The sequence below is a fragment of the Nicotiana attenuata genome, chromosome 1 (assembly GCF_001879085.1).
Source record: "Nicotiana attenuata strain UT chromosome 1, NIATTr2, whole genome shotgun sequence".
NCBI lineage: Eukaryota > Viridiplantae > Streptophyta > Magnoliopsida > Solanales > Solanaceae > Nicotiana > Nicotiana attenuata.
In genome coordinates, this window is record NC_031989.1 from 37,744,648 (window position 1) to 37,816,736 (window position 72,089).

The window sequence follows — 72,089 nt, forward strand, 5'->3', positions numbered from 1 at the left end:
TCTTGTCCTCGTGTCTATTTATGAAATAGGGAATGGACATCGTCGATCCCCTACCGTGGGCACCCAATAAGGCTCAATTCATACTATTCATGACCAACTACTTTTCCAAATGGGTCGAAGCTCAAGCGTTCGAAGAAGTCCGGGAGAAAGAAGTCATTGACTTCATCTGGGACCACATAATATGTCGATTCAGGATACTGGCCGAGATCGTTTGCGATAATGGGGAACAATTCATCGGCAGCAAGGTAAATAAATTTTTCGAACATCACAAGATTAAGAAGATACTATCAACACCTTACCACCCTAGTGGGAACAGACAGGCAAAAACAACAAACAAGACCATACTTCAAAACCTGAAAAAGAGATTGAGCGATGCCAAAGGGAAATTGAAGGAAATCTTGCCCAAAGTCCTATGGGCATACCATACGACCTCAAAGTCTAGTACCGGGGCCACTTCATTTTCATTGATCTACAGGGTTGAAGCCTTAATACTAGTCGAACTGGGAGAATCGGGCCTCAGCTTCCAATATGCGATAGAAGAGTCAAACAGCAAGGCCATGATCAGGAGCCTGGAACTATTGGATGAAAGGCGGGAGGCCACCTTAGTTCGATTGGCCGCCCAAAAATAGCGAATAGAAAGATACTACAACCGAAGTGCCAACCTCCGAAACTTTAATATCGGGGACTTGGTGTTGAGGAAAGTAACATTACACACCTGGAACCCGAACAAGGGGAAGCTGGGACCGAATTGGGAAGGACCATATCGAATCTTCAGATTTATCGGCAAAGGTTCATACAAACTCAAAGCTGGAAACGATGTGCAACTACCGAACAACTGGAACGTGACACACTTAAAGCGGTACTACTACTAAGGTACAAACTCAATTACTCTTTAATCATGTTATGAATCAGACTAACATTAGCAAGCAAATGGCCAAGGGTGAAGGTGGCTATTAAGTCTAAAAGCACGCATCGCGCTCTTTTTCCCTTGAACCGGTTTTTTCCAACATGGAGTTTTCGACAAGGTTTTCAACGATGCAACAGTAAAACGTGCTAACTTAGATTTGAAGGCCAGTCTCAAACCGGAATCAATGATCGTTCACTTCAACAGTATCCGAGCCCTCCTAAGCTCGACCTCGAATTCTGGGGGCCATTACCTTGGATTATAATTTTTAGCAAGGAAAGAAGGAAAACCTTGTATGCTAGAAGCTAAGGCTTGGTGGTTAGGATTCATTGTAAGGGCCAAATGGTCGTATGAACCGTGATCGCATAGTCCACTCTAACCATGATACAATTTTTTATGCGCTTTCGATCATGCACTTTACATACTGAGAAATGAAAGAAAGTTCCGCCTTGATATTATAGATTTTCTTGCTTCTTTAATTCCGGATCCTAAGAGCCCATGGGCTATCCCTACTCAGGGACTATTGAGCCCAAGGGCTAATCCTACTCGGGAACTGTCGCCCGAAGAAAGTTCGGACGACCCGAGCTACCTAATCCTGGAGGCACCAAACCTATTAGGCGGTGCCCAAATACAGAAGGTTATGACCACCCTAAGAACGACTTGAAGACGTTTGATTCTCGTAATCAGAAACTAAGGCATTTGTAAGAACTCGAAACCTGCGAAAAGGTTAGCCTCGAGAAAAGCGTCGTCTAAAATTACTTAAGCATATTAACAATTTCCGGTCACACCAAGGTTTCAAAGCCTCAAGTAGACAAAGTTGTATCGAACTCGGGCTCTGTTCGGACCTTCGAAATATGAGCGCCTTATAACTACAATTGATTCTATGCTAAGGCATTTAAAACACTACATAGATAGAAATTATCAAAAGATGCTGGAAAAGTAAAGACATGATATTGCTATAAAGTGAACATTTCACATATATTCCGAAATATATTTACAAATGCCCAGTAAAACTGCCTCAAAATAAACAATATATATATATATATATATATATATATATAAAGAGAGAGAGAGAGAGAGAGAGAGAGACATAAGTGAAAGCAAAAAAGGTATTGAGGCATCTATGCCTGGTCTTCATCGGGGCCCGACACGTCGCCATAACCGTCAGAGCTCTCAGATCCTTCGACTCCCTCAGACTCGTAAAGCTTCTTTGCCTCGACTTCTTCGCTTCTTCTCTTCCTCAATCTCAGCTAATAAGTCGAAGCCTCGGGCGTAGATCACTTTGAGGGTCACCCTTCGGGACAACCGTTTCATGTATTCAGCCTTTGTCTTTAGGAGGATCTCGGCTGCCTCCACATCGGCCTTGTGGCCACCATTTCTTTGGTATCAGTGGAGGTTATGTCCAATTTGGACTTCAGAGCCTCATATTCTCTATTGAGGGAATCCCGCTCTACGAGCCGAGCTCAGCAGTGCTCGAAGACCGTCATTCAGCTGAGACCATTTATCAGCTCTGTCTTTCACCACCCGGAGTTGGTTCTCCACCAATGCCAGCTCCGCCTTCGCAGCTTCCTTCTCTGAGGCCTGTCAGTTCATCCTTCCCTTCCACACTTCGGTCTGGGCCTTAACCTCGTCCATCTCAGCCTGCAGCTGGTCGATCAAATCCATCTTCTGCAGGACCTGCGAAGTTGTGTTGTTAGTCATCGCGACTTGCTGCTTGTTCTTATCTTCAAAGACCTTTACCTTTTAAACTAGGTCTGCGTGTTCCCGTTTCAGGGTTGAGGATTCCTTTCGAGTTTTTTCCAGCTTGGCCTGGAGAATCGGGAGGTTCTTAAGGGCCTCATCCTATTGCTCACTCAGAAGCCTGTACATATCCATCTTCCGGACCTGCTCCTTGAGCTCGAACTCGAGTTGGCTGGTTTCCAAACAGTACTGGAGAAACATCTCGTGGTGAAGCACTGAAGCCTATAAAACAATGAAATTAAGTAAGAGACATCAAAGGAAAACTTAAATGATTCATAAGGGGAGTTTGAAGGTGTTAGAGCCTCACTCGGTTCAGCACCTGTTGTGCCTCGTTGAAGAGACTTGACGTGCCCACCTCATTCATCTTTGTTTGGTCCTCCTCGGTCACCAGGCATCGGAGGTAGCTGTGTAGGCCTACCGGAGCGGAAAGACCAGGGCATCCTCCGGGACTTTGAGAACAATCGTCCTCTTGCGCTCGGGGAAAATACTCTGCGCAGGAAATTGCTTCACCAATCTCGGGCTTGAACTCGGCTCGCCAGTTCCCGAGGGCACGTCTTTCTTTGGGACCTCCAGGTGACCCAGCCCGGAGAAATCTTCCAATGTGGACATATACATGCCATCAAAGAAGGAGTGGAGAGGGTCTTCTGCACCTTGTGCTCCTTCACTTGATTTATCTTTTCCCGCTTGGGCCTCTTCGAGCATGAACTCAATATAGGAGGGCGTCTTGATGATATCGATTACACGGGTCGCCTCCTTCAGGACAGGACGCAACCTCCATCTCCACTTTGGCCTCTCAAACCGAAAGGGGATCAACCTCATGGACCTCTCCCCGATCTTCACCTGCTCCATGGCAGAGGTCGATCCGTGGGCGACAAAGATGTCATCTTCTTCGGGCTCATCCCTGAGCCGGTAAAGGAAGTCGGGGTTCTGTACCCTTGACTTGGTATTCTTCTTGGGCTTGCGAGCCCGAGTGGCTTCCCTCTTTTTTATCTTCACCTCGGGATCAGGGGAACCCGAGGACTTTCCTTTTTTCTTCTCCTCCTTTGCAGAAGTCCCGGACTGTCCCAAGATGGAGGGCTCATCAGGCAAAGATGAATCTTCGTCCTCATCAAGTGGCCTAAATTTCAGTGGTTGTGGGCAGACCTATAAGAAAAGGGAGAAGTTAACACTATGTAAGTTAAAAGCAGGATGATTACAATTTCGGGAAGGAACCTCACCATGAGAACGGGCCTCCCATCTGCCTTTTGAGAGCTTGCGCCATGCGCGCTCGGAGTAAGGTATCTTCTTACAAATACCCTCAATCCACTCCTTGAACCGAGGGATTGCATCTGGAACTCAGGCAACGGCTGCATGACCACAAGCGCAAGCAATGAGAAAAAAGAAATAGAAGGGGAGGAATACCCACGAGAGAAAATACTTATGGTATGCGTTCCACTCCTCAAGGAACGGTAGAAACTCGGGGGGGATTAGGTCTTCGGTCTTCACCCGAACGAACTGCCCCTGCCAACCTCGGCCTCGGTCCTCGTCAATGCTCGAGAAAAGAGCCTTGCTTGCTCGATAGGTGAGCTTGATCAATCCCCCTCAAAAGATTCGGGGACTGTATAAACGGATTAGATGGTCAAGGGTGAACACCCGAGACTCAGTGTTGTTCACCAAGTAGCGCAAGATGATCACGATCCTCCAGATGGATGGGTGGATTTGCCCGAGTCACACCTCGTATATCTTGCAGAAGCAAGAACTACGAGATCCACAGGGGAGAGCGTGAAGGGGTAAGTGTAAATACTCAGATACCCCTTCATGTGAGTGGTTATATCGTCGTGAGGCCCTAGACGACCATGTCTTTACCCTCCTACTTACAGTCCGCTCGGACTAGGGTTAAAGTTTCTTTGGTGACGGAGCATATGTATCTCGATGCTCCCTCACCCCGATCTTGTTGGCTAGAGGCCTTCTCGACCTTGAAGTCATCCCCGATCGAATAACACCCGGGTATAAAACTTTTCATAGGGGGCTTTGGGGCCGCCTCGGGGGTAGCCACTTCGACATCTGCGACCGAGTGGGATGATGAAGGGGTCGTTTGCTATGGTACGGACTTGGAAGTCTTGGCCATAGTAAATCTGGGAAAAGTATGGAGATTTGAAGAAGGCGTATGAAGATTTGAAGGTTAGAAGTGAAGATATGAAGTTCTGGGTTGAAAATCCAGGAAAATATATGAAGGTTTGGAGGTTGAAGATGAAGATATGAAGGTTCAAGAAACGAGGTATGAAGATTTGAGAAAGTCGAAAGCCTTTATAAAGTTCGAAGGTAATAGCAAGGATTAGAAAGAGAAAGAAGTGAAGGGGCGAGAAGCTTTAATAGAGCGAAATGTAACTAACACGCGACGTTTCATATTTCGAAGACAACAAGCCGATGATCGATACGTGTCCGAAGTCAGAATGACGCGAGTGATGGGACATTTTGGCATATCCGTCATCCCGGTTGTAACGTGCGAAGGAAGGAATGGGGGTTCATCTATCAATTTTTCCATCATTTTGGCATCTCTGGTAAACGAGGGGACTATCTGTATACGGGTGAAACCGGGGGTAACATATACTCCAATCTCCAGGTGGGTCAAACGAAGCAGGTGTATGATTACACGGGATCAAAATTGAAACTGAGAACTTCTTATACCAAGGCCCGAACAAAATGCTCGCCATCGGACTTGATAAAACAACGCACCCCGGACCCGGGATGGGTTCTGAGACTTTGGGAAGCGCATGAATGATTGCACACGACTAACGAATGGCCGTGATATCCGCGTCCAACCGGATATCGTGGTGCAGATATCCCTCGATGTAAGTAACTGATCAGTAATTAACGAGAGAGGAAGATTTTTAACTTTTTTAGACTTGTACTAGGGGTGAAACTCTCCTACTATGTAAAAGGGGGAGCTTTTATTTCAATAGCACACATTGTAACACGCATACCAAGGCAATACAAATTGATTTCTCTGCTTTCTAGCTATTAAAAAGTTCCTAATTTATTGTTGTTCTTCATATACGTTTGGCTTTTGGTTTCGAACCAAGGGTCCGATTGAGACCAAAATTACCCTTCAGCCCAAATTCGAGCCCGACCGCAACAACATAATTGGTTTGGTTATTCGTTCTATATTTATCAAATATTTTTGATTATTGGTATTGAATCAATCCACATTTCCTTAAAACCGCGTATTTATTCAATTGTTATCCATTTTAAGGATAAACATACTCAACCTTTTTTTTTTTTTTTGGCTGCCGGAAAAAGGCCGGTAACCTTTAGTATATTGTTAATTTTCTGATCTCGCTCATATTGAGACAGGCTAAGATGGATTGAATATGAATGAATCATGAGATTCAACAAAATCAAAGCTTGTCTGCATCAATTTACAGTAAACAAAGAGGTAAAATACAAAATAAAAACTATGAAATTGAGTTGCTACATATTCTCTAAAACCTTCCTTCTTGCTCCACCTCTCTAGTCTCTTCGCGCCCCTAATAAACTTTTCCTCTCTTCTATTAACCTGTCAAAGCATAAATAATTGGAAAATTCCAAGCAACAAAAAGACGGAATTCTAGTGAAGTGGCGGACGAACTTGCAAAATTTTGAAGAAATCTAGATGTTTAATTTTGAAAGCTTAAGCTTTATGTATATTGATCTTTTGAACATATTCATCTTTTGAATATGATTGTCTAGGTACCATGTAGCCTAGCGGACCTAGCCAAATAAAGCTAAATATGTACTAATCCTTAGTTACTATTAACGATAAATGGAATGAGATTGCGGGAAGAATTTTCCAAATTGTGTTGAACTGACTTTAAAGTTTGTAGGTGTCTGGAAATTCAGAAAATAGAAAATGCCATTCAGCTGGCAAAATCTATGGAAAGCATCTCGATCCTTTCGCTCTCTTTTTAGGATCTGCTTTCACTGCATGCTTCAACTTGCCTAGTGTACTTTCTACTCTCTATTTTGGATTGGCATGTAGCATACAGTAGAATTTAGGTTAGCTTGCTTTTATTGTCCTTTATTATTGATTTTGTTATTTGTGGCTTGAATTATTTTCTTATATTTTTAGGAAACCCATAATCCCTATAGGTTTAGGAAAACCCATTGTCCTAATAGAATTGGGAAAAGAAAACCTATAGTCCTTGTCAAATTAGGAAACCTTTCTCTTATATGTTTGGGACCTTTTGAGATCTATATATAGGGGTTGTAGTTGGGGATCCTAGAGATTGTATTGTGCTTTTCTTCTCATTCATAGTGGAAAACTCTCTCTGCTTTTGCCTCGAGGATTAGGCTTAGCCGAACCTCGTTAAATCCTTGTGTTGATTTTTCTTCTCTATTTACTTTGTGCTTGATTGTGTGCTAGTTAACCCACGATATATTCCGCAACAATTGGTATCAGAGCAAGGTTCGGATTTCTACATATAATCTAGGGTTAAGATGTTTTCATTATCTTCAACAAAGTACGAAGTAGAGAAATTTGATAAGAGTCCTAGTTTCAGTCTATGGAAGATTAGGATGAAATCGTCCCTGGTCTTACAAGGGTTATGGAAGGCAATTGATGAGGATTTTTTTGAAGAGATAAAAGAGACAGAGAAGGCAGACCTGAAGGAGAGGGCTTTGAGTGTGATCTTCATGAGCGTTACAGATAGCGTTCTTCGGGAAATTGCTGAAGAAACTTCTGCAGCAACGGCATGGAAGAAGCTGGAAGATCTGTATTCTAAGAAATCGCTAACAAACCGCCTCTGCCTGAAAAAGAGGTTATACAATCTTCGTATGAATGAAGGTGCACCAGTTAAAACTCACATTGATGAGTTTAATTCAATTATAATGGACCTGAAGAATGTGGATATCAAAATTGAGAGTGAGGATCAGTACTTGATTGTGTTATGTTCTTTACCACCGTCTTTTGATACTTTTACAGATACGCTGCTATATGAGAAAGATAACATTTCACTGGAAATATTAGTAATGCACTAAAATCTAAAGAGTTGAAAAAGAGCTTTCCAGACAACAGAATTGAGGGCGGGGGTCTTGTGATTAGAGGAAGAACACAACAAAAGGACTTTAACAGAAAAAAGTCAACGGCCAGATCAGTCTAGAGCAAGGAAGCAACACTATTATGAGTGCGGGGAGCAAGGTCACTACAAGATAGATTGCCCTAAGCTGAAGGGGAAAAGAGGAAAGCAAAAAATAGATAATTCGACAAATATTGTTGATACTGGCAATAATTCTGATGATTGACTATGTAGGGGAAGTTTGTGCTGTGAGTTCTAGTCATGGGCAAAATTCTTGGGTTCTTGATTCTGGTGCTACTTTCCATATGTGTACACACAAGAATTGGTTTACAACTTACAAGCAAATGAGTGGGACTGTCTATATGGGAGATGACAATCAATTACCAGTAGAGGGGGTTGGTAACATCAAATTGAGAATGTTCGCGGAATCATCAAAAATATTGAGTGTTGGCATATTCCACGGATAAAGAGAAATTTGATTTCTCTTTCGACTTTGGATGATCAAGGGTCTAAATTTCACTCCGAGAATGAAATACTTAAAGTGTGTAAAGGTTCCATGGTACTCATGAAGGGTAAAATACATTCTAAATTGTATCATCTTCAGGCCAGTGTAGTTGAAGGGGAAGCTGATGTAGCTTCTGGTGAAAGTGATCTGAATCAGTCTCAATTGTGGCACTTGCGACTTGGCCATATGAGTGATAATGGATTGTCTTTATTGAGTAAGCAGAATTTGCTGAATGGGTACACAAATGAAGTTTTGAATTTTTGTGAGCATTGTGTGTTTGGTAAACAGACAAGGGTAAAGTTCAGCAAGAAGGCCAAGCACAAGACCAGAGACAAGTTAGATTATATACACTCTGACTTGTGGGGTCCAAACAGAGTTCCCTCAAAGAGTGGTGCCAGGTATTTTATGACTTTGATTAATGATTACTCAAGGATGGTGTGGGTGTATTTTCTGAAAATAAAAGATGAGGCATTTTCGATATTTGTTAAATGGAAGACGATGGTTGAGAGACAGACGGAAAGAAAAGTTAAGCGTCTTTGAACTGACAATAGCTTGGAATTTTGCAATTCTGAGTTCAATAATTTCTGCAGCAGAGAGGGCATAGTGAGACACTGCACTGGTGTCGGAACACCACAACAAAATGGTGTTGAAGAACGTATGAACAGAACGCTTTTTGATAGGGCACGAAGCATGGTTTCACACTCATGTGTTAGCAAAGATTTTTGGGTTGAAGCAAGCAAAATAGCTTGTTATTTGGTCAACAGATCTCCATCCACAGCTATTGAGTTCAAAACTCCTTTTGAATTATGGTCCGGTTCACCTGCTGATTATTCAAATTTAAGGATATTTGGTTGTCCTGCTTATGCTCATGTGAGGGATGGAAAACATGAGCCAGACAAAGAAGTGCATATTTATAGGGTATGCAACTGGAGTGAAAGGTTATAGGTTGTGGTGCACAGATCAAAAGACTCCAAGGCTAATTATCAGTAGGGATGTAACATTCAATGAATCTACCTCACTAGACAGTCAGAGGGAGAAGGCAATAGCAGAAACAGATCGTGGTGTCAGTGACCGCATAGAGCTTAAAATTGAATCTCCACTAGCTTAACCCAGTAGTTCTAAAGTAGAGGAAGTGGAGGAGGTGCAAAATATTGATCAAAATGATAATGTTGATGCATCTGCGCAACAACAACCATATAGCATTGCAACAGGCAGAGAGAAGAAAGTGATCAACCGACCGCAAAGGTTTGCAAACTTAGTTGATGGGTATCTTCTTGGATATACGAATCCAGTGGGATTTGCTTTGGCAGTTGCAGAGACCGTTGATGCATTTGAGTGTTATAGCTACTCAGAAGCTATTCAGAGTACAGAACCAAATTGATGGATTATGTCTATGGCTAAAGAGATTGAGTCTCTTAACAAGTTTAGACGTTGCCTAGACTTGGTTGATGTGTGCGGCAATGGATAGAGCCCTTGCGATGGCTGAGGGCAAGGTAGAGAGACGTTGTTCCTGTTGATGAAGAGAATTCAAGCCAAGGGAAAGATTTGTTATTTGTGGCTTGAATTATTTTCTTGTATTTTTAGGAAACCCATAATCCCTATAGGTTTAGGAAAACCCATTGTCCTAATAGATTTGGGAAAGGAAAATTATAGGAAACCTTTCTCTTATATGTTTGGGACGTTTTGGGATCTATATATAGGGTTTGTAGTTGGGGATCCTAGAGATTGTATTGTGCTTTTCTTCTCGTTCATAGGGAAACTCTCTCTGCTTTTGCCCCGAGGATTAGGCTTAGCCGAACCTCGTTAAATTCTTGTGTTTATTTTTCTTCTCTAATTGCTTTGTGTGTGATTGTGTGCTAATTAACCCTCGATATTCTGCAACAGATTTAAAGATCTTTTACACAGGCGGCCTCTTGGAAACATCTTGTTGGTTTAAAATTGAATGAATATGATTCTGATAGTGTTACGTTATTTGATGTCCTCATGAATTTATGCTTTCACTATATTGTTTATGGGTGCACAAAAAAAAAAGCATTTCAAATTAGCTATCTTAACACATTTTGAGAACAGAGACTTAATTAGCTTTCGAATTTAAAATTTAAAAACTTTTAAATAGATAAATAATCAAAATTAGCTATCCTTGTTTGGTAACTAATCTTGGATTATCCCATAATTAAAAATAGTAGCGTAACCTGCCAGGTGAAATAGTAATCACAGGATAAATTATCACATGGTAAAGCAGTAAAATTAACAATCTCACAATTAATACAACATATCAATCAGTCAATAAAAAATAATACTAGAATAATTAATCCTAACATAACTTATCTTCAGACCAAACTACCCTAATTTTCTTCTTCTTTTTCCTCGTTCAATAGATATACCTGAAAAGAGCATGTGCATTTCGCGATTCTCTCCATTTCAGAAGTACTAACACTCATTTGCCCACCTAGCTAAAACAAAATGAAGGAATCTGTACTAACACTTATTTGTTTTATTTTATTACTCCATTATATGAGTATCTCGAATCAATTGTGTGAGAATTGTTTTGTTGTGATATTATTGACATGTGTCTGTTTTGCTTTGTTTTTTTTCCAGTTCAGTACAAAACTTTGATAAATGTACGGAGATAATTAAAACAAAGATTGATACTCCATTATGCTAAGATAATTTGTTTGATTTGTTTTCTGTTTCGATTTTGTATAGTTGTCCAAACGTACGGCACTCGTTGAAGAAGTACCTCACAATCATTCTCTGCTGTCTCACTGGCAACGGATACAGACTTTTATATTCTCTTCCGATCGTATTCTAAATGATTTATTATCGCGTTCCGTCCACCTTTGGTCTGAAAATAAACTTAGTGTTATCTCGTGGTATGAAATTACTCTCGCGACTAACAGAGTTATCTGTGTGTGCTGTCACGATATGATTGGGACACATTCTAAATGGTGTACTATCGCGTTCCGTCCACCTTTGGTCTGAAAATAAACTTAGTGTTATCTCGTGGTATGAAATTACTCTCGCGACTAACAGAGTTATCTATGGTCCCATCTTTTAATGTGCTGTCACGATATGATTGGGACACGTGATCATCTGGTCCAACCCGCGCCATTTTTTGGACCAACCCATAGTAAAAACATTATATTTCTACCTACAAATTCCTTTTAGGAGAAGACCAACCAACTGTAACAAAAATTCTCCACAGATTCGCCATTTCATCGGAATCGAAAAATCAAAAATAGGACTTTTTACACCCATAAATCTGAACAAACATAATAACAATGTGAATCATGAACCAAAATTAGTGATAACAGTAGAGCAATGACAATGAAACAGCCATGAACGAGGCAGAAGCAAAACCATATGAGTCCAAAATGGTCGTCGGAACTTGGTACTTGCGACCAAAGGCTATTTTATTTATTTTTGGATTCAAGCATACTCTTTTCCAGGTCTATTATCCATGTAAAAAACGAAAAGCAATGAGTGAGAAGAGGACAAATAAAGAGAGGTTGCCGAAATATTTCTTCGGTTAGATCCTGGCCAAACTCCGGCGATCGATTTCTTAAATGTTTTTATTTATTTTATTTAGATATGAAAACTAAGAGTAAAACTTTGCATAAAAAGAAGTAAATTTATGATAACGCCGGATAGATATTTCTGATGAGACTCCGATTGGCTCCTCAGTTCTCAAGTGGTTTTGGGTAGGAAAAAGAAAGAGAAAGGGAGGTCGAGCATTGGGACTCTAGGGTCGTTGCAGCTATAGTGATCTGAAAATATAAATAAAATAGTTGAATTGGGGGAAGGAATTCATACACAAGCTAAGAGAGGTGAAGAAACCTCTAAGAAATGGTAAGATGAATATGTTGACTGAGAATTTGGTGGAGCAACTTATGAGTTCATTTTGCACGGCTATGTCGATTTTTGGGCTCAAGTGGTTTTGAATGTTAGCCTTTTGAGTTTAAAGGGTAGACTTTTCTTTCAATTTTCTTTTTTGAAGTAGAGGCTGAGGTGGATCTCCGATTGCCGGCCATTGAAACCGGCGAATCGTAAAAATTGCAGGGGGCGTTCTATTTGGGCGCCCCTTTTTAACCTGTAGCCGCTTTGTCTTTTTGTTTGCATCCGTACCCACTTTTTAAAAAACTTCAGCTTCCCTTTATAACTGGGAAACTTCAGCTCTAGAACTGAAGTTTCCGGGTTACTAAACAAAAACTTCAGCTCTAGAGCTGAAGTTTTTATTTTATAACTAGCAAACTTCAGCTCTAGAGCTGAAATTTTCGGGTTACTAAACAAAAACTTCAGCTCTAGAGCTGAAGTTTTTATTTTATAAGTGGCAAACTTCAGCTCTAGAGCTGAAGTTTTTATTTGATAACTTGAAAACTTCAGCTCTAGAGCTGAAGTTTTCGGGTTACTAAACAAAAACTTCAGCTCTAGAGCTGAAGATTTTATTTTTTAACTTGAAAACTTCAGCTCTAGAGCTGAAGTTTTCGGGTTACTAAACAAAAACTTCAACTCTAAAGCTGAAGTTTTTATTTTATAACTGGCAAACTTCAGCTCTAGAGCTGAAGTTTCCCGGTTACTAAACAAAAACTTATAAAATAAAACTTCAGCTCTAGAGCTGAACTTCAGGCCCGGCTACTAAAATGCTGAAGTTTTGTGTAATTGCCTTTGCTACTTCAGCCCCGTGTGCTGAAGTTATGTGAAAAAGCGGGTACGCTTGTAATTTTTTTTGCAAAGCGGGCACAGGTTAAAATGTGGCACAAAAAGCGAGTATAGATGTAAATGCCCCGGCGAATCTATGGAGGATATTTTTTACAGTTGGGACGAGTTTAATAAATGGGGTGGGGTGCCATGCGGCCCAGTAAAATGATGACAACCCATTTTTAAAAATGGGGCGGGCCGATATTTGCGGCGGATTATAATTGATATGGACCATATGACCACGTGTCCCAATCACATCGTGACAGCACATTAAAAGACGAGACCACATATGACTCCGTTAGTTGCGGGGGTGATTTCAGACCACAAGATAACGTTAAGTTTATTTTCAGACCAATAGGTAGACTGAGCGCGATAGTAAACCATTTAGAATACGATAGTGATATTTTTAGCCCATTTTCGTATTCTCTTTTAGGTGCAAATATGTTAAATAATAGTATAAGGGCAGAATGATCTTTTCACATTAGGTAGTTATTAACGACTTAATAGCTGTTAGAGGAATTAGTTAATTAGGTACAAATACACATTTATGTATTTAGTATAAATACTTGTATACACCACATTAATGAATAACGAAAAAAATTAGTTCTTCCTCTACTCTGAGTCTATGCTCTATTCTCTCCTCTGCATGTGATCCTTCTTTCTCATTTCATCTTCTTCTTCATCTCATCTTCATATCAGCTTCACAGATACACAAATCATTTTATGGTATCAGAGCAAGAAGCTCAAATACTCAGCTTCAATTCGATCCTAATTTCAGTCTCTACGCAATTTCTGTTTGTTCTTGTTTTCTCTGGGAAGAATTGCAAGTAGCAAGTTCTTGAGCAACTGAATCTGCAAGAAAAATGGCGATTCCAAATGAGCAATTGAATCAAACACCAGGCGTACAAATTGGTGGTGAACAATTGAATCAAAATGCCGGAAATCAAGCAAATCAAGCAACTGGGATTGACTATAATCACCCACTTTTTCTATTTCCTGTAGATGTAAGTGGTATTCAAATAATTTCATTTCAATTGACTGGAATTGAGAATTATTCAATTTGGTTTAGATCCATGCGAGTAGCACTGTTAGGAAGAAACAAGTTGGGTATGGTCGATGGTACATGCAAGAAAGAGAACTTCCCAGAATCGATGTGGAATCATTGGGAAAGAGTTAATGCAATTGTGTTGTCTTGGATTATGAATTCAGTGGCAAAACGATTACTTGGAGGAATTATGTATGCATCAAGTGCGCAACTGGTTTGGGAGGATCTTTCAGAAAGATACAACAAGGTGGATGGATCAAGAACCTACAATGTACATAAGGAAATTGCTACATTGTCACAAGGTACAGCTTCTGTATCAGTCTATTTTTCAAGGTTGAAGGACTTGTGGGAAGAATTTGAGGCTTTGGTGCCAGCACCTGGCTGTGATTGTCCAAAGTCAAGAGAATTTGTAGTATACTTGCAGAAGTTGAAGTTATATCAATTCTTGATGGGGTTAAATGATTCATACTCTCAAGCAAGGAGCCAAATTTTGATGAGAAGTCCTATTCCCACTGTCAATCAAGCTTATGCATTAATTGTAAGTGATGAGGGACAAAAATCTGTTGCTGCAAATTCAGGAATTCTGGGGTCTAATCCTGCAAGTCAAGTAGGAAACTATGAGATTACTATGTATTCAAAAGCTGGAGGAAATCAGAATCAGAATCAAAGATTTAGAAGGAATTATAATGTGTATTGTGATTTCTGTAAAATGAAGGGACATAGTAAAGAAAATTGCTATAAGATTGTAGGATATCCAGCTGACTTTAAGAACAAAAGAAAAGGAAATACTGGTGCAAATGCAGCCTACAATGTGAATCTAATGACAGAGGTTGATCACCCAAATGATCAACAACCACCTGTATTCAAGTATGGGCAGAATACAAATGTGCAAGACCAAGTGAAAAATGGGAATACTACTCCAAATCAAGGATCTAGTCTGAATATGGAGAATACAGGTCTTGAGAACTATGTTCTCACAAAGACACAATATGAACAGATCTTGCAAATGTTAAACAAAATCAATATATCAAGTTCTACTTCAGCAGCTAATATGACAGGTATGGAAACAGCTCTATTAGCTTCTAATTGCCTTAGTCAGTTGATTATAGATACAGGAGCTACAAATCATATGGTGTCTGACAAAACCTTACTAGATGAGAAAACAGTAATTGAAACAAACAATCCAAAGAAAGTATTGCTACCAAATCGTGATGTCACAACTGTTACACATACAGGAGCAAGCTCTATATTAGAAAATAGCACAATAACAAATGTGTTCTATGTTCCTCAATTCAAGTACAATCTATTATCAGTGTCTAAGCTAACCAAAGAATTGCAATGCTCAGCAGCATTTTTCCCTGATTTTTGTATGTTTCAGGAACTCTTCACTAGGAAGGTGAAGGGGATTGGTAAAGAGGATGGTGGCTTATATCTTCTATACTCTAATACAGCTGAGAGGAACAGGATGATTGCTCTAACTACAAAAGGAAATGATTCAACTGAAATTAAACAATCAGATGTGATACTCTAGCACAGAAGATGTGGTCATGTGTCTACTCAAATTCTTAGAAAATTACTACCTATAGATAGTGATACTATCAGAAATAGAATAAACAAATGCACAGTATGTCCTTGTGCAAAACAGACTAGACTACCATTTCCTACAAGTAGTATTCAGAGTAGTAGATGCTTTGATCTAATACATGTAGACTTGTGGGGCCTTACAAAGTTGCTACATTTGATGGAAACAATTTTTTTCTGACTATTGTAGATGACTTCTCAAGAATGACATGGGTATTTTTACTAAAGCAAAAGTCTGATGCATGTGTCTCAATTCAGCATTTCTTCAAATATGTTAAAACTCAATTTGATGTAACAGTGAAGACAATAAGAACTGATAATGGTTCAGAATTTGTAAACTCTGTGTGTGAACAACTATTCAAAGAATTGGGAGTTATACATCAAAGAACATGTGTATATACCCCTCAGCAGAATGGGGTAGCTGAGAGGAAACACAGACACATATTAGAAGTTACAAGAGCTATCAGATTTCAAGCTCAAATACCAATCAAATTTTGGGGTCATTGTGTTTTAGCTACTGTTTATCTAATAAACAGAATGCCCAGTGCTGTCATTGAAAACATATCTCCATTTGAAAGACTACATAAAAGGAAGCCTTCTCTCTTGCATCTTAGAGTATTGGGATGTTTGTGCTTTGCCAAAATTATACAAGAACATATAAGCTAATGCCTAGAGCTAAGGTATCTATACACATGGGATACTCAGAAGTCCAAAAAGGATACATTCTATATGACCCTACTGCTAAGACATTCTTCACAAGCAGAGATGTCACATTTAGAGAAGATGTATTTCCTTTCATAAAGAAAGATAACAAGTGCCATCAAATATTCATTGATACAACACCAAGCTTGGCAATACAACTACATGATTCTACAATATTATCTCAGAATAGAACAACAGCTACAAACAATAATGAAGATGGCAACATAGAACACAGTGAAACAATTATACAACACAACTCAGAAGAAAACTACACAGATGAAGCTACAGAAAATGAAGAAATAGATTTCTACTCAGAGCCTACTCATCCTGATACTAGTACTTCACAAATGCCATTTGACAATACTGAAATGCAAAATCAGTCCTTGCCTGAAGTGAGAAAATCCAGCAGAGACAAACATCCTAGAGTCCGGATGAAGGATTTTGTTTCTCTCAATATTCATAAAGATGTACCATATGCTCTAAACAAGTATATTAACTATGATCATCTCTCCTCTAAATATCAGTCCTATTTAGCTACAACTTCATCAGTTACTGAACCAACTAACTATTCTGAAGCAATTTTGGATCCTAGATGGATACAAGCAATGAATGAAGAGATAAAAGCTCTTGAGAATAATCATACCTGGGATATTGTAACTCTACCAGAAGGAAAAAAGCCTATAGGATGCAAATGGATTTACAAAATCAAGTACAAAGCTTCAGGGGAAATTGAAAGATTCAAAGCTAGACTAATAGCCAAAGGTTATAGCCAAACAGAAGGTATTGATTATCAAGAGACATTTTCACCAGTGGTGAAAATGGCCACAGTAAGGACTATCCTTGCCTTAGCAGCTTCAAGGAAATGGCATATACATCAGATGGATGTATATAATGCTTTCCTACAGGGGGATTTATTTGATGAAATCTATATGGATCTACCACAGGGATTTAAAAGTTAGGGGGGAGAACAATGTGTGTAGACTTGTTAAATCCCTATATGGTCTCAAACAAGCACCTAGACAATGGAATGCAAAACTGTGTGAAGCACTACTAAGTTTCAAATTCAAACAAAGCCAAAATGATCACTCTCTATTCATCAGGAGAACAACTGAAGGTACTACCATAATCCTAGTATATGTGGATGATATGTTAATCACAGGTGACAGTCTGCATTTGATTGAGGAAACAAAGAATCTACTGCACAATGCATTCAAAATGAAAGATCTGGGGGAGCTAAAATACTTTCTGGGAATTGAATTTGCTAGATCCAATCAAGGAATAACTATGCATCAGAGAAAATATGCTTTGGAATTAATTTCAGAAGCTGGATTAGCTACAGCCAAACCAGCAATAACTCCAATTGATCTCAACATCAAACTAACCTCCAAACAATATGATGAGCACATTAGTAAGACAGAAGACTCAGGGAAAGACGACAGGTTAGTTGATCAAACTTCCTATCAAAGACTAATAGGAAAACTACTATATTTGACTGTAACAAGACCAGACATAGCATTTGGAGTTCAAACTCTTAGCCAATTTCTTCAACAACCTAAAAAATCACACATGGAAGCTGCTTTAAGAATAGTGAGATATGTGAAAAATCAGCCGGGTCAAGGAATTTTATTGTCAAATTCTCATAACAACATCATCACAGCATTTTGTGATGCAGATTGGGCTGCTTGTCCTCTTTCCGGAAAATCAGTTACAGGCTTCTTAATTAAAGTTGGTGATTCACTGGTGTCATGGAAGTCAAAGAAACAAACGACTGTATCTCGAAGCTCTGCAGAAGCAGAATACAGAAGCTTAGCCACAACAGTAGCTGAACTTATTTGGCTATATGGCTTAATAACAGAAGTTGATACAAAGCCACAGTTACCTATCAATATCTACAGTGACAGCAAGGCAGTTATTCAAATAGCTGCAAACCCAGTCCACCATGAAAGAACCAAGCATATTGAAATCGATTGTCACTTCATTAGAGAAAGAATTCAACAAGGACTTGTCATCACAAAGTATATTGCAACCACAGATCAACCTGCTGATATTCTCACAAAGGGGTTAACCAGAGTACAACATGAATATTTAAAATCCAAACTAGGTGTGATCAATATTTTTTCACCACCTAGTTTGAGGGGGAGTGTTAAATGATAGTATAAGGGCAGAATGGTCTTTTCACATTAGGTAGTTATTAACGACTTAATAGCTGTTAGAGGAATTAGTTAATTAGGTACAAATACACATTTATGTATTTACTATAAATACTTGTATACACCACATTAATGAATAAGGAAAAAAAAATTAATTCTTCCTCTACTCTAAGTCTATGCTCTATTCTCTCCTCTGCATGTGATCCTTCTTTGTCATTTCATCTTCTTCTTCATCTCATCTTCATATCAGCTTCACAGATACACAAATCATTTCAAAATACTACGTGTTCATTCTGTTTGATGTTTAGCAACGGAACAAGACGCAAGTTGCATAGGAAGGCTTATAATAAATGCAACATAATATTTTCAACCTCTCCAACTGCTACTAATTCATATATACATTTTCTTTTTCTTTTTCATGATCTGCATAGAAAGTAAAGCGAAATATGCTAAGACCCATAATTACAAAATTTAGGAGGAGGGGGTCGACCCAATCAGACGCTGAGCCTATTAAATTTGATGCATATTCTACTGCAAACACTATAGTTAAAAATAAATAGTAGAAGATAGTTTCAAGAGTTGTGACCCTTTGGGTTCTTAAAGGACACAACAGAATTTGGTTTCAATAATTTGATCTTCTTTTCCTCTACATAACTACAGTGAAAAGATTAAAGAACTGGGGTATGGAACACGTCTTATCTCAGACTACATTGCTTCATTAAAGTTGGGATTTAGGACTATATGACATTAAGTTCAACGACAAAAATTAAAGAAATTCTGCCCAAACCAGGTGGGGACCCTGCAGAGTACTGTATCAGCAAATGACAATGTGAAATCTTGAAACTTGTGTTAATTTTAGAGATTACAACAAAAAAAAGAAAAATGAACTTGTATACGGAAGAAATCGTAGAGCTCGATTTCGAAGACTTAATTACACTCAGAGCTCGAGTTCTGGAAGCTCGAAGTAAGAATCAAGCCAGCCCCGGATGAGCGCACCTCGAGAAGCAAATCGGGGATCCATCGTGACCTGTCTCGAGGGTAGTACAATCTCGAAGACACTCAAGAAAGAGCGGGAATTTCTCAAGAACACGTGGGTCAGGGCATAAATTATAGGATAAGATTTGCACGAAATAGCACAAGTCCGTACTAGGTCGTTATGCAGCTGTACCAATAGAATTTCTTACCGTAATTAGAAATGTACTGTATTAAGGATTTTCCCCTCCTATATAAAGGGGACCCCAATCATTTGTAGAGGATATCTCATTCTCTGCAATAGAATATTCTACTCTGCCTTTCTTGTTTACCGTGCTCAACAATTGTTCTTCAGCTTTATTGTCCTTACTTTATTGTTCATACTTTATTGTTCTTAGCTCACCTCGAGGCCCCTAAGATAATCGAGCTCGAGGTCCTTATTGCTCTAACAACACTGGTTTGGTTCATCAATTCTTTTTACTTAAATTTAATATTATTTGTACATTCACTAGTATTGGAATAAATCACATATCTTTAAAACCACAAATCATATTTAATTGTTACTCATATTTCTCGAGGTAAACAAAACTCTATTTTTGAGTGTTTGATCCAAAAATATATTTGTTTGAGTTTTTTTTAACAGGAAAATGAACTTTTTCTGAAGGATTACAAACTTCATTTTCGGAATTTTAGAGAAAATAATCAAAATGGTCCTTAAAGTATAAGGGTTGGATTATTCGGTCCTTCATATATACAACCTCTTAATAGAATTAGTCCTTGATGTATACAAAAAGTAGACGCTTTTGATACTAAATACTAAGTAGGCGTTTTGACATAAAAATGTGATTTTTGACAACAAAAAAAATAGTATTTGGAGTTAAGTTAAAAAAATAATTTTGAAATTTAAAATTATGTTTAGATATGCATTTCACATTGCAGTTTTGAGTGGGGAAAATATTTTTTTCCGAAAAACTTGAAAAAGTGGTCAAAACTTTTTGGTTTTTGTAAAACTCATTTTTGAAAAAATCTCCAAAAACTTACAAATTTTCATGAACACATTTTTGAAAAAAATTCCCGAGAAAAAAAAAATCAACGGCCAAACGGCTCCTAAAACTAACGGTGCAAATAAAAATTATTAGTAAACCAACAACGCTCATGTGCATATCAATTAAGGTGTTATAACACAAAAATAAAGAACTGATGTTTCCCATTGGGAGTTTAATTGATCACCACAATTCAGTATATACACTCTGCTATACACCAACGAGCCCAGTCCCAAATCAGTAATACTCTGCTTATACTAATACAAAGGTAATCCCACCACCATACGAATTGTCTTAGGAGGTGAAGGCGGCGGCCGCGGCGGTGTCTGAACCTCTACAACCACCTTTCCTGTTGTAGGAGGTTGACATGGACAAGGCAATGCTATGAATTTTGGAACTTGATCACCTGGCATTAAAACTGCCGGAGAGATTTGGCTTTGGTTCTGCATCTCACTCTGTATAAACAAAGAATGAACAAAGTTAATTTTATCCATAATCCGATATTGACATAACAATTAGTTAGACGTGACTATGTCTTGTTGGATGAATATGTAAATAAAAGTGTTTTAGCGTAACAACTTAGGTGATATTATACACAATTTGAAATGGAATAGAGTAGTGTAAAACTTAAATTCCAATCTCTCCATCAAACATGAAAAAGACATATTTTCACGTAATTAGCTCAACCAAAAAAAAAGGTAACTTATTGTAAATCTTAACTAGTTTAAGTAACTCTTTATAATGAATCCAATTTGGTAATATAAAAAATAAATTAAACATATTGTTATAACAAGGTTAAATATACTACTACTAAGTGTAAACGCTAGTTATACTTTCATGTATATACTATTTAAATCCAATAAATTCCGTCTCTAACACACATTTCAGTAAACAAAAGAGGGATATATATATCAGATTGTTTACCATGTGGGTGTGTTTGGGTTTCAAGGAAGCAGGATCACCGCCCCCTTCGAGGTCGGCGAAAGATCGACGACGGAGGGAACGAATTTTTTCCCAGTGATAGCAGCAAGAAAAGACGCCACTCAAACTGAAAATGACAATTAAGAGAACAGCAGTGCCAAGGGGGAAGCCTAAAGACGGCCGAGATGATGACTCCACATTAATATGGGACGGTGCGTAGTACTGAGGACGCTCCATTTTTTGTTATACAGCAACAACAACTCGTAGTACCCACTTCTCTCAACATCCAGGGCTGAAGAAAGAATAGAAGAAGAGGATAGTTTTTCAGAGAAAGTTGGAGTCTGCCTAAACAAATTAAAGTAGTATAGGGACTCTGGTTTAAGAGCAAGTTAAAATGGGAAAGGTTGGAAATGAAGGTGGATTTGGTTGAGTTGTGATGTAGAGAGAGAAGGGGGTGGAGCTACAAATTTATAAACTGAAGGCCTTGGTACGGAAGGAAAAGCTGGGGACCTACATGCTTCGGTGCCAAGCATGTTTCGGCAAAATGACCTCTTAAAATAGTAGTCAGAAAATATATATTTTTTGTTTATGTATATATACACACATTCTGAATGTTATATACAAAAATCATACAAATTTTATAATATACTTTTTCATCTGTCGAATGTAAATAGTTTTTGGCACGAAATAAAAGTAAAAAAAGTCCAAGCATGATTACTTTTCCATAGTCCGTTTATTGTCAGTTTTTTTTTACGGTGGTGCATCTTAGTATGAAACATAATATGTGCCTTCGTTTGTTTGTTTAATGAGTACGGTTACGCGGCGCCTTTTTGAGATTTCTAGGAAGGGCGACGTAAGCCTATGCAATCGACGTTCGTGTAGTTACTATCCGCCAACTGAGATCCCCTTCATACGCTAGACTAGATTGTCGGTGCCGTACGGAAAAACCAATATCAAGAGCAATAAAGAGAGCAGAAAAGAGAATTGAGAATGAAAGAAAGCTTGATTGCATTAATGAAAACTATTATAGAAAAGTCACACGGTGTCGAGGGGGAGAGACACCAGTACAGAGAATTGCTTGCTTGTTAGAAAATTTGATTGCTTGATCCCCCAAAATAATGCTTAAAACAAATAAACCAAAGTTACAAGACTTGACCTAACTAAGCTAGAGAAACATAATGGAAGTACATGAAATAAAACTACTTTATATTTACAATGAAAAGGACTTAGTTTTCTATAAGGTAGAAACATGTCCGTTGTCAGCAACCTTGTCTTTGGTATCACAGTCTGCGCGCGCAGCGCCGTTGGCATCTGCCTGCGGCTGGGCGCTGGCGAGGGCTATTGGTGGGGCGGCAGAGGCACATGCGCACTTGTCACTTGGCGCAGCCAAGACCACGGGACCGTCCATGTCGCTAGGTGTTGAGAGGTGAGAGGCTTGCTAGGACGCCATGGGGCGCGTCCAAGGGACTATGGGGCATGGATGGAAAGCTGCCCATGACATTCTGCCCCACCTGAGTTGGCGACGTCCTCGGCGCCTTACTTGCAGGATAATCATCAATAAGGCTCTTGTAGGCTTTGAGGTTTGTTCCCCTCTCACAAGTGTTCTCCTCTGCATCACAGCCCTGCCATTTCACTAAGAACTCTTGGTGATCTTTCCTTGAGGCGTGAATCACTCGACCGTTAAGAATAGCTTCAACATGCCTTTTCCCGGTTGAATTGGGGCCTCGAAGGATCCTCCATGTCTTTCGAAAAAGGTTTCAAAAGAGTGACATGGAAGACAGGATGGATCTTCCACTAGGCTGGGGTATCCACCCGGTATGAACTTTCCCAATGCGTCTTTCAATGGACAAGGGTCCAATGTATTTTTGTAATAGGCGAGGGTCATGGACCCCTGCAAACAAGTACCGCTTTGGGATTTTGACCATCACTTTGTCTCCTACTTGGTATTCAACAAAGCGATGATTTTGTTCAGCATGCTCTTCATCCGCTTTTGTGCTTTGACAAGATGGCTCCGCACTATCTCCAAAGCGCTTTTGTTTGTACTAGAGCTCTTTTGTTAATTGAAACACAATTGAGCAGCATCCAGAAGCTTCACCCAATTCTTCTGCGATCCGATTACAAAGTGGCGGAGATATTCCTCCAGCATGCCATAGAACCGCTCCGTTTGGCCATCAGATTACGGGTGGAAACTTGAGTTGTGACTAAAATTTGACCCGAGGCACTTAAAGAGTTGGGTCCAAAAATTGCTAGCGAACCGTGAGTTGCGATCACTAACGATGTCTTTAGGCAGGCCCCAATATTTGACGACATGGAAGAAGAAGAGTCGAGTTGTATCTTTTGCTAATATATATTGTGGGGTTGCTATAAATGTAGCATACTTGGAAAAACGATCCATAACAACCAAGATAGTCATGAGATTTCCGACCTTGGGCAATCCGGTGATGAAATCTAGGGAAACGCTTTCCCAAGGTCTCTTTGGGACAGCTAGTGGTTACAAGAGTCCTGCTTGTGTCAAGCGGTCCGACTTATACTTCTGGCATCAGCAACATAATTAGTCTTCCCACTTTGGTACTCCAAGTTGAAGTGAAATTCCGCTGGGAGTTCCTGCCACCTGGTCTGTCGACCATTCAGCGTCAGCTGGGTCATGAAATGGCTAACATCTGTGTTGTCTGTCTTGACCATGAACGGGTTTCCCAGCAGATAGTTCCTCCAAAGGCGTAAACAATGAACGATGGCCAATAATTCTTTCTCGTGGGCAGCATAACACCTATCTACATCCTTCAACTTCCGGCTCTCGTACGCTACAGGATGCCCTTCTTGTAGCAAGACTCCGCCAAGGGCATAGTCAGAGGCATCCGTTCGTACCTCGAAGGGCTTGGCCAAATCAGGGAGGGCCAAGACGGGGCTACTAGACATAGCCATTTTCAATGCGTTGAAGGCCCCCGCTCGCCTGGGTCACCAATCCCAAGGCGTGACCTTCTTTAAGAGTTCTGTCAATGACACTGTGATGAGGGATTAATTTTTCACAAGTCGCCGATAAAAGTTGCATAGGCCAAGGAACGCCCTCAAGGCATGGATATCCTTAGGCAACAGCCAATCATGATAGACTGAATCTTATGTTGGTCCATCTTGATCCGCCCTTCCTCGATGACATGTCTGAGGAAGTCAATCTATTTTTGGGTAAATGCGCACTTGGATAGCTTCGCATATAATGCGTGCTCCCGTAATCGGGCTAGGACCTTCCGCAAGTGCTCCAAGTGTTCCTCTAGTGTTTGGCTATATACCACATTGTCATCCAAGTAGACCACCACGAATTCGTCAATGTACTCTCAGAAGACTTGGTTCATCAGGGTGAAAAATGTGGCTGGAGCGTTAGTCAAGCCGAATGGAATAAGCAAGACGTCGTACGACCCATACCTTGTCACACAGGTCGTCTTGTGTTCATCACCCTCTGCAATCCGAACTTGCCAATAAACTATCTTCAAGTCTATTTGGGTGAACACTGTCGCACCACCCAATCTATCCAACAAGTATTCCATTAGCAGAATAGGGTACTTGGTATTAACGGTGATTTTGTTTAGAGCCCGATAATCTACACAAAGTCGTAGGCTGCCGCTATGTTTCTTTCGGAATAGCACAGGGGACCCGTATGGGGACTTGGAGGGCACAATGATCCTTGTGTCTAGAATTTCCGTCAACTGTCTCCGAAACTCGGTGAGTCCGGGTTGTGACATTCTGTAAGGCGCCCGGGCGGGTGGCTTGGCACCCGGCACCAACTCAATGTCATGGTCCACAGTGTGCCTACGCAGGAGTCGCGTTGGCATGTCTTGTGGAATGACGTCTTCAAACTCCAGTAGAATCTTCTTCATGGGTGCAGGAATAGGACCCGAAGAGCGTTCTATATCTTCAATACATAGGGTAGCCAGGAACATAGGTTCATGACTTTTGACCCCCTTCTTCAGCTGCAAGGCCGAGATGTTCTCAGCGGCCATCTTCATGGGCATGCATGGGATAATGCAGGGCTTAGCACCTTTTGTTCCCATCATCAGTAGCATGTTGACATACGGTACGGGCATGGTGTTGGTTTGCCTCAAGAATTCCAACCCAACTATCAACTCGAAGTCATCTATGATCACCACGCACAGGTTGAATTTTCCTTCATAAAGGCCAAGCTTAACTGGTACTTCTTTGGCTATTCCACCCACTGGATGAGGCGGTGAGTTGATAGCCTTGACACGACCTCTGCCCTTTCTAACAACTAGACCAAGCTCCACCTGAGTCGAGGCTAAGTAGTTGTGGGTAGCACCCGTGTCTATCATCGCTAGAATGGTCTTGCTAGTTACCTTCATCTCGACGAACATTAAGGTCCTCTCTTGTTTAAGAGGAGTCCTCTCATCCGCCTTCTTTTTCCTTATCTTGGTGATTGGGCATGGGTCTTTCTTTTTACGGATACCAGCATTGGTTCCCGCTAAGGCCTTAGAAATAGAGCCAACAATTGCATTGAAGACACCTACTAGTTCGGTCTGGTCCGCATCATTTGTGTCGTCATTCATCCCATCATCTAAAGCTTGATGGGCATTCATCTGTGCATGTGGGCATTCATTATTCCAATGTGGTCCACCGCAATGATGGCATCCTGAAGGGGTTTTCCTCCCCTGATCGTTGTTGTTAGATGCAATGCTAGTACTACTTGAAGAGTAGCCTTGAATTTGGTTGCACTCCGATCTCCTCCACTTCTGCTACGGCCACCAATGCTAGGCTGGCCCCCTTTGTATCCTACTTGGACAGGCTATTGAGGCCCATCCTTCCGGGCTTCCACTTGATAGTCCCCAAGGCACTCCGCTGCTTGGATCGCCTTGGGTAAAATGTCTACCCTTTGTCTTTACAGCTCCATACGGGCATAAGGTTTCAACCCTTCTAGGAATGTGAAGAGTTTGTCATTGTCCCCCATGTCTCGTATGTTCATCATGAGCGTGGAGAATTCTCGTACATAATCCCGCACTGATTTGGTCTGGCGGAGCTCCCGTAGCTTTCTCTGTGCATTGTACTCAACATTTTCGGGGAAGAACTTTAGGCGTATAGCTGCCTTCAGTTCTGCCCATGTCTCAAGAATATGTTCACCGGGGCCATGATGGCTTCGTACTTCACCCGCCACCAGAGTTTAGCATCACCCTGAACATACATAGCAGTAGTTGCTACCTTCTTAGCTTCTTCTAGGTCCCTCACGGCATCGAAGTACTGTTCGATGTCGAAGATGAAGTTTTCCACTTCTTTGGAATTTCGAGCTCCACTGTATGGATTTGTCTCAGGAATTTTTAGTTTTTGTGCCACGGGGGTTAGGTTTACAGCACCCCCGATTCGGTTTTCGCCTCCTCGAAGCCTTGTAGTGCAACATTGACAACATTGAGCTGGCCATTCAAGTTGTCTATAGTTTGCTGCATGGCAGTCACCCTGTCTGCCACTTGTGCCCTGTAGGCTAAATCCTCGGCACGCTACTGTTGGAGGCCCTCGAATTTACCAAAAATTTTGGCTGCCTCTGTGGCTACCATTTGTCCGTCTCCCTCAAAGTCGCTACTGATGTTCGCATGTCACCTTCGGCCTGCCGCATTCTACGGTCTAGGTCGTCCAACCTTTGCACTAGGTTGGTTCTTAGATCAGGCATAGTATCCACGATGGCCGTAATACGTCATCCGTCTATTCAAGGGCCGCGATGTGATCCCCATGATTCACCAAGGCCGGAAATGGTGGTAATGGCAATGTGTTCCCTCGTCCGATGTTGAGCCTAGGCTCAGATACCAACTGTTACGCGGCGCCTTCCTGAGTTCCTTGGAAGGGCGACGTAAGGCTAAGCAACCGATGTCCATGTAGTTACTATCCATCAACTGAGGTCCCCTCCGTACGCTAGACTAGATTGTCAATGCCGTACGAGAAAACCAAGGTCTAGAGCAATTGAGAGAACATAGAAGAGAATTGATAATGAAAGAAAGCTTGATTGCATTAATGAAAGATATTACAGGAAAGCCACACAGTATCGAGGGGGAGAGACACCAGTATAGAGAATTGCTTGCTTGCTAGAAAGTTTGATTGCTTGGTCCCCCCTAATAATGCTTAAAAAAAATAAACCAATGTTACAAGACTTGACCTAAATAGGCTAGAGGAACATAATGGAAGTACATGAAATAATACTACTCTATATTTATAATGAAAAGGACTTAGTTTTTCTACAAGGTAGAAACGGGTCCGTTGTTAGCAACCTTGTCTTTGACATCACAGTTTGCGCTCGCGGCGCTGTTGGCATCTGCCTGCAGCTGGGCATTGGTGAGAGCTATCGGTGGGGCGACAGAGGCACATGCGCGCTTGTCACTTGGCACAGCCTAGACCACAGGACCGTCCATGGCGCTAGGCATTGGGAGGCTTGCTAGGACGCCATGGGGCGCGTCCAAGGGGTCATGGGGCATGGCTGGAAAGCCGCCGATGACAGTACTAACTGAAACCTAAATGTTGGGTTTTAGGACTCAAAATATGTCTCTACTGCTAAAAAAAGTTACATTTATATGTATAACGCGATATTATACCGCACCCTATACTTTAACGGTGTTTCAGCCGTTAAAGTATAGCACGATATAATACCGTGTTATATATAATGCTGTATAATACAGCGTTTCACCTGTTTGTGAGCCCACTAATTAGTCTCATACGGTTAACTGACATAACAGTAATTCAAACATATATAGCGCGATATTATACAACGCTATACCTTTTTGTGGGCCCACCAATAAGTGTCATGCAATTAATTGACATAACAATAATTCAAATTGGTATAGCGCAGTGTAATACCGCGCTATACATCGTAAAATTCAGCCCCCGAGCTAGGCCTTGCCTTATTTAATGGCGTTAGGATTTTATGAAAATCCATTCAAAAAATATTCTAACTTCCGTTCAAACTTTTCTTCTTATTATCAAGCATTTTTTATAAATGTCTGAAGATCCAAAAATAAGGGTTTCATTATATTGGGGGAGGGGGGGAGGGGGTGAGGTTGTAGCGGAGAATATTCTGCGAGGTATAGTTTATCTCCACAGTGTCATGTTAAATTGCCGCTTACAATGGAGTACGATAAATTGGTATCGTTGTTACGTAAAAAAAGGATTGTGAGAAAACGTTCGGTGAACCTTAAAGTAACCGATAGATATCCGTATTCTGTGACTCCACAGGGGTTTGCTTTTTATTCTGAGTTTAACATCGAAGATGATGAAACTCTTAGAGATTTTTTGCGGATTCCGGATGAATACAAGGAATTTATTGTGATAAAATTGTTGGAAATGTAAGTCAAGGTTGAAGACGTTCCCAATAATGAGGTTGCGCATAGTAGGGATAACCACTAGTCATCGGGTGATTATTCTGGAGCAGTTTTTGCCGGATAGATTCCTGATGAAAGAGTTTGCCTTGATTTAGACTTATCACCACTGGCGAATGAGCATCGAGGAAATAATTTCTCTCCTACTTTACATAATCAACAAGACGATAGGTACACTTCAATTTTTTTACGCTTTATCGATGTTTATTTTTTGTTGAATTGGATTTGTATTAACACTCATATTTTCCACAGGGGGTACCGTCCGGATATGAATTTTACAAGTTATGACCCCACTCCTAGTTGGAATATGCATAGTTCCGGCGTGTTGGATCATGATGGTCCATCCGGGAGTCATTACCAACAAGAAAATGTCCATCTTGGAATGTCAACACAGTACGACATGTAAGTGAAGTGATATAGCTATATGTAAAGTATTTATTAACTTGAGTAGCTTATCATTTTGTTCTTTTTGTGCAGTGAAAACGAGCAACTTGATGGTCCTGACTTCACTCAGTTGCCCGTAGACGACGTATTTACTTGTGAGTTGACAGAAACGCAGAGTCAGGAAGATAACAGTGATTATGACAACAATATCGATGAGTCTGGAGATGACACACCCTTCCTTGATGAGGGTGATGATGAGGAGGAAGTGAATGTCGAATCTGAGCTAACGAGGGAGCATGCTTCTCCACCTCCCGTTAGACCAAGAGTGTACGAGTCCCACATGCCGTTTCATGAGCGGAATATTCCCTACCTTGATAATTTGCCAAGTATGCTGGATGTGGATGCCCTCAGAAGGGATCTTGACGAAGTTCGGTCAGCAATGTGGGATGAGTCTAGACCAACGGTGCTGGCAAATGGCATGTATTTTTGCCGATAAAGCTCGCCTAATCAGGGCTATGAAAATCTACAACGTAAGAGAGTGTCGTGAGATGACGGTCAGGGAGTCAACTCCAGAGGTATACAAGGCTATATGCCGTTGAGACTTTATGGGTTGTAACTAGATGTTGCATTCGAGCAAGAAGAAATCAGGGTCGTGGAAAGTGGGTAAATATATTAGCACCCACGGATGTGAAATGGACACATTCAATGAGAATCACTTCAACTTGGATGTAGACTTGATTTCTCTTGTCTTGATTCCATAGTTGGAAGTGTCCATTAGGTTCAAGATCAAATAGTGTATTACAGCCGTCCACCAGGAATATGGGTGTACAATAACCAAAAGAAAGGCATATCTCGGGCGCAAACGTGCATTTGAAATTATTTATGGTGACTGGGATAAGTCATTTTCATCTCTACCCAGGTACATGGCCGCACTGAAACACTTTAACCCCGGGACTATTGTTGAATGGAGGCATGAGCGGAGTCCGAGAATACCGAAATATATTTTTCAACTATGTGTTCTAGTCATTTAAACCAGCAATTGATGGTTTTGTGCATTGCCGTCTGGTAATTTCCATAGACGGTACTCATGCCTATGGAAAGTATGATATTAAACTTTTGATCGCATTTGCAGTAGATGCCAACGGACAAATATTTCCACTAGCTTTTGCCATTTGTGCCAATGAAAGCGAAGAGACGTGGACGCTTTTTTTGAACAACTTGAAGCAGCACGTTGTCAAACAGCGTTCAGGTATTTATCTAATATCTGATCGGCATGGTGGTATTTTAAGTTCTGTATGACATTTGCCTGAATGGCAGGAACCCTATGCATACCACTGTTACTGTGTGAGGCACCTGAAGGCCAATTTCCAGAAGAAATATCCCGACAAGGCCTTCCATGAATTAATGTGGATGGCCGAAACTGAGTACCAGCAGTGCAAATTCACAAGGCGCATGGAAGCGATCCAGCAGTTAGACGAAAAAGCCTAGGCTGATGGGACATGAGCTTCACAAGTGGACATTGCATGTTGATGGTGGCAGACGATGGGGAGCCTTGACTACAAATGTGTCGGAGTCATTCAACGGCTTATTAAAGTCTGCACGTGGATTGCCTGTCACTGCCATGGTCCGGATGACATTCAAATAGATTGCGGAGAGGTTTGTTGAAAGGCATAGAGCTGCATCGGAATTGATGGACAGGGGTGTTCAATTTATGCCAATACTGATGAGAAGATTTGATAAATATAGGAGGAGAGCACATTGGCATTCACATTTACAGTATGATCACGATCGGGGTGTTTTTGAAGTTCGCACCTCTATCCGCAGACACCGGGGGAATAATCTACAAACCGTGAATGAAGCCAACAGGTTGTGTTCATGTGGAAAATGGACCATCTACCACATGTCGTGCGCACATGCCATGAAGTGCTTTCAACAAGTTGGTTTAGGGGCAACCAACTATGTTGATAGGCAATACAGTGTTGCTGCATACGTGATAGTGGGCAGTTGCAGCCATTGGGTGGTGAGCATTATTGGCCGCCGGAACAATTTAAAATGTTGTATAACAAGGACTATTTGCACAAGCTGCAAGTGCAAAAGAGAAGGCGTATACGAAACCAAATGGATATTGGTGATACCGTTTATGCGCGTAAATATGGCATATGCTCGCAAACAGGACACGACCGTCGTAAATGTCCTTCAGTTGGTCTGGGTGGCGGCGGTAATCCAGCTCCTGGTGCAAGTTCGTCTAATGTACCCAACTATCAAGGATACACCTAGTGTTTTGTTTTCGTAATGTTTTTTGTAATAAGTGTCTGTACTTGTTTATGTTGCAATATCTATCAAATAAAATTATGTTCCACAGTCTTGTTACATCTTATTATCTAACATGACCTTTTGAATTGGGATGATGATATGATAGTTCCAACATTCAACTTATTGGTGTTAGTAAAGAAGACCAATATGAAGATTGAAATTTCATAACATAATACTTGAAGAGAAAAAAACACAACAACCATAACTAAAGCAACATACATGAAAATAAAAGATAATAAAATGATAAATCAAGACAAAGCTATTTCGTTTCAGAAAAATCAATATGTATAGCGCGGTTAGATACTACGTTTTGTGTGTTGTCTTGTCGGTCTGAAAATCTGACCGACTGCGAAAAAGCTGTTTTGTTTCAGAAAAATCAATATGTATAGCGCGGTTAAATACTACATTTTGTGTGTTGTCTTGTCGGTCTGAAAAGCAGACCGACTTAGAAAAAGTGTTCCGTTTCAGAAAAAGTCAATATGTATAGCGCGGTACAATAATGTATTTTGTGTGTTGTCTTGTCGGTCTGAAAAGCTGACCGACTGCGAAAAAGCTGTTTCGCTTCAGAAAAAGTCAATATGTATAGCGCGGTACAATACTACGTTTTGTGTGTTGTCTTGTCGGTCTAATAAGCTGACCGACTGTGAAAAAGCTGTTTCATTTCAGAAAAAGTCAATATGTATGGCGCGGTACAATACTATATTTTGTGTGTTGTCTTGTCGGTCTGAAAAGCTGACCGACTGCGAAAAAGCTGTTTCGTTTCACAAAAAGTGAATATGTATAGCGCGGTACAATACTACGTTTTGTGTGTTGTCTTGCCTATAAATAACGGGCGCATTCTAGTTATTTTCTGCGCTTAACAATAACCAATAGCAAATATTTCCATAAAAGCAAAGTTTTCTTTACGCTTTAACAAATGTCTAAACCCCTTTATGTGCCAAGGTGCGAGTGCGGCAAAACATGCATGATGCAAGACTGTTGGGATGATGGTGAAGCTGGACGCCGCTACTGGGCGTGTATGAACAAGTTTTATAGGGTTCCCGCGAACCTGTTTGCAATTTTGAGGTATGGATTGATGAACCCTGTCAGCAAGAATACTACAAAGAAAAGTTGCAGCATCTTCATTATTTGTGTTTGAAACAGTGTGACTATGAACGACCATACAAACCAGAAGTTGCGGAGTTGAAGGAGAAACTCAAAGAGGTGGAAGAAGAAAAAAATAAGCTGGAAGTAAAATTTCAGTGGTTGGAGCAGAGAATACTAGGCGGTCGTGACTAAATAATGACATGTACGTGTTGAGTGTAGTAGCATGTACGTGTTGAGTGTAGTAGTGTATCTTTATGTTTCTCGTGTCATGTGTTTTCATTAGTTATACTGAATTTAAGTTATCTTAAGTTTTTATGTTTTTGTTTGTGTTGTACTGTTAAAATAAAGAAGAAACAGGGGTAATAAAAATATAATGCGCATATTATATAAGCATATAAAATTGTTGTTATTATTTACATAAAATACAAAAAAAGGGAAAATAAATGAGTCCCACAGCCTTTGTGCTTCAATGCAGCCGCTGGCCTGAGGCGTATCGCCTCTTTATATGAGGATGCGCTGCAGCATGATCGTCAGTTGGGCTGGCAGGGTCGGTAGAAGGGGCCGTCGGTCCATCAGCAACCTACAAAACAATAAGTAAGCTCAGTATATGAAAATGTATATTAGTAATGTACGTGTTAAGTAAAAAATATTTTCTTACCATGGTCTCGTCGGGCTCCTGAATATAAGCATCCGTGGTGTCCTCAACATCGCACAAAGTGGCCTCCATGACGGGCTGGGATAAAGCCTTAATAAGAAAATTAAAAATTAATTTATGGAAAATCATTGAGAGAAAAAACAAATTAAAAATTAATAGTAATACAAACATACCTGCGCCTGTGATAGATCCGCCACACCCGACGACGATGAGCCAAAACTCAACCTGCACCCACCATCCACGTCTCGGGTCGGCCGATCCTCAGCTGCGGTCGATGGGCCTGAAAAGAACTGCTCTATATCTGCGGTGAAGCTCGTGCCCGTGATCAACAATGGATCTGACCGGGTCACCTGTGATGCTGGCAGCTCCAGCTGAAGGATGTATGACGACATGCTGCTGGGAGGCTTGTCTTGCTGAGGGATGTAACCCGACTGATCAGCTCCAAGATCCTCATCAGGTGCCTCAACGCCCCCTTGCTGGGGACCACCTCTTCACTGGCCCCCACGACCCCGTGGGGCACCCCTGCTTCGTGGGGCACCCCCGCCTCGTGGGACAGCCCTGCCTCATCCCCGTCCCTTCAGGAGTGCGACAGGCCTACCCCGTTGGTGATGCTCTGGCGCTACATAATCAGGGTCGTGATCTAAGCGCTCGCCCTGTCTGGCTCGCTGCAGTGTCTGGAGAGCTAGCTCTGCCACCTGCCGGCCATACTCAGCGACCGCAGGATCGCCGGCATGTTGCTGCATCTGCAGTCCTAACTGGTAGAAGAAATGATGACCAAGTGCCTGCACAACATTTAAAATATTAATTACAGAACGCAATATCATAGTTATAAGTAACAATACCAAATAACATACTAGTGTCTCGTGCCTCCCGGCATATGGTCTGTACCGACCGCCAACTTGATGAATGGGGCTCCCGAAAAAAGTCGGGTAACGCGGCGGTACCAGGACATATACATCTGAATAGTCGCAGCCTGGATCTGTGAAGGTGGGGGCACAATCAGGTCCTCTTGCCGCTCCCAAGTATGGACCTGCGCCTCTAGCCATGCTACAAATGCGTCGTCCGCCATCGAATGATCATCCCGCTGATAATGTGTAGCCTCCCATGTAGGCCCCCTCGGTATAGTCTGCGGATGGCCAAACTAGCGAAGTACCCGCTCTGTGGCATGATGCTCCACAATATCGAGGCACATCAGCGGGACGGAAGTGCGCCAAATCAGTCGGCCTGCCGAGCAATAATCGGGCAAGCCACCTATCAAGTCGTCGTTGTATGGCATCCAGATGAACTATCAAATAATAACATAAAAGTAAGTATGCGCAACACAAGTGAATTTATAACAAGTAAGTTTAGGTACACATTTACCTGTGCGCCCTCCAGCATATCCAACACATCCCTGACAAGGGGGAGATTATGATGAGCATCAATGGCTCGGTAATTTCCACGCAGGAGAACCCACCTCGTAGCTAGAGGGAGAAACGGAGGTTCTACATCCGGAGGTAATGGTGGTAGAGGTGGCTGCAACTGCAGGAACCGCTCCCAGGCCCATACCTAACATACAAGGTTGACGTAAAGTTTAAGAAATTTTTTGACTAGATAGAATTGGAAGTAATGAACAGAGTATTCGAATATGTTGTCACCTGTAGAAGCGGCAGAAAACCACATAAGTCGCTCTCGGTACCCATGCTCGCCCGGCACATATGCCTGTACAGGTAAGCGAGAACAGCAACACCCCAGCTGTACTGGGGTAAATCATCTAGCTGCTGAAGATGATATAGAAATCGCGAACTCACTAGATTTCCCGAAGTGTTCGGGAACAAGATACCCCAAAAACGAAGGAGCAGCATCAACCTCGTGTACCGGTGAATATGTAGATCATCTGTCTCGCCGGTGATGTCGGGGTGCAATATCTCCAATTGCTATCTAATTGCTGTCAAAGCCATGCGACTGGCCCCTGAAGCTGCAGTCTCATCCTGTGGCCTGAAACCAGTGAACTGCTGCAGTAAATCCAAATACTAGGCACACGACATAGATCTCATATACTGAGGCAGTGCAATGGACAGTCCATCATCAGGCAGCCCATATAAAACCTCAACATCTTGCAACGTGATGGTGGCTTCGCCAATGGGCAGGTGGAAAGTGTGCGTCTCCGGTCGCCACCGCTCTATCAAGGCCGTGATCAGAGACCAGTCGAGCTGCAGCCGCCTAATCTCAAAAATCCTATAGAAGCCGGTATCCCTCAGGCGCTGGACTACGCGGGGATGGAAATATCTACCCCTCATAAAGTCCCACATGTCGTCCACTCTCCTGGAGCGGAGAGTTTGGTCCAGTAGCTCTCCCTCCCATACGTAGGCGGACCTATGATCGCCCAGTAACACTAATAGCTCATCGGAGAAAGGTCCAGGATGCACAGGCGGCACGTCCATGTCGTCTACTGTAAATTAAACAATATTAATTGTGTGTTTGTTTTGTAAATAATTAATATTTAATTATTTAATTGGACAGAGTATATATCTATGGGTTCCAGGCTCGATATTTGAGGCCCAGTAGCACCAAGCTATCCTGAATTCATATGTGTGTCAATTTTAATTTTTTTCATTTAATTGTGTGTTAGTTTTGTAAATAATTAATATTTAATTATTAATTGGACAGAGTATATATCTATGGGTTCCATGCTCGATATTTGAGGCTCAGTAGCACCAAGCTTTCCTGAATTCTTATGTGTGTCAATTCCAATATTTTTATAATTTTGTGTTTTTGTTTTGAAAATTAAATAATTATTTTTTAATTGGACAACGTATATATCTATGGGTTCCAGGCTCGATATTTGAGGCCCAGTAGCACCAAGCTTTCCTGAATTCTTATGTGTGTCAATTTTAATATTTTCAGAATTTTGTGTGTTTGTTTTGAAAATTAAATAGTAATTTTAATTGGACAGCGTATATATCTATGGGTTCCGGGCTCGATATTTGAGGCCCAGTAGCACCAAGCTATCCTGAATTCTTATGTGTAGTCAATTTCAATTTTTTTTACATAATTTTAGTGTAGTTTGTTTTATAAATTAAATTAATTAATTTTTAATTTGGTACTAACGTATATATCTAATGAAGTTTCAGGCTCGATATTGAAGGCACAATACCACCAAGCTTTCCTGAATTCTTATGTGTGTCAATTTCAATATTTTTAGAATTTTGTGTGTTTGTTTTGTTTTGTTAATAATTAATATTTAATTATTTAATTGGACAAAGTATATACCTATGGGTTCCAGGCTCGACATTTGAGGCCCAGTAGCACCAAGCTATCCTGAATTCTTATGTGTGTCAATTTCAATATTTTTCATAATTCTGTGTGTTTGTTTTATAAATTAAATAATTAATTTTTGTAAATTGTAATTGAACAGAGTTTGTGTTTGATCTATCAATATAGTAGATACTTAAACTACAGAGTTTCTACGCTAAAAGGTTCTACATTTTACTACGCTAAAAGGCTCTATATTTTACTACGCTAAAAGGATCTATATTTTACTATCCTAAAAGGGCACTAGTCTTTAAGGAAATAAATAATCAAAACTAAATAAAAATAACAAATATATTTTAATAACATAACATTCACGAAATTACATATAAAACAGTAAAAGAAATTTATGAACATTTTTATTAACAAAAAAATTATTTCTCAACTTTTAACTATTTTTTTAAAACACTAATATCTTAATCCAGATAAAAATAACATACTATTTTAATCGCAAACAAAACACAAAACAACATAGAAACACATTCAAGAGAACTAATATGCATTATTATACGAGTTTCGACATAAACTAAATCGGAATATCTCGATTTTTTTTTTCCAGAGAACTCGAAAAATTGAAATTTTGAGCCCGAAACGAGGAAACCACAACAATATAAGGATTCACTACAAAAAAACTGAAATTAGCTACGAATTATCGTCGCTAATCTGTCGCTAAAACGCTCGTAGCTAACAGAATTTCTTGATAATCCGTTGCTAGTCCGTCACTAAATGAGATTAGCGACGGATTTTTCTATTTAGCTACATAATTGATCTATCGCTAAAACTTGGTTTTTTAGTAGTGATTGGGTTGGATGCGGGACCTACAATCTTATCTTTTTGTGTGACGGGTGGGGTCCACTCGGATTTTTTTCGGAGAAAAGAGGGGGGGGGGGGGGGGTCGCTGTTGTTTCTTTTGAATTAAAAATGGGACTCGTTTTCTGTTTCTGTCGTGGGGAAGAAGGTCATTTTATTAACAGGTATAGCGCGGTATAATAACGTGCTATATATAACACAATATTATACCGCACTATACATAACGCGTTATTATACCGCAATATACTTTAACGACTGAAACATCGTTAAAGTATAGCGCAGTATAATAGCGCGTTATATATAGAAAAGTATCTTTTTTTTAGGTAGTAAAAACGTATTTTAAGTCCAAAAACTTGGCATTTAGGTTTCGAACTCTCTATTTTCTTTGATCAAATCCTATACAATATGAGGCATCCAACTCTGCTCTTGACATGCTTTGTGATTTTATTGTAGGACTATTGACATATTTAAGACGACATATTCCAATGTACTTTTGATATATAGCAACAATATATATTTTAAGTTTTAAACTAAGTTATATGTCGAGTCAAATATAAAATAAGGTACTACATAAATAGTGATTAGGCGAAAAAGATCTTCCACTTGTGAGTTGTGATGAACTGAATTTTAAGTTATTTGGTAGATAGGGAAGTGCCACTCAGCTGGCGTAAATTATGGAAAGCCACTCCGGCTTTTATGCTGTTTGCTCGCTCCTTTTGGGGCCTTCTTTCACTGTTCATTCCGTAGTCTGAATCTTTCCACCACTTAAGGACATCAACTTGCTTACTGTACTGTCCATTTGCTGTTCTACACTCCTTTATATAGCATGCAATAGATTTTAAGTTAGGTTACTTAAATTTCTTGTCCTACCACATTGTCTCACGGACATGATTGTTCTGTCCTGTTTTATCTTTTAGAATTTCTTTTTTCATTTTATTACGTATGAGTTTTTTAGAAGATTCAAGTTTCTGAGAATTCTTTTGTTGTGATAGAGCTAATCTACTGTCTATTTTCTTCTGTTTTAAATCAAAAACAAATCAACATGTGATACGATAATTTATTTTATGTTTATGTTTTAGTTTAGTTGTCCAAACGGCATTTGAAGAAAGACCCCAATCAACATATAGCAAATTGAACAAGAAGTCGCAAAGTTGCATACGAAGTGTCATGGGCGGCTTTCCAGCCATGCCCCATGACCCTTTGGACGGGTCCCGTGGCGTCCTAGCAAGCCTCCCAACGCCTAGCGCCACGGACGGGGGGGCCTAGAAGAAGCTAAGAAGGTAGCAACTGCTGCCATGTATCTTCAGGGTGATGCTAAACTCTGGTGACGGGTGAAGTACGAATACATCAGGGCCGGTGAAGATGCTCTCAAGACATGGGCGGAACTGAAGGCAGCCATATGCCTACAGTTCTTTCCCGAAAATGTTGAATACAATGCAAGGAAAAAGCTACGGGAGCTCCGCCAGACCAAATCAGTGCAGGACTACGTGCGGGAATTCTCCCTGCTCATGCTGAACATATGTGACACGGGGGACAAAGACAAACTCATCACCTTCTTGGAAGGGTTGAAACCTTATGCCCGTATGGAGCTGCAAAGACAAAGGGTAGATACCCTACCCAAGGTGATCCAAGCAGCTGAATGCCTTGGGGACTATCAAGTGGAAGCTCGGAAAGATAGGCCTCAACCGCCTGCTCAAGCGGGATACAAAGGGGGCCAGCCTACCAATGGTGGCCCTAGCAGAAGTGGGGGAGATTAGAGTGCAACCAAATCTAAGGCTTCCTCCTCCAGCAGTAATAGTGCTACGTCAAACAACAATGATCGGGGGAGAAAGCCCCTTTCAGGATGCCGTCATTGCGGCGGACCACATTGGAATAATGAATGCCCATATGCACAGATGAACGCCCATCAATCTTTTGATGATGGGACCGATGAAGACACAGATGATGCGGACCAGACCGAACCAGTAGGTGCCTTCAGTGCAATTGTTGGCTCTATTTCTGAGGCCTTAGCGGAAACCAGTGCTAGTATCCGTAAGAAGAAGGACCTTGTCCAATCACCAAGAAAGAGAAAAAGAAGGCAGATGAGAGGACCCATATTAAACAAGAGAGGACCTTAATGTTCGTCGAGATGAAGGTAAATGGCAAGCCCATTCGGGCGATGATAGACACGGGTGCTACCCACAACTACTTAGCCTCGACTTAGGTGGAGCGCCTTGGTCTAGTTGTAGGAAAGGGTAGAGGTCGTGTCAAGGTGATCAACTCACCTCCTCAGCCAGTGGGTGGAATAGCCAAAGAGGTATCAGTGAGGCTTGGCCCTTACGAAGGAAAATTCAACGTTTGAGTGGTGATAATAGATGACTTCGAGTTGATAGTTGGTTGGAATTCCTAAGGCAAACCAATACCATGCCCGTACTATATGCAGATATGCTACTGTCGATTGAAAAAACCGGGGCCAAGCCGTGGATTACCCCGTGCATGCCCATGAAGATGGCCGCTGAGAACATCTCGGCCTTGTAGTTGAAGAAGGGGGTCAAAAGACATGAACCTACATTCCTGCAACCCTCTACATTTAAGATATAGAACACTCTTCAGGTCCCATTCCTGCACCTGTGAAGGAGCTACTACTGGAGTTTGAAGATGTCATGCCACAGTACATGCCAAAGCGACTCCCGCCTAGGCGCACTGTGGACCAAGAGATTGAGTTGGTGTCGGGCGAGAAGCCACCCGCCCTAGCGCCTTTCAGAATGTCACCACCCGAACTCACCGAGCTTCAGAGACCATTGATGGAAATGTTAGACACAAGGATCATCGTGTCCTCCAAGTCCCCTTACGGGTCCCCTGTGCCATACCAAAAGAAACATGATGGTATCCTGCGACTCTGTGTAGATTATCGGGCTCTAAACAAAATCAGCGTAAAGAACAAGTACCCTATTCCGCAAATGGCAGACTTGTTCGATAGACTGGGTGGTGCGACAGTGTTCACCAAGATAAACCTGAAGACAGGTTATTGGCAAGTTCGGATTGTAGAGGGTGATGTGTGACAAGATATGGGTCTTACAACTTCCTGGTTATGCCATTCGGCTTAACTAACGCTCCAGCCACATTTTGCACCCTGATGAACCAAGTCTTCCGAGAGTACATTGACGAATTCGTGGTGGTCTACTTGGATGAAATTGTGGTATATAGCCAAACACTTGAAGAACACCTAGAGCACTTGCGGAAGGTCCTAGCCCGATTGCGGGAGCACGAATTATATGCAAAGCTGTCCAAGTGCTCCTTTGCTAAAAAACATATTGATTTCCTCGGAAATGTCATCGAGGAAGGGCGGATCAAGATGGACCAACAGAAGATTCAGACTATCACAGATTGGCTGCCGCCTAAGGATAACTATGCCTTGAGGGCGTTCCTTGGCCTATGCAAATTTCTACTGACGATTTGTGAAAAATTACTCCCTCATCACAGTGCCATTGACAGAACTCCTCAAGAAGGTCAGGCCTTGGAATTAGGGACCCAGGCGAGCGAAGGCCTTCAACGCATTGAAAGCGGCTATGCCTAGTAGCCCCGTCTTGGCCCTCCCTGATTTGGCCATGCCCTTCAAGGTACAGACGGATGCCTCTGACTATGCTCTTTGTGGAGTCTTTCTACAAGAAGGGCATCCTATAGCGTACGAGAGCTGGAAGCTGAAGGATGTAGAGCGACACTATGCCGCCTACGAGAAAGAAATATTGGTTGTCGTCCATTGCTTACGCCTTTGGAGGCACTATTTGCTGGGAACCCCGTTCGTAGTCAAGACAGACAACACAGCTGTTAGCCATTTCATGACCCAGCCGAAGCTGAATGGTCGACAGGCCAGGTGGCAGGAAATCTTAGCGGAATTCCACTTCAACCTGGAGTACCGAAGTAGGAAGACCAATCATGTTGCTGATATGTTCAGTCGAAGAGCTGATCTAGCATCGATGTGCCTACTCGCCACCCTAAGGGGGAGTGAAGTAGCCCACCACCATCAAAGACCTTATACAGGATCTACTCATCAAGGATCCTGCTGCACAGTATTTGGTTAAATTGGTAAGACAGGGCAAGACTCGCCAATTCTACATTTAAGATGGTTTTCTGAAAGTGAAAGGGAACCGACTTTATGTTCCAAAAGGAGGAGATCTACGAAGGACTCTTCTGGCATATTGTCACGATACTTTGTAGGCCGACCATCCCGGTGAAGACGACATCATGTCATTCCTTCGTCGTGCATATAATTGGCCTCAAATGGCCGATGACGTCGCTCAGTATGTGAAGACTTTTCTAGTATGCCAGAAGCACAAGTCGGACCGCTGGACACAAGCGGGACTCTTGGAGCCACTAGCTGTCCCAAAGAGACCTTAGGAATGTGTTTCCCTAGATTTCATCACTGGATTGCCCAAGGTCGGAGATCTCAAAACTATCCTGGTTGTAGTGGATTGGTTTTCCAAGTATGCTACCTTTATAGCAACCCCACAATACATCTCAACAGAGGACATAACTCGACTCTTCTTCTACCATGTCATCAAATATTAGGTCCTGCCTAAAGACATTGTTACTGATCGACCCACACTTCGCTAGCAACTTTTGGACCCAACTCTTTAAGTGCCTCGGGTCAATACTGAGTCACATCTCAAGTTTTCATCTGCAATCTGATGGCTAGACGGAGTGGTTCAATGGCATGCTGGAGGATATCTCTGCCACTTTGTAACTGGATCACAGAAGAACTAGGTGAAGCTTCTAGATGCTGCTCAATTGTGTTTCAATTCACAAAAGAGCTCTGGTACAAACAAAAACACTTTTGAAATTGTTATCGGACAACAACCGCTCCTCCTGCATACCCTGAATGCACCAAACATGTCAAAATCTCCTCGAGCTGCTAGCTTCTCAAAGAATGGAAGCGGAATTTGGAGATAGTACGGAGCTATCTAGTCAAAGCCCAAAAGCGGATGAAAAGGCATGCTGATCAAAATCGTCGCTTTATTGAATACCAAGTAGGAGACAAAGTGATGGTCAAAATTCCAAAGCGATACTTGTTTGAAAGGGTCCATGACCCTCGCCTATTGCAAAAATACATTGGAACCTTGTCCATTGAAAAAAAGTTGCATACCGGGTAGATACCCCAGCTTGGTGGAAAATCCATCCCGTCTTCCATGGCAGTCTTTTGAAACCTTTTCAGCAAGACAAGGAGGATCCTTCCTGGAGCCAACATACAATACCAAGTATTCAGGGCCCCAATTCAACGGGAAAAAGGCGTGCTGAAGCTATTCTTGATTATCGAGTGATTTACGCCTCAAGAAAAGATCACCAAGAGTTCTTGGTGAAATGACAGGACTGTTGTAATGACCCGACCGGTCATTTTGAGCTCTATTGCATCGTTCGGCAGTTTGAGGCCATGAATAGCTTCACTTCAGGCATTATGACTTGCACGCATGGTCGGAATTGAATTTTGGGAAGTTCGGAGTTGAATTGGAAAGAAAGTTCTCATTTGGGAATCGGGATTTGAAGGTTCCAACAGCTTCGTATGATGATTTTCGACTTGGGCGTACGTCCAATCGAGTTTTGGATGACCCGGGAGCCTTTCGGTGCCTATTGTGGAAGTTGGCACTTTGGAAGAATTTCATAAATTTTGGGTTGCAGTACATTTCAATGTTATCGATGTCCGTTTGGTAGTCTGGGAATAGCTTCGTATGGTGATTCTGGTATTGAGAGCGCGTCTAGAAGTGGATTCGGAGGTCCGTAGGTCATTTTGGGGTCATTTGGCGAAAGTTAAAAATTTGAAGGTTTTTGAGAATTTTGACTGGAAGTGGACTTTTTGATATCGGGGTGGGATTCCGATTCCGGAAGTTGGAGTAGGTCCGTAATGTGAAATGTGACTTGTGTGCAAGACTTGAGGTCAATCGGACGTGATTTGATAGGTTTCGACATCAAATGTAGAAGTTTGAAGTTCTAAAGTTCATTAAGCTTGAATTGGGGTGCGATTCATGATTTTGATGTTGTGATTTGAGGCCTCGAGCAAGTTCGTGTCATGTTTTGGGACAGGTTGATGTGATTGGACGGGGTCTCGGGGGGCCTCGGGTGTGTTTCGGATCATTTTGGGCTACTTTGGATGTTGATATACTGATATCTGGTGTTTTCCTTCGCGTTCGCGAGGATCCTCTTGCGTTCGCCAAGAAGGATTTGGCTTCTGGGATTTTGTTCTTCGCGTTCGCCAAGAGACTCTCGCGTTCGTGTAGAAGGAAATCTCTGTTGCATAGGTCTCACTTCGGGGGATCATATCCCGCAATCCATAAGGAATTTGGAGATCATCTAAATATGGCAGTTGTAGCCCTTTGTGTCTAGTTTTTATAAAATTAAACCATTTAGTATTTGGATATGTGTACAAAGAGGTATAACTAGTACACTACAGGCTGTCCGGAAAGATGAAGAAGAAATTTGTGTCGCACAAGGCTGACTCTGGCAGCTTATATCACGAAAACTATAAGGTACCTTGTTCTTTGGAAGATCTATCTCGTGTCTGGTACTGCATGGTTCCACTCTGCAAGGCACTCCGATCCATTCCCTTAATATAATAGGCTATCTATTGGGAGATGACTAAAACATGAAAGTTGTAGATCCTGGTGTCTAGGTTTCAAAAAGTTATACCATTTTTCATTTGGAATTTTGTACGAAAAGTTATGTCTTTTATACTAAAAGTTGTCTGAGAGGAGTTTGGAAATGGCTTTCGAGAATTTGGTTCATCACGAACGCGATGGGAGGCCCGCGAACGCAAAGAAGGGTTGCCTGGTAGTGTATAAGTTTGAAAAAATGGGTTTGGATCATTTCATCTCTTTTCCTCCATGGGAGACGACCTGGGAGCGATTTTGAAGCTCCATCTTCATCATCTATGTCAGGGTAAGTGATTCCCAACTATTGCAAGTTAAATACTTGGATTATATATAGATTTTAACATGGAAATTCATGGAAAATTAGTGGAAATTTGGGGTTTTGGTAGAAAACCTAAAAAAATTGTATTTTTGGATTTTGACCACGAATTTGGGCATGGAATTGAGAATAAATTATATATTTAATTTCGTGATGTTGTGGGTAATGTTTATCTTCAAAAACTTTTAGAATCCGGGCATGTGGGCCAGAGGGTTGATTTTATCGACTTTTTGAGCAGAGTTGGAAATTATTGTAAATTGGATTATAATAAGTATTGGAGTATATATTTATGGATTTGCATATTTATTGACTAGTTTTGGAACGTTAGGCATCGGTTTGAATTGTTGGAAAGGCATGGGAGCCGGCTATGGATCTTCGGAGCGAGGTAAGTCTCCTTTCTAACCTTGTAAGAGGGAATTAACCCAATAAGTGATCTAAAATAATATGTGCTTCTATTTTTAGGGGCTACGTGCGCACGAGGTGACGAGAGTCAGTGCGTAGCTACTCTCCTTGTTTATGTCCGGGTAGTTTTAGGTTTACACCATGCTCTGTGGACACCATTATTTGATTATATTTGTTAATTGTATTAAATAGAACTAAGTTGAGGATTTTTAAGGATTTAAAAGCTTCAAGTTGAATTATCTTTATTTTGAAAAGAATCAATAAAGGGTTACGATTTATTGATAAATTTTATTTTTAGCCGCGTCGCATGTATGTTTCGCGAGCGGGGTAATTCTTTTTGGCCGCGTCGCATGTATGTTTCACAAGAGAGGTAATTATATCTATGGTTCGGGCCGTTGGACACTCGGCAGTGCATAGTTTGCATTTATGTTGGATCGAGCCGAATGTATTCGGCGGAGTTTTGTATGTGATAATAGAACTGAAAGCCCCCTTTCTTCATAATTGGCATAGCTTCATTGTTTGAGAGATCAATTGTTTAAATGATGGAAGTAATTTCTTGAATGTGGTGAAGCATTGTTCAGTTATTTTTTATTCTGAGTTTTATTGTTATCTCTACATATTGTGTTTACTTAGAACTTCATATTATTATATTTTTGGATCACTAGTAAGTGTCGAAGTCGACCCCTCATCACTACTTCTTCGAGTTTAGACTGGATACTTACTGGGTACGCGTTATTTTTGTACTCATACTACACTTGTTGTACATGCACATGTATATCTAGTGACCTTATGGACGAAGAGACGTGGTTGATACGAGGACATAGGTGAGCTGCATCTTATGTTTCGATCCGAAGCAGTTAGAGTCTCCTCCAGAGTATTTATATTTTATGTTCTCTCTTGCCGAAAGTTGTATTCCGGATAGATGATGTATTTTATTTTATTTTTCCTAGTTTATGTTCATGTACTTGTGACACCGAGTTCTGGGATGTTTATGGGTTATTCAATATTGAGATTGTGAAAATATTATTATTATTTACTCTAAAATTTCCATATTCTACTATTTAATTGAAGGACAACTATGATTTCGAAAATACTAAAAAGGAGAACCAAATTAATTGTTTATTGTTGGCTTGCCTGATAGCGGTGTCCGGTGCCATCACGATCTTTAATGGTTTTTGCCTCGTGACAACATGGTATCAGAGCTCTAGGTTCACTTGGGTCTGACAAGTCATGAGCGAGTCTAGTAGAGTCTTGCGGATCGGTACGGAGACGTCTGTACTTATCTTCGAGAGGCTATGGGGCTGAGCACTTCCCTTCTTGATTCCTCATCGTGCGATTTGATTCCTTTGAGACTTATGCCTTTATTTCTTCCTATTCAATCTTATGCGATGTGAAGCGCTTGCTATCGAGCGAGTATTGAGGAATTGTAATGGTACTATAGGTGCGGTGCAGGATGTTTCTCCATGTGTAGTTGATTGGGCTATTGTCGTCACCTTCCGGAAGGATATTCTGTCATTTTAGATCAGTAGTGTACTTCTAAGAGCTTTGAGGCTATGCACAGGTTGCTATAATGCTCATGAGTTGTTATCGCACAGTATTGATGTGATGGTAAGATGCTTGCCTATGTGTCGAGGCAGTGAATGACTTGAAACGAGGTTTACCTAGTGCAAGATTCAAGGATTTAGAATTTTTTTCGGCAGAGAAAAGGCGGTCGGACTATGAACGTTCAAACTGGTTGATGAGGTAACGAGAACCTAGTATTTTTGGGTGTGGTAGAACTTTCATCAGTAATGTGGTGTCGTCGCCCTGGATCGAATGTGTTAAGTTCGCCGGTGTTATGGTCCTCTTCAATTCTCCTTTGGGAGAATATTGCAAATAGTGCCGGATAAGCGACTATCAGAGATAGCGGAGTGCAACAATTTTGGAATAGAATGGGTATTTCTAATGTTGACGACTCGAGAAAAATGATCTTTGGAATGGTTTAAACTTGGTAGCGATCTATTGATCCAGGTGCTACAGAGATGGATTTCTGATTTAAGGCAACGACTGGGCAGCGAAGGATGAGGAAGGACATGTGGGAGGTGTCTTGCGGTGGTTAAATTTCTAGAAGGCCAGGTGTAAGAAACAGGAGTCGGATAGTTGCTTAAAGGAGTGAGTTGACCCAAGTGGGAGAGTGGCAGCGTAGCATATGGGTTCTGTGGTAGGATGACTTCACACCTTGAGAAAAGTTTAGAGTGCCTTTGGGATTCATGGTGGACAGTGACTAGGTCTACGGACTTAATTTGGAACATTGGCTATTATACGTCGGAAGATTGGATACGATAGAAAGGAGTTGCTTGATATGAAGAAGGATACAACATGACTTTGGGTTGGAACGTATTGTCGTACCTTTAGTTGATGTCCATGAGGAGTGGACTTGTACAGTTGATGAATGAGCACGAGCTCAGGATGGGTACCGAGTTTGTAGTAATTGTACCCAGTGCAGCGACGTTGGAAGATGTCGGCATGTAATTTCCACGGGTGGGTTATCTCCTGTAGGCAGGTCAGCGGTCGCGTGGTTGACGAAGCTTCTACGAAGAATTCTACTGGCTATCCGGTACGAGGCCTAATATGTAAAGGTGGTTAGTGATTCAGAGTGTTCATGAAATGTTAACAGAAGGATTTCAAGGAATTTTGCGGGTTGATTGTGCAAGACCATGTCAATGGGGGATAAGGAATCTCGGTGGATTCCAAAGTTATGTAATAGGTGGCTTCAAGCCAAGTGGGAGAGCCTCACCGCCTACAATTGGATTGTATGGTTATCAACTTGTGAGGTTTCTGGTTATCGGCATATTGGTGGGTTATTATGACTAAGGAAAGAGAACATCAGTAGTGATTTGAGCAAAGGATTTGAGGAAATGCGTGCAATATTTGGCCTTATCAATTTATGTTCAGGCTTTGGGAAGACTCAGGATTTATGCTTCGTGTAGAGGTGATTTATAAGAAAGGTGATTTGGCCGGGCGTTTCTTTGAGAAGGGTGATCATGTGCTAGCAGAGCATTGGAGTTTAATCATATTTGGGAACAAGTCAGAGGGGGTGACTATCAACAACGGTCCTAGTGGATTTGAAAGTTAAATTGTGGTGCCTAAGGATTTCGAGTCCGTAGTATGATTAAGTATCAAGATTTTGCAGCGGATTATGAAAAGGCCTTGGAGCGTTCTATGTTATCTTCGATCTCCAGTGTAGCATTGGAGGAATGGGAGAAAATAACTTCGGACTCATAGAGGAATTATCAGAATGGGTGTACCAGTTGAAGATGCGAATATGCGCACAAGGAGAGTATGAGATGGTTTGTGGGATTTGGGATAGCGTGGTCTCGTGAAATAAGGTCACTCGGGGTGAGTGCTAATTTAGATTCGTGATGTAGTGAATGTAGCTATTATTATTTCTAAGGCAAGTTAAGAATAATTTGGGAGAATACGGGTCGGCTAGCAATGGTTGAATTGGCATGATGGTGGCAATGATCAGTTCCTTCAGCGCGTTGAGTTATGAATGTGATTTGTGGCGGTACGTGCGAGGCTTGATGGTCGCCGTAATTATTTTATTTGGAGGTATTCAATTATTATAGCATGTTATGTGTAGATGGATCCCGGAAGGATCATGGTGGTTTAGACCACTGCCTGAGGATCATATTTTCTGCGATTATGAGAATTCAGTCGCGTGTTGCTATGGTTCTTCTGAAATGAGTTAAGTGAAAAGTTTCTATATGATGAAGTGTTTAATTCTATTAGTGGTTCAGGAGTTTGATGAAATTCTTGTATTGTCGCGTATTAGCATGTTAGGTGCAGTGAGCGGCATGGGAATTCGAAGTTGAGGAGCAATGTTGCTATGTGGTGTTGGCAATAATATCACGAGCTTGGGTGAGCAAGAAAGGATTCAGATGGTTAGAGTAAGCCGGTATTGTCTTTAGCATCACCTGAGATCGGTGTCCTGTGTAAGAGGCATTGCATATTGATTACAGATTCTTGATTTGCTTTACGCCATTAGAGTGGCCGGTGGTATGGATGTGCAGACTTGTTACCTGGTGCGGAAGGTCGTGAGAGCGTACCCCATGGGAAGATTGTATAAGTGTGACATGTCGTCACTTGATTGATTGAAGATTGACACCGTGTGGAGATTTTTGGCAATGTCGCTATTGTTAGAGTTTAGGCCTGAAAGGTGCTCTATTCAGTTGGTTGTGAATTGTGGAAGTTTGGTCCGGAGTCGACTGTTCTTATGTGTCATGAATAGGTCATTGTGGGTCCTTGAGAGGCTATTTTCCCAAGCATGGTATGATCAAAATCGGATGAGGTCCGTTGATAGGTCCAAATGTGGATGTGTACTCTACACCAGCCTGGGTGTGTTCATTTAGCATAACATTCCTTATGGAGGAGTATTCGGACGTTGGATGTTATTTCATCATTGTCTATTTCATGTAATACTCTATTGTGCCATGTGGATTGTGAGACGACTTGATTAAATTTCATATATGTTGAGGTTCCGCATAGAGATGGTGCTATGTGAGCAGGATGGCTCTCGAGATTCAGATTACACCTTAGTCGTGTTTGAGATTTGTGGCGTACGATGCTATCTGTCTCCCCGGGGATGGTATTACGCACTTGGCATGCTTGTGGTCGATATTCGGGTATTTCGTAGTTATGAGCATTTTAGCTCGGTAAGTATTTCTTTATAGATTCTTATATATGGATCGGGTGGCACGCCGCCACGGGTATCATGGTTGGATCGGAATGCACGCCGTAATAGTATCATGTGTGAATTGGGTTGCACACCGCAACAGTGTGACGTTGAGTACAATTTCCTATATCTATTCTTGTGTGTTTTGCTTCTCATTTATGAGGAAGGTTCATAACATCTTTTCGCTTATTAAATTAGTTACAGTGGTTGAGAAGTTCTTTCTAGAGCTCATTTCTCCTTACGTATCGAATTCAAGGTTGTTGGTTGTTAGCACTCTATAGCATCATATGAGACTTTTTGCAGTGTCTGAGGTGGCTTATCACCTGAGCAGCTTGTACTAGGTGAGACGAGATTATTGGACCTGGGATCAGTGCGATCGGATTTATATAAGGCACATTAAAGTGTAAATATCAATATTCAGTCCAGATTGAGGTAGTGGTTCTTGTCGGGAGGAGAGACTCCATGAATAGTGATTGGGCAGGTGGTTATGAGTTTCTACACATCTCTTCTGTCATGGCAGTAGTGCGAGAGTCGAAATGGGACTTATATGCTTCATGAGATGTGTTGAGGGCATTGGATTCATAGAATTTTTACTATTGGCTTCAGAGAATGATATTATGGTCACGTGAATTATGCGGTGCATGGTGTGAATTCGGCAAGGATGTGCAATCATGTTTTGGTACAGTGTGTAGTGACTGATACGGTGTTCGTATGTTGAAAACGGGTCTGGTGGAAAATTCTGGATGTTGAAATTTGCCTCTAAGGCTAATTTGACTAAACAAAAGTGGAATCTTCATATTTGCTCGAGCAAATGTGCTCAACTGAGTTAATTTAGCACGGATAGGTGCACGAGGTGTTAAACAGTGATTTCAGACAACTCTAGCATAGTTCTTAGCACGTTCGAGAACGAACGTATGTTTAAATGAGAGAGAATGTAACGACCTGACCGGTCGTTTTGAGCTCTAGCGCGTCGTTCGGTAGTTTGAGGCCATGAGTAGCTTAACTACAGGCATTATGACTTTCACGCATGGTTGGAATTGAATTTCCGGAAGTTTGGAGTTGATTTGGAAAGAAAATTCTCATTTCAGAAGCTTTAAATTGAAAAAATTGACTAAGGTTTGATTTTTGAGTAAAAGACCTCGGAATCGGGATTTGAAGGTTCCAACAAGTTCGTATGATGATTTTGGACTTGGGCGTATGTCCGAATTGGGTTTTGGATGACCCGGGAGCATTTCGGCGCCTATTGTGGAATTTGGCATTTTGGAAGAATTTTATAAATTTAGGGTTGCAGTGCATTTCAATGTTAAAGATGTCCGTTTGGGATTTTGAGTCTGGGAATTGCTCCGTATGGTGATTCTGGTATTGGGAGCGCGTCCAGAAGTGGATCCGGAGGTCCGTAGGTCATTTTGGGGTCATTTGATGAAAGTTAGAAATTTGAAGGTTTTTGAGAAGTTTGACCAGAAGTGGACTTTTTTATATCTGGGTCGGATTGCAATTCCAGAAGTTGGTGTAGGTCCGTAATGTCGAATGTGACTTGTGTGCAAAATTTGAGGTTAATCGGACGTGATTTGATTGGTTTCGGCATCGAATGTAGAAGTTTGAAGTTCTAAAGTTCATTAAGCATGAATTGGGGTGCGATTCATAACTTTGATGTTGTTTGATGTTATTTGAGGCCTCGAGCAAGTTCGTGTCATGTTGTAGGACATGTTGGTGTGATTGGATGGCGTCCCGGGGGCCTCAGGTGTGTTTCGGATCATTTTGGGCTACTTTGGATGCTGATTTATTGATATCTGGTGTTCATCTTCGCAGTCGCGAGGATCCTTTCTCGTTCGTGAAGAAAGATTTGGCTTCTGGGATTTTGTTCTTCGCGTTCGCGAAGAGACTCTTGCGTTCGCGAAGAAAGAAATCTCTGTTGCACAGGTCTAACTTCAGAGGCTCATATCTCGCAATCTATAAGGAATTTGGAGAGGATCCAAAATGGTAAGTTGTAGCCATTTGTATCTAGTTTTCACCAAGGTAAACCATTTAGCATTTGGATTTGTGTATAACAAGTTATGGCTAGTACACTACAGGCTGTCCGGGAAGATAAAGAAGAAATTTGTGACGCACAGGGCTGACTTTGGAAGCATATATCTCGAAATCTATAAGGAATTGGGAGATGACCAAAACACAAAAGTTGTATATCTTGGTGTCTAGTTTCCAGAAATTTAAACCATTTGTCATTTGGAGGTCTGTACAAAAAGTTGTGACCATTATACTAAAGGATGTATGAGAAGAGTTTGGAAATGGTTTTAAAGAATTTTGTTCATCGCGAACGTGATGGGAGGCCCGCGTACACGAAGAACGGTTGCCTGGAAGTGTATAAGTTTGCAAAAATGGGTTTGGCTCATTTCATCTCTTTTCCTCCATGGGAGACGACCTAGGAGCGATTTTGGAGCTCCATCTTCATTTTCTATGTCAAGGTAAGTGATTCCCACCTATTGCAAGTTAAATACTTGGATTATATATTGATTTTAATATGGAAATTCATGGAAAATTTGTGAAAATTTGGGGTTTTGGTAGAAAACCTACAAAATTTGTATTTTTGAATTTTGACCACGAATTTGGGCATGGAATTGAGAATAAATTATATATTTGAGTTCGTGATGTTATGGGTAATGTTTATCTTCGAAAATTTTCGGAATTCGGGCACGTGGGCCCGAGGGTTGATTTTATTGACTTTTCGAGCAGAGTTGAAAATTATTGTAAATTGGATTACAATAAGTATTGGAGTATATATTTATGAATTTGCACATTTATTGACTAGTTTTGGAGCGTTGGGCATCGATTTGAATTGTTGGAAAGGCTTGGGAGCGGGCTATGGAACTTCAAAGCGAGATAAGTATCCTTTCTAAACTTGTAAGAGGGAATTAACCTTATAGGTGAACTAAAATAATATGTGCTTCTATTTGTAGGGGATACGTGCGCACCAGGTGACGAGAGTACGTATGTAGCTACTATCCCTGTTTATGTCCGAGTAGTTTTAGGTTTACACCATGCTCTGTGGACACCGTTATTTGATTATATTTGTTAATTGTATTAAATGGAACTAAGTTGAGGATTTTTAAGGATTTAAAAGCTTCAAGTTGAATTATGTTTATTTTTGAAAGAATCAAGAAAGGATTATGATTTGTTGATAAATTTTATATTCAGCCGCGTCGCATGTATGTTTCGCGGTAATTCTTTCTATATTTGGTCGCGTCGCATCTATGTTTCGCGAGCGGGGTAATTCTTTCTACATTTGGCCGCGTCGCATGTATGTTTCGCGAGCGGGGTAATTCTATCTATGGGTCGGGCCGTTCGAACCTCGGCAGTGCACAATTTACATTTATGTTGGATCGGGCTGAACGTCCTCGGCGGAGTTTTGTGTGTTATAATAGAACTGAAAGTCCCCCATTTTCATAATCGGCATAGCTTCATTGTTTGAGAGATCATTTGTTTAAATGAAGGAAGTAATTTGCGTTCTTGAATGTGGTGAAGCATTGTTCAGCTTTTTCTTGTTATGAGTTTTATTGTTATCTCTACATATTATATTTAGTTAGAACTTCATATTATTATATTGTTGGACCACTAGTAAGTGTCGAAGTTGACCCCTCATCACTACTTCTTCGACTTTAGACTGGATACTTACTGGGTATGCGTTGTTTTCGTACTCATACTACACTAGCGCGTTGTTTTCGTACTCATACTACTTTTGCTGTACATTTTTGTTGTACATGTACATGTATGCCTAGTGACCTTGTGGGCGCATCGGCGTGGTTGATACGGGAACTTAGGTGAGCTGCATCTTATGTTACCATCTGCAGTCGGCAGAGTCTCCTTCAGAGTATTTATATTTTCTGTTCTCTCCTGTCCAAAGTTGTATTCCGGATAGATGATGTATTTTATTTTTCCTAGTTGATGCTCTTGCACTTGTGACACCAGGTTTTGGGATGATTATGGGTTATTAAATATTGAGATTGTGAAAATATTATTATTTACTGTAAAATTTCCATCTTCTACTATTTAATTTAAGGAAAACAATAATTTCAAAAATACTAAAAAAGAGAACCAAATTATTTATTGTTGGCTTGCCTGACAGCGGTGTCCGGCGCCATCACGACCTTTAATGGATTTTGGATCGTGACAGCTGTGATGCAGAGGAGAATACTTGGGAGAGGGGAACAAACCTCAAAGCCTACATGAGCCTAATTGATGATTATCTTGCAAGTAAGGCGCCGAGGACGTCGCCAACTCAGGTGGGGTAGAATGTCATGGGCGGCTTTCGAGCCATGCTCCATGACCCCTTGGACACGCCCCGTGGTGTTCTAGCATGTCTCCCAACGCCTAGCTCCACGGACGGCCCCGTAGTCTTGGATGCGCCAAGTGACAATCCCGCATGTGCCTCTATCGCCCCACCGATATCACTCGCCAGCGCCCAGCCGCAGGCAGATGCCAACAGTGCCGCGCGCGCAGAGGGGTGATACCAAAGATAAGGTTGCTGATAACGGACCTGTTTCTACCTTGTAGAAAACTAAGTTCCTTTCATTGTAAATATAGAGTAGTTTTATTTCATGTATTTCCATTTTGTTTCTCTAGCTTAGTTAGGTCTAGTTTTGTAACTTTGGTTTATTTTCTTTAAGCACTATTAGGGGGGATCAAGCAATCAAACTTTCTAGCAAGCAAACATTTCTCTATACTAGTGTCTGTCCCCCTCGACAACGTGTTACTTTTCTGTAATAGCTTACATTACTGCAATCAAGCTTTCTTTCATTCTCAGTTCTCATTTCTGTTCTCGTAATTGCTCTTGACATTGGTTTTTCCATACGACATTGACAATCTCGTTTAGCGTACGGAGGGGACCTCAGATGGCGGATAGTAACTGCACTGACATCAGTTGCTTGGCCTTACATCGCCCTTCCAAGAAATCGCAGAAAGGCACCGTGTAACAGAAGTCATGATCACGAATGTAACATCATCTTGAACCTCTCGAATTGCTAAGTTTCATTTATTTTTCTTTTTATTGATCAGCAGAACAAAAGGCGACATATGCTAAGAACCTTACAAAAAAGGGGCTTTTAATTAAAATCTGATGTAATTACCATTGCAAATTAGTTTTGTTTTTAGATAGGCGAAATGGCTTTCTGGCCACTTAAACTTGAATCCGTTTGTAAAACCGATATATGAACTCTTGGGTTTTCCATTTAAATACCTTTACTTGAAAATATGACTACTAATAAACACCTGTGCTGGTGCGTGTTTCTCGATCGCTGCTGACATGAATTTAATTTAATATTTTATATAGCCACATCATTCATTCAGTCATATTTTGTTGACACGTGTATGTTCAAGGTTATCAAACGATTTTATTAGCCTCCTGCAATTATAGCCAAATTACATTCTTTCTCATACATCTCATCCCAAATTCTCACAGTAGCCTCGCCGGAACTCCGACTGGTTCTTCTCTAAGCCCATTGCCAAAACCCCAAAAACAATAGACGATAGGTAAAAGCAACTCGAAACTCATTGCCGAACAAAACAAAGACATAAAAAAAAGAGGGAGAAGAAAAAGTAAAAATGGGGAATAAGATAGCGAAAACGACACAAGCGTCGGCGATGGAGTACTACCTCCACGACTTGCCGTCGTCATACAATCTGGTGCTTAAAGAAGTTCTAGGTCGAGGTCGCTTTTTGAAATCAATTTTGTGTAAACACGATGAAGGACTCGTGCTCGTAAACGTCTATTTCAAAAAAGGCAATTTCATTGATTTGCGAGATTATGAGCAGCGTTTCTCCAAAATCCGTGACATCTTCACCTCCCTTGATCATCCACATGTTTGGCCTTTCCAGGTTTTGTAGTCTCTTCACTAAATTTTGGCTCATCGGAAAGACGACAGAGGTGGGAGGGAGGGGAATTTAGAAGGGGAAAGGGATTTTCCTGTGTCATTTGTATTTTATTTCAGTTCTCATATTTTTTTTAATAAAAACAATATTATTCACGCGCTTTTGCAGCGTGATTTGCACAACGGTCAAATGTGTTTATTAGTATTCATTACATCAAGTTGAAGTGTTCAAATTTGAAAAGTGCAAGTTTATGTATCGACTTTTAAAAACCCTACAAGTTTAACTGGCCAGGAAATCATTACGCCTTTAGATATGATTAATTAACTTGTAGTAGAAAGACTCAGGCTTCTCGTGAAGTAAAGAAAGGATATAGGATTATCGTTTATTAACTATTGAGTGCAGTCTCCTTCAGGAGTGGGTGACCGTTTGGGTTCCAAAAGGCCACAACAGAATTTGCTTACATTAATTTGATCTTTCTTGTATTCCTCTACATGAATTGACTACATTAAAGAACTGGGGCATAGAACACGTCTTTTCTTCGACTACTTTGCTTCATTCCAACAAGATTTAGGACTATGACATTATGTTCAACGACAAAAAGTTAAAGAAATTTTACCTAATGAAAGTAGGGACCCCGCAGAGTGTATCAACAAAAGACAGTGACAGATCTTGAGATAAGTGGCGTTTGCTTTAAAGTTTACAAAAACTGATTTCGAGTTTTCCAAAAAAATTATACATTTTTTTAGCTACTTTTACCATACAATTTCTTTTGAAGATTTTTAAACTAGACTTTGTGGAGTTTTGATATGTTAAAAACTTACTTTCCTTGTACGAATAATAGCTCGAAATAAACACGATTTTCAAAAAACTCAAAAACTGAGTTTGCAAACTTCTGAAATAGACATCACCCATGCATGAGTGGACCATCCACATTGCAGTACAAAAACTCAAAAACTTGATGTTTCGGGAACATATTTTAACAAGCTCAGTGGTCCTGAAAACATATTTTATGTTTGGCCTAACATAAATGCCTGGAAAGAGACAGTGAACAAAATCTACTCAAAACAAATAGGGACCAAGCAGAGGTTAATGACAATCTGAAATTTTGACCATAAGCTAGCCATGAGGCCGGATTATCCAGTTACCAATACAAAAACTTGAAGTTTCTGGAACATAAATATTATAATAAGTTCATTGGTCCACTGAAGAATTATGACGTGATTTGTTAAACTAGTCTGGCTTACCCATGAATGTCATGGAAGGAGACATTGAAGTTCCAACCATGGAAAAAATGATGATGGTGACTAAGGACATCAAGCTTGGAAGTCTAGACAAAAGTCTTCTTTTATATCCGCCTCTAGATATTCAAATCGTTCTCTCTTTTTCCTTTGTTGCGTAAAATTTCATTTTTCTTAATTTTCATGGACCAAAAAAAAAATGATCGAGAAAATAAAGTCTTGTACTACTCCTCTTTGTCATTTGAAGGAGAGGCTTAAGCAATGGTAAAATTGTTTATGTGTGACCTATAGATCACGAGTTCCAGTTGTTGAAGCAGACACAAATGCTTGCATTAGAGTAAACTGTCTATATTACACCCCTTAGGGTGTGGTCCTTCCCGGGACCCTATGTGAATGCGGAATGCCTTGTGCACTGAGGTGTTCTTTACTCCTCTTTGTCATTTTACAAGATATATACTCTTTTTATTTAGTCACAACTTCTAAATACTTTTCCATGTATATCAAAAAGTTTCTTTCTTTTTTTCTTTCTTAAATTTTATGCATAATCAAACACCATGAATCAAAAGAAATGGAAACAATACTAAACTAAAGTAAGATTGATAACTTAAGACGCACAGAACTGGAAACTAAAGCCGGGGCCATGAGAGCATTGGCTGGATTCAACTATTGAATCCAAAAGGAAAAGGAAAAATCTGAATCAAAAAGCTACTTTCTGCCTCAAGCATGATCTGATATGCATCTAGGTCCATTACTCAACTACCGTACTAGATGTTGTTCCTAACTTTTCTTACCCATATTTAATCATGCATGCCACATCTGAAACAACCAAAACAAGGACATATGCGTCTTTTGCTGAAACGGGCCCGAGCAGAATCTTGGTATGGAATTAATGGATTCACACTGAGGGTAATCTTATAATTATATGTATGCATTTCAATTTCTTTTACATACACATGAACAATTCTAATCGAAATTAAAAAGAGTGGCCATAAATCCGCAGTTTAAAAGGGCAGGGGTAAGAGTCGCAAGACTGTTCAATCATATATCTGGTCTTATCCATTTCATGCTCTAACCTATTAGCTTGCTCCTAATGGATGTGTATACGGTCAAAATCAGGTATGCCTAATTTCATGGGCTCGAAGAGTCACCTCAAGCCCGAGTTCAGGATGGATCGAGTTCGAGTCCGATGGACCAAGCTCGAAACCGACGACAAAATATAATGCTTGAAGATCGAAGTACGCAATGAGCACCGAAGCCGAGCACAACCAACCCCGAGATGACGCCGTTATGGGTTTGTAACAGAAAGAGCAAGATTCTTGCCACGTCCCCAAGATCATGGCGTAAATTCCGGAATAGATTTGTACGAGTTAGTACGAATCCGTACTAGGCGGTTAGACAGCTGTCCCTATAAGATTCTTTACTGTAAATAGAAATGTACCTTATTTAGGATTCCCCCACTATATAAAGGGGATCCCAATCATTTGTAACGATCATCAATCATTAGCAAAGAATAAACTCTCTTACTTTATTACTCATTACTCATAAGAATTCTCTCTTAACTTTATATTGTCTTTGCTTTACTGTCCTTATTAACCAACCTTGAGGCCATTGTAGCTCGAGGTCAAGATAGGCTTGAACACTGGTTTGATTCAACTTACTTCTTTCATTTATACTTCAGATTTGTTAGTTATTAATTAGTATTGAACTAAATCACGTATCTTTAAAATCATAAACAAGTTTAATTGTTACTCGTATTTTCGAGGTAAACAGTTTAACTTTTCAATATCAGATGAGAGGCCAAAGCCACGAGCGTGCACTTCCTCGAGAGCTTCTCCCCGGGATTGCCGCCTGGCGTGATCGAGAGCACACGACAGTTTAACTTCAGCAGCAGTGAAGATTTCGTGTGCTCGAGTGTTAGCAGCCTCGGCGTCAACTCGATAAGAGGCCACAAGTGCCTCCGCCACATATTTGGCCATTACTGTTAAGGAATTCAAGAGAAGAGAGGAAGTTGGTGCTGTAACAAGAACAAGTTGAAGAAAGGATGAAGTCAGAAAAGACGAAGAAGCTAATAAGGTTTTGAGAAAGATTTGAGAAGTAAAGAGTGTAAAGGTTGCATGATTACCTCTTTATAGTGGTCACTTTAACGGTTTGGGGAAGCCAATGGCCGACCATCAGCCACCTTCAATTAATGGACTTGGGAACTATGCAGATGCAACCTTTTAATCACTTCAGTCGCTAACGTCACGAGATTGATATCATGGTCGAGGCATCGGAGGATCGAGGATCAAATCGTTTCTTATCGTCTTACTCTAAGAAACGTGTGGACTATCTGTATACGGTCGTAATCAGGTATGCCCGATTTCTTGGGCTCGAAGAGTCACCTCAAGCCCGAGTTCAGGATGGATCGAGTTCGAATCCGATGGACCAAGTTCGTAACCGACAATAGAATATAATGCTCGAAGATCGAAGTACGCAATGAGCACCGAAGCCGAGCACGACCAACCCCGAGATGACGCTGTTATGGGTTTGTAACAGAAAGAGCAAGATTACCGCCACGTCCCCAAGATCATGGCGTAAATTCTGAAATAGATTTGTACGAGTTAGTACGAAACTGTACTATGCGGTTAGACAGCTGTCCCTATAAGATTCTTTACTGTAAATAGAAATGTACCTTATTTAGGGTTCCCCCACGATATAAAGGGGACCCCAATCATTTGTAACGATCATCAATCATTAGCAAAGAATATACTCTCTTACTTTATTGCTCATTACTCATCAGAATTCTCTTTTAACTTTATTGTCTGCTTTACTGTCCTTATTGACCAACCTCGAGGCCATTGTAGCTCGAGGTCAAGATTGGCTTGAACATTGGTTTGATTCAACTTACTTCTTTCATTTATACTTAAGATTTCTTGGTTATTAATTAGTATTGAACTAAATCACGTATATTTAAAACCATAAACAAATTTAATTGTTACTCGTATGTTCGAGGTAAACAGGATGATAGCCAAAATATGTTTATATGATGCTCAACTTTTCACCAGCCTTTGTCGTTGATAAGCTTTTGTTGCTTTGTCATTGGTCTGGTAAACGAAGTTTAAGAAAAAAAATAATACTCCGTATAGTTTTATATTCAGAAATTATTTAACTTTAAACCTCAATTTTAGTTTTAATAAGATAATGTATATTCACACAAATACCAATGATTTATTTTAGACCACAAGTATCCAAAAAATAATTTTTTTTTAGTAAACTCTATGTCCCGTCAAACATGAAAAAAGAATGTAATAACAAAGACAAAAGTTATTTGAATTTGTCTGATACGTACTCCATAATAACATTTAAGTCCAGATGAAAATTGAGAAGAAACTTAAATATAGTAGTATCAAATGCTAAGATCCTAAATTGCAGTTTAGAAAAGATTAAAAAAAAAAAAAAAAAAAACCTTACATGGAGGACATCCAATCAAGCCTAATGATCGTAAAGCCAGAAACCAAAAGGACTTTCAACACAGTATAAGTCTTCATTGTAGCAACAAAGTTACAATTACATTAATCGATCTAAAAAATTATTTTATTGACTGTATTATTATGATGAATACAATTGGGGAGAAATTCAAAAATAGCCAGATTTACAAGTGGTCATTCAAAAACAGCCACAGTTTCAAAAGCAATCGAAATTTAGTCATTTTTCATGTAAAGATAAATCTGAATGAAAACACTGTTCAAAATCCGGAAAATACTCCAGCATAATATATTGAAGTTCCAGCATAAGAATACTAGAACTCCAGCATATTATAATGGAGTTCCAGCATAAGTATACTGGAACTCTAGCATATTATAATGGAGTTCCAGCATAAGTATACTGGAACTCCAACATAATATACTGGAGTTCCAGTATAATATACCGGTCCAGCATAATATGCTGGAAGTTCACGGGTGCTCCAATCTCCAGTATATTATGCTGGAACTTTCCGCGCGTTGGAGTTCCAGCATAATATGCTGGAAGTTCATACACAGGTGCACCGATCTCCAGTATATTATGCTGGACCGGTCCCTGTTGCAACAAAATAGTGTCTATTTTTCAATAATTTTACAAACGCTGGCTATTTTTGATTGACCAATCCGAAAATTGGCTAGCCCATGCTATTTTTACATATAATTGAGTGACCACATGTGAATTGTGATGGTAACAACAAAAGACCTCATAAAATGTTGGCCCATACTTAACCTGGGCCGATGCTCCTCTGGTGTTATAAATGAACCTTCTTAATTTGTGTAGTGGTCTTATTCCCAAAGTATTCTCATAAGAGAAATTTGTTTGTAGCTACTCGGTGAAAACTAATGACAACTGGTAGCGACAAAATAAGGCATACAATTTATTGCCCAAAACCAATTATAAGGGCTAGCAAGTGAAACCCAGAAAACCAATGAGAGACTCTGGCTCCTCAATGCAACCATAATAGCTGCTAGCCCAACCTCTAGCCTAACATTCTTTTAAACTTAATGTTAGTAGTTAAAAAATTTAAAATCTCGCCAAATCCCCGTAAAAAACTATCCTTTCAACCCCAAAATTGTCACGACCCCAAATCCCTTCCGTAGGATGTCATGACGGCATCTAATCTCTATGACTAGGTAAGCCTAACAACATGCAGAATTAACAGAAAATAATAAATTTAAAATCTCAAAACTCAACAACTGATGTAAAGAAAATCTCCACAACTCAGTACAAATGTTGTTGCTCAAAACCTGCGTAATAGAAGTCACAAGCTCTATGATAATACTAAACCATTCCTATACAACTGTGTCTAGTAAAGGAGGAAAATATATAAAAAGGGATAGAAGGGGACTCCGAGGCCTGCGGACACGGGTAGGTGTACCTTGAAGTCTCCAAATGCAACTCAGCTCACTAGTGCCGGGGCTGATAAGATGAACCTAGATCTGCACAAAAAGATATACCGAAGAGTAGCATGAGTACATCACAACGTACTCAATAAGTGCCAAGCCTAACCTCGATAGAGTAGTGACGAGGTCAAGTTAGGGCCCTATTGAAAATAAATAAGAAATAGAACAAGAATATAATAGTAAAACAATGATAGCAATAGAAATGAGAAAATCAATAATACACCGAGAATAGATACACAGAACTAAGGAAAATAATACTTCACAGAATAGAAAACAAGGAATACTAAAACACGGAACAAAACAACAGAAACACAAGTGGAGAAATAGAAGGTATGAACATGAGTCACTACCAAGGTACCGCCTCGTAGTCTCAAATCACAAATCATTTTACAATCTTTCCATGTATCACCGCGGGAGCCTTTACATTTAGTTGTGAGAATTATTTTTCCCGAAATAGTATCCCGCATTTTAGCCCACCTTATCACACCGCATGGCTTCTATTAGTTCTCTTACTAGCCACGCATATCAAGCCCACCTTATCTCATCGCATGCGTTTCACCACCCCGACCTTATACCACTGCATGCGTATCAATATCCCAACGTATCATAAATCGCACCTCAAGTGCCCAACATCATAATTTTACAGAGAGTCAAAATAATAATCGAATTTTACAAAGAGGAGCCCACGACTTAGCCACAATTTACACAAAGTCTCAATAGAAATCACGGCCGGTGCAACTCAATACCAACTTTAAAAACAAGATATTCCACAATTAAATAATGAATATGGAATAAGAGAAACAAAAATTTCAACTAAACCTGTAGAGCAATTAGCAACTAAGAGATAAAATAAATAGACGTGTGAAAGTAGACTAAAAATGAAGACTACAACATGTTAAAGTAACTCAATTAAGACATGAAAGGAATTTACATAGCTAAAAACCGGTAATTTTCATATTTAGCCCGTGTACACACTCGTCACCTTGCATACACAACTCTTACATATCACAATTATCACAAGTAGTACCAATCCTAAGGGGAAGTTCCCCTACACAGAGTTAGGCAAGCCACTTACCTTAAACCACGCTAAATCAATCCACTAGAAGGCCTTTCCCGCTATTTTCCAACTCCGAGCGGCTCAAATCTAGACAAAGCAATTTCATACTATAAATATAACTATAGGAAACTAATTCAAACAATGAAACTACGATCTTTGCAAAGTGTTGAAAAATCAATTCAAAACGTCAACCGGGGCCCGCGTCTCGGAACCCGACCAAAATTATAAATCGAACACCCATTCGATATCGAGAGCCCAACCATACAAGAATTATTCAAATTCGACCTCATTTTTCCTTTGAAAACTCAAAAACATAGTCTAAGAAGTTCTACCACTTTTCCCCAAATTTTCCCAATCCAATCCTTAGTTACATGATAAAACGATAATAGATTACTGTAACTTAATCAAAACCGAGATAAGAATCCTTAATGAAATATGAATAGAAACCCTCGAAAATTCTCTTTTCTGCCTAGTGAATTCCGCTTCTGCGACGCTGCACCTGCAGAAAAACCATCGCAGGTGCGGAAAACACTTAAGTCCACAATCTCCTCTTCTGTGGACCATGGCTCGCACCTGCGAGCCCGCTTCTGCGGAGACCCCTCCGCTTCTATGACCATAGCCTATGCCAGCCTTGTCCGCATCTGCGATCTCCTCTCTGCACCTACGGACTCGCAGCTGCGGATAACTCCTCGCACCTGCGCTCCCAGTTGGGCTAAGCTAAATCCGCTTCTACGACAAGTGGCTCACTTTTGCGAGCCCGCACCTATGGTCATTCCCTCCGCAGGTGCAAAAATACCAGAAGCTGGGCACCTTCAGCCATCTAACAAGTCCACAAATGATCCGATTTCAATTCGATTCACACTCGGGGGCCCGGGACCCCGTCTGAATATACAAACAAGTTTCAAAACACATAACGGACCTACTCGAGGCAAACAATCACATCAAAAAACATAAATTCTATGAATTGCAACCCAAACCAAAGCCTATGAACTACGAGCTTCCAATTCCGAAATCGATGCTGATTCATACCAAATCAACTCCAATTGACCACAAATTTTGCACATAAGTCATAAATGAACATTCAGACCTATTTCAACTTCCGGAATCAGGATCCGACCCTGGTATCAATAAAGTCCACACCCAGTCAAACATTCCAAATTCCTCCAATTTTCCAACTTTCGCCAAATCACGCCGAAACGACTTACGGACCTCCAAATCGATATTCGGCCACGCACCTAAGACCAAAATCCCCATATGGAGCTATTGGAACCGTCAAAAATCTATTTCGGAGTCATCTACATAAAAGTCAAACTACGGTCAACTCCTACGACTAAAACATCCAACTTAGGGACTATGTGTCCCATTTCACTCCGAAACTCTCCCGAACCCCAAATCAAGCACCCCGACAAGTCACGTAATCACAATATAGCATAGAGGGAGAATAAATTAGGGGACCGGGGCTAGAATACTCTAAGCGTCCGACCGGGTCGTTAAAAATATTCCATCAAACTTTTTCCTATTATACATAAATTATAATCCCCCTTTTAACTTTTACAAAGAATTTTAAATTTTTAGTGATCCAATGTAGAAAGATATAAAATTGTCACGACCCGGAACCCACCATCAGGACTGTGATGGCGCCTAACATCAAACTTGCTAGGCAAGCCAACGTTAGAGTGTTATTAACCAATTTCCTTTACGTTTCAATGATTACGAGTAAACAAACTAAAACAAGTAGAATTAATTGTGGAAGTAAGTAAACAGCCTCTTTGTATATATACTATTACCAACATTGTTGCTATTACTACCAAGAATCCGGTGTCACACCTCACGAACATACTATGTTTTCTACAATCATCAGTCTGAAAGAAATTACAACTGTTTTTAAAAGAAAGAAAACAGTAGCATAGAGATGTAGAAGGGGACGCCAGGGCCTGCAGACGCCAGCAGGACTACCTTGGGTCTCCCAGCCGAAAATGTCTGCAACCGACTTCTCGATCAGCCACTACCTGCTCCAAAATTTGCACAGAAAGTGCAGAGTGCAGTATCAGTACGATCGACCCCATATACAGGTAAGTGCCGAGCCTAACCTCGACGAGGTAGTGATGAGGCTACGGCGGGGCAATTAAAATATAACCTGCATACAATGTATAATAAAAGCAGAAAGAAGGACAATACAACATAAAACAGTAACTTGCAAGGAATGAATACAGAACTCAAGTGTCTTATCAGTATCTAGTTATATCCAATCCTTAAGTGAAATGGAAAGCTACAAAATACCTTACACAGTAGAAGAAAGATACACAAAAACATAAACTGATACGGCGCGCATCCCGATCCCACCATATTATCAATATCAATATGAACATTCACCCTTATTACTCCATATCACCCTTATTTCTCCTGTTGCGGCGTGCAATCCGATCCCACCGTACAATAGCAATTCACCCTGATTACTCCTCAATATATCACCCTTATTCCTCCTGTTGCGATACGCAACCCGATCCCACTATATAATAGCATTTCACCCTTATTCCTCCTCCATATATCACCTTATTCCTCCTGTTGCGGCGTGTAACCCGATCCCACCATATCAGTACCAATTACACAGTAAGAACAGAAATTTTATAGTTTAACTCAAAACTCTCCACAATATTTAAACCTCAAACCAAAGAAAATGGAAAGCTTGTACATTATGAAACTTCACACAATTAATACTGCTCAGCGAAACCAATCCAAAATATACCATAAAACACCGATAAACCAGCTTAAGCCAATAATATGAGACAACAAAACTACGTGATATCTAATACTTTTAACAACGAAAACCATTATCTGACAAGTAGCAATTAAACATGGAAATATCAGTAAAGCATGTAACAGTTAAGGCAGGAAAACAATTTAATAAGAACGGGAAGAAAACAGGCAAAACAGATAAATTGGCGGCGCATAAGTACTCGTCACCTCACCTATACGCCACTCACATGGATTTTCACATAGCAATTAAGTCAATGGTCCCTAATCCCTCGAGTCAAACTTAGACACAACACTTATCTCGATCCCATGGACAAAACTCAAAACTCAGTCACAACTTTTCCCTTCACACAAGCCTCCGGACCAATAGAATCTAGCAAATTACCAACCAAACGATTCAATTTAAGCCCTAGGAACTACCCACGATAACAAGGAATTCAATTTAGGCCATTTTGGAAAAAGTCAACACCCGGGCCCGCTTGGTCCAAACCCAAAATTCGGATCAAAACCCGATTACCTATTCACCCCCGAGCCCAGATATACAATTGGTTTGGAATCCGACCTCCATTTGAGGTGTAAATCCCCAAATTTCGAAATCCCTAGTTTCTACCCAAAAATCCCCAAGTCCACCATGAAAATCTTTAATTCTAGGTTGAAATATTGTAAAATGAAGTGAAAGATTGAAAGAAACCAGTTTAGAATCACTTACTTATGATTTGGGGAAGAAATCGCCTTTGAAAATCGCCTCTTCTGTTTTAGGTTTTGAAAAATTGAAGAATGAATGAAAAATCTCGTTTTCCAACTATTTGATCAGCTGCAGGTATCGCATATGCGATTTGCGAACCCCGCAAAAGCGAACTTCTCTTCGCAATTGCAAAAATTTACTGGGTCTGTCATTGTCGCAAATGCGACCCCTGGTCCGCATATGCGAACTGCCAGCGTCGTAATTTCGACCAAAGCTTCGCAATTGCGAAGCTGTCCCTCCCTGCCCATTGCTCGCAAATGCGATGCATTCTTCGCAAATGCGAGGCTCGCATTTGCGAGCCAGACTTCGCAAATGCGAAGTCTGCAGACCTGAAGCATACCAACAAAATTTCCTAAGATCAAATTACTCCGTAGCCTATCCGAAACTCACCTGAGCCCTTGGGGCTCCAAACCAAACATGCACACAAATCTTAAAACATCATACAAACTTACTCGGACGATCAAATTGCCAATATAACACCTAGAACTACGAATTTAGCACCAAATCAAATGAAATTCTCAAGTACACTCGAAATTTTTATCTTCTCAACCGTATGCCCGAATCACGTCAAATCAACTCCGATTTTCACAAAATTTTACAGACATGACTTAAATATTAAACATTAATCAAATTCTTTAAACCATTAGATTTTCAGGCTTACAATTTTTAACAAAAAATCATTACTCGGGCTAGGGATCTCCGAATTCGATTTTGGGCATATACCCAGGTCCCATATTTTGATACGGACCCACTGGGACTGTCAAAACACGAGTCCGGATCCGTTTACTTGAAACGTTGACTGAAGTCAACTAAATTAACTTTTAAAGGCAAAAATTGTTATTTTCATCAACTTTTAACATAAAAGCTTTATGGAAACATGCCCGAACTGCACACGCAAATCGAGGAGGAATAAAATAAGGTTTTTAAGACCTCAGAACGCAAAATTTAGTTTTGATCATAAGATGACCTTTTGGGTCACCACATTCTCCACCTCTATAACAACTGTTCGTACTCGAATGGACATAGAAAAGTACCTGGGTTGGTGAAAATATGGGGATATCTGCTCCACATATCGGACTCGGACTCCCAGGTAGCCGCCTCAACAGGCTGACCTCTCTACTGCACTCGAACCGAAGGATAACTCTTCGATCTCAACTGACGAACCTGCCGGTGTAGAATAGCTACCGGCTCCTCCTCGTAGGTCAAATCCTTGTCCAGCTGGACAGTGCTGAAATCTAACACGTGGGATGGATCGCCGTGATACTTACCAAGCATGGACACATGGAATACGGGATGTACCACTGATAAGCCTGGTGGCAACGCAAGTCTGTAGGCCACCTCTCCCACTCGCTCAAGGATCTCAAAAGGCCCGATATACCTAGGGCTTAACTTGCCCTTCTTCCCAAACCTCATAACACCCTTCATGGGCGATGCCCGAAATAACACTCTCTCTGTGACCATGAATGCCATTTCATGAACCTTACGGTCGGCATAACTCTTTTGGCTGGACTGAGCTGTACAAAGTCTATCCTGAATGATCTTAACCTTATCTAAGGCATCCTGTACCAAATCTGTACCCAATAACCGAGCCTCCACGGCTCAAACCATCCAACCGACGATCAACACCGTCTACCATATAATGCCTCATAGGGAGCTATCTGGATGCTCAAGTGGTAGCTGTTGTTGTAGGCAAATTCTGCTAATGGCAAGAACTGATCCCACGAACCTCCAAAGTCAATAACACAGGCACGAAGCATATCCTCCAAGATCTAAATTGTACGCTCGGACTGTCCGTCCGTCTGAGGATCTAATGCTGTGCTCAACTCGACCCACGTACCCAACTCACGCTTTACTGCCCTCCAGAAGTGCAAACTGCATACCTTGATCAGAGATGATAGACACGGGCACACCGTGAAGATGAACGATCTTATGGATATAAATCTCTGCCAACCGCTCCGAAGAATAGGAAACTTTCACAAGAATGAAATGCGCTGACTTGGTCAGTCTATCAACAATAACCCAAGCTGCACGAACTTCGTCTGAGTCCATGGGAGTCCAACAACGAATTCCATAGTGATACACTCCCACTTCCACTCGGGAATTTCTATCTTCTGAAGCAAACCACCAGGTCTCTGATGCACGTACTTCACTTGCTGACAATTAAAACACCGCGCTACATATGCAATAATATCCTTCTTCATCCTCCTCCACCAATAATGCTACTGCAAGTGCTGATACATCTTGGTGGCACCCGGATGAATAGAATACTGGGAACTGTGAGCCTCCTCTAGAATCAACTCACGAAGTCCATCCACATTTGGCACACAAACACGACCCTGCATCCTCAAAACTCCATCATCTCCAACCACAACCTGCTTGGCATCACCGTGCCGCACTGTGTCCCTAAAGACAAGCAAATGAGGGTCATCATACTGCCGCTCCCTGATACGCTCAATCAAGGAAGACCGAGAGACTGTGCAAGCTAAAACACGACTGGGCTTAGAAATATCCAACCTCACAAACTGATTGGCTAAGGCCTGAACATCTAATGCAAGTGGTCTCTCACCAACTAGAATGTACGCAAGGCTGCCCATACTAGATGACTTTCTACTCAAAGCAGCGGTCACCACATTGGCCTTCCCGGGATGATACAAGATGGTGATATCATAGTCTTCCAATGGCTCCAACCACCTTCCTGCCTCAAATTGAGCTCCTTTTGCTTGAACAAATACTGCAAACTCTTATCATCCGTGAATACCTTACACGACACACCATATAAATAGTGCCTCCAAATCTTTAGCGCGTGAGCAATGGCTGCTAGCTCCAAGTCATGAACAGGATAATTCTTCTCGTGAACCTTTGGCTGCCGTGAAGCATATGCAATAACCTTGCCACCCTGCATCAATACCACACCATGTCCAATACGAGATGCGTCATAATATAATATATAGGAATCTGAACTTGTCGGTAATACCAATACCGACGCCGTAGTTAAAGCTATCTTGAGCTTCTGAAAGCCTGCTTCACGCTTGTCTGACCATCTGAACGAGGCGCCCTTCTAAGTCAACCAGGTCAACAGGGCTGCTATAGATGAAAATCCCTCCACAACCGACGGTAATAACCCGCCAAACCCAAGAAACTATGAATCTCTATGGCTAAAGTAGGTCTAGGCCAATTCTGAACGACCTCAATCTTCTTAGGATCCACCTAAATACCCTGTGTTGATACAACGTGACCCAAGAAAGTAACTGAACTCAACCAAAACTCGCATATTGAAAACTTAGCATATAACTGGTTGTCTCTCAGAGTCTGAAGAACGATCCGAAGATGCTGCTCATGCTCCTCTCGACTGCGGGAGTAGATCAAGATATCATAAATAAAAACAATCACAAAGGAATCTAGGTAAGGCTTGAACACCCGGTTCATCAAATCCATGAATGCTGCTGGGGCATTTGTCAGCCCAAATGACATCACTAGAAACTCATAATGTCCATATCGAGTCCGAAAAGCTGTCTTAGGGACATCGGATGCCCTAATCTTCAACTGATGGTAGCCAGACCTCAAATCAATCTTCAAAAACACTTTGGCACCCTGAAGTTGATCAAATAAGCAATCAATTCTCGGCAATGGGTACTTGTTCTTGATGGTGACTTTGTTTAACTACCGATAGTCTATGCACATCCTCATCGATCCATCCTTCTTCTTTACAAACAACACCGGTGCACCCCAGGGCGAGACACTAGGTCTAATAAAGCCCTTATCAAGCAAATATTGCAACTGCTCTTTCAATTCTTTCAACTTTGGCGGGGCCATACGGTATGGCGAAATAGAAATGGGCTGAGTGCCCGGCGCCAAATCAATACAGAAGTCAATATCCTTGTCGGGTGGCATCCCCGACAGGTCTGCAGGAAATACCTCTGGAAACTCCCGAACAACTTGTACAAAATCCATGGAAGGAACCTCCGCACTAGAATTACGAACATAAGACAAATAAGCTAAACACCCCTTCTCGACCATACGCCGAGCCTTCACATAAGAGATGACCCTGCTGGTAGAATGACCAGGAGTCCTTCTCCACTCTTATCGAGGCAACCTCGGCAAGGCTAAGGTCACGGTCTTGGCGTGATAGTCCAATATAGCATGATAAGGTGACAGCCAATCCATCCCGAAAATGACATCGAATTAACCATATCGAGAAGCAGAAGATCTACGCTAGTCTCAAGACCTCCAATAGTAACCACACACGAAAGACAGACACGATCCACAATAATAGAATCTCCCACAGGGGTTGACACATATACAGGAGCACTCAAAGAATCACGAGGTTCAACCAAATATGAAGCAAAATAGGATGACACCTAGGAATTAGTAGAACCCGGATCAAATAGAACTGAGGCATCTCTACGAGAAACTAAAACCGTAACTGTGACAACATAAGTAAAAATACCCATGAGAAGAAGAAGAAGAAGAAGAAGAAGGTGATGTATAGGTTGTACACGTACTATATGATTTTTATACATCATTGAACAATATATACACTTAAAATACACAACAACTCGGAATACACGAAGAATACATTGTCAAACTCAGAAAATATTGTATATAAAACTTTCATATACTGTTTAACTATAAATATACATTTTTATACATATATAATGGTATACATACAATTTAGATACAAAACATAATTGCACAATATGTATCAATCATGTATAAATTATGTATATAATTTTATATAGTATATACAAAAATTATATACACTATTTAATCATGTATAAAAATATTCAATATACGCTTTGGATAGACAACACGTTCGAAACACACAATATACACAAAGTGCATTGCCAAACCTAGGATACAGTGTATATACAACTTTTATACAAAACTACAATACAAATTATCGTATATGTACAACTATACATATATATATATGTGTGTGTATATACACACACACACGCACACGCACACAATTACATATAAGTGTCATGACCCAAAATCTAACTAGTCGTGATGGCACCTAACCCAACCCGCTAGATAAGCCAATTAATAACTATCCAATTCCATTGAAATTAATAATATAATTAAATAAATAAAAATATTTGAATCTTATACATTCCACAAGGAATGGTAGTACAAATCATGATCTTCTAAGATTAAAATTTACAAAGCTGGTATGAAATAAATACGTCATCTGTTAGAAATGTACATAAACAGATTTTTATGAATCTAAGACTACCATGAATAAGAGGCAACTACAACCGGAACGCAGGTACGTCTTCAATTCCAGCCTCGTCGATCACAGCAGCATCAACATCCAACATCTGCACGTAAGGTGCAGAAGTGTAGTATGAGTACAACTGACCCCATTTACCCAATAAGTAACAAACCTAACCTTAGGTTGAAAGTAGTGACGAGCTGGAACATAGGTCGGGTCCAACATCTAATAGGCAACAACTATTCATAACCACATACTGAAAGCAATAAAGAAGTACTGAGAGATAAAATGCTCGGCTCGTTGACAGTTCCAGAATATAGGTCTGCTTTTCAATTAGATCAGTGAAAATCCAAATCTTTTACTGAAATCGCCAAAAGTATGAGTAAGTTTGAAATCTGTAATTTTTTCCAAAAAGCATTCAATAGGTAAATGTTTCATTTTTCCATAGCATGAGGAAAGTACATCTCTATGCCTACATGTCAAGATACAAGAAAAGTCATAAATGTCACCAAAATCGGGTAGCTGAAGGAAATGCATCTCTATGCATGTATCTCAAGTACGCATGTCAAATGCAATGCCTCTCAGTGATGAACTCATGTACTCACACTCTCAGAGAACTCAATCTCACTGTCTCGCATTCTCTGTCTCCATGCTCAATACTCAGCACACTCAATCACTCAGCACTGCACAATACTTGTTGCGGCGTGAAACCCGATCCACATATATATAGCCATAAGGCCCGTTATGGCATGCAAATCGATCCACATACATATAGACATAAGGCTCATTGCGACGTGCAACCTGATCCACACACACACACACACACACACACACATATATATATATATAAATATATATATAATCAACTGTGTTCACTAGGGGTGTGTGCAGGCTCCAGAGGGGCTCCTTCAACCCAAGCGCTATCATAAATCAGTAAAACCTACTGCGACGTGTAGCTTGATCCCATAAATGTCACTCATAATAAGGCCCTCGGTCTCACTCAGTAATCAATCTCTCCAGTCTCTCTCTCACGGGCTCATAATGTCATGAAACTAGCCCGAAAATGATGATATG

The 72,089-nt window shown here is 40.7% G+C and overlaps 1 protein-coding gene across 1 annotated transcript; it reads right to left on the reverse strand.

Annotated features, from left to right (window-relative positions):
- LOC109240726 (uncharacterized protein At5g65660-like) lies at positions 20,489 to 21,763 on the reverse strand. Its single transcript, XM_019407398.1, has 2 exons — positions 21,298 to 21,763; positions 20,489 to 20,828 (listed from the first exon to the last, which is right to left on the reverse strand). Exons 1-2 carry the CDS (start codon positions 21,529 to 21,531, stop codon positions 20,631 to 20,633), a joined length of 432 nt encoding a protein of 143 aa, XP_019262943.1. The 5' UTR covers positions 21,532 to 21,763; the 3' UTR covers positions 20,489 to 20,630.

Excerpts from the sequence above, each read along its gene's own strand:
- LOC109240726 (XM_019407398.1), bottom strand. The coding sequence starts at position 21,531 with ATGGAGCGTCCTCAGTACTACGCACCGTCCCATATTAATGTGGAGTCA. Across the intron at positions 20,829-21,297 it reads AACCCAAACACACCCACATG|AGTGAGATGCAGAACCAAAG; the intron begins GTAAACAATCTG and ends TTGTTTATACAG.